Genomic DNA, 72,089 nt, shown 5'->3' with positions numbered 1-72,089 from the left:
GGCAGAAGAAAGAGGAAGGACGAAGGTCGTCCCCTATGCTTTTGTCATAGGCTCTATATGGTATGCCATGCTGAGTACTGCACCTGATGTGTGCCTTGCCACATGTCTAGCAAGAGGGTACGAAGGTGATCTAGGAGTGGATCACAAGATAGCAGTCAAAATTATCCTTAGAGGAATAAGGAAATGTTTCTCGGTTATGGAGGTGATAAAGAGTTCGACATAAAGAGTTACGTCGATGCAATCTTAACACCTATCCGGATAGCTCTGAGTAGAGATATCGGATACGTATAATGGAGCAATAATTTGGAATAGCTCCAAGTGGAACGTGGTAGCAGCATCTACGATATAAAGTTTTGCGAAATACATAGGGATCTGAATATGGCAAGACCTGTTGACTACAACCTCTCTCACAAGCATAACATGATCAAACCCAGAACTCATTGAGTATTTATCACATAGTGATGTGAACTAGATTAGTGACTCTAGTAAACTCTTTGGATATTGGTCACATGGCGATGTGACCTGTGAGTGTTAATCACATGGCGATGTGAACTAGATTATTGACTCTAGTGCAAGTGGGAGACTGTTGGAAATATGCCCTAGAGGCAATAATAAATTAGTTATTATTATTATTATATTTCATTGTTCATGATAACCGTTTATTATCCATGCTAGAATTGTATTGATAGGAAACTCAGATACATGTGTGGATACATAGACAACACCATGTCCCTAGTAAGCCTCTAGTTGACTAGCTCGTTGATCAATAAGATGGTTACGGTTTCCTGACCATGGACATTGGATGTCGTTGATAACGGGATCACATCATTAGGAGAATGATGTGATGGACAAGACCCAATCCTAAGCCTAGCACAAATATCGTGTAGTTCGTATGCTAAAGCTTTTCTAATGTCAAGTATCATTTCCTTAGACCATGAGATTGTGCAACTCCCAGATACCGTAGGAGTACTTTGGGTGTGCCAAACGTCACAACGTAACTGGGTGGCTATAAAGGTTCACTACAGGTATCTCCGAAAGTGTCTGTTGGGTTGGCACGAATCGAGACTGGGATTTGTCACTCCGTGTAAACGGAGAGGTATCTCTGGGCCCACTCGGTAGGACATCATCATAATGTGCACAATGTGACCAAGGAGTTGATCACGGGATGATGTGTTATGGAACGAGTAAAGAGACATGCCGGTAACGAGATTGAACAAGGTATCGGATACCGACGATCGAATCTCGGGCAATTACAATACCGCTAGACAAAGGGACTTGTATACGGGATTGATTGAATCCTCGACATCGTGGTTCCTCCGATGAGATCATCGTGGAACATGTGGGAGCCAACATGGGTATCCAGATCCCGTTGTTGGTTATTGGCCGGAGAGTTGTCTCGGTCATGTCTGGATGGTTCCCGAACCCGTAGGGTCTACACACTTAAGGTTCGGTGACGCTAGAGTTGTTATGGGAAATAGTATGTGGTTACCGAATGTTGTTCGGAGTCCCGGATGAAATCCCGGACATGACTACGAGCTCCGAAATGGTCCGGAGGTGAAGATCGGTATATTGGACGAAGGGTATTGGAGTCCGGAATTGTTTCGGGGGTACCAGGTGATGACCAGCGTGTCCGAAAGGGGTTTCGGAGGCCCCGGCAAGCGTTGGGGGGCCTTATGGGCCAAGGGGAGAGGGCACATCAGCCCACTAAGGGGCTGAGCGCCCCTCCCACCCCATCTCACGTAACCAGGAGAGGTGGGGGCGCCACCCCTAGGGCAGCCGCCCCTCCCGGCTTGGGGGGCAAGTTTCCTAGGGGGTGGGGGCGCCCAAACCCATCTAGGGTTTCCCCTATGGCCGCCGCCCCTCCCCTAGGGAACCCTAGGGCGCCTCCCCCTCCTCCCTTCCCCCTATATATAGTGAGGGAGAGAGAGGGCAGCCGCACCCTTCCCCTGGCGCAGCCCTCTTCCTCCTCCAACACCTCATCCTCCTCTGTAGTGCTTGGCGAAGCCCTGTCGGAGAACCACGAGCTCCATCACCACCACGCCGTCGTGTTGTCAGAGTTTTCCCTCAACTTCTCCTCTCACCTTGCTGGATCAAGAAGGAGGAGACGTCTCCCAATCGTACATGTGTTGAACGCGGAGGTGCCGTCCGTTCGGCGCTAGGATCATCGGTGATTTGGATCACGACGAGTACGACTCCATCAACCCCGTTCACTTGAACGCTTCCGCTTAGCGATCTACAAGGGTATGTAGATGCACTCTCCTTCCCCTCGTTGCTAGATTACTCCATAGATTGATCTTGGTGATGCATAGAAAATTTTGAATTTCTGCTACGATCCCCAACATAGTCATGGTCTAGTAACATGACTTTCAGAACAAGATTACCGTACCACTCTGGTGCGGAACATACTCTGGTTGACCTACGAGGTTCGGTAGTAACTTGATCTGAAGTTTCATGATCATCATCATTAACTTCCTCACTAATTGGTGTAGGCATCACTGAAACTGATTTCTGTGATGAACTACTTTCCAATTCGGGAGAAGGTACAATTACCTCATCAAGTTCTACTTTTCTCCCACTCACTTCTTTCGAGAGAAAACTCCTTCTCTAGAAAGGATCCATTCTTAGAAACAAAGATCTTGCCTTTGGATATGTGATAGAAGGTGTAACCAACAGTTTCTTTTGGGTATCCTATGAAGACGCACTTCTCCGATTTGGGTTTGAGCTTATCAGGCTGAAACTTTTTCACATAAGCATCGCAACCCCAAACTTTAAGAAACGACAACTTAGGTTTCTTGCTAAACGACAGATCATATGGTGTCGTCTCGATGGATTTTTAGACGGTGTCCTATTTAACGTGAATGTGGCTGTCTCTAATGCATAACCCCACAATGATAGTGGTAATTCGGTAAGAGACATCATAGATTGCACCACATCTAATAAAGTACGGTTATGACGTTCGGACACACCATTACATTTTGGTGTTCCAGGTGGCGTGAGTTGCGAAACTATTCCACATTGTTTCAAATGAAGACCAAACTCGTAACTCAAATATTTGTTTCTGCGATCAGATCGTAGAAATTTTATTTTCTTGTTACGATGATTTTCCACTTCACTCTGAAATTCTTTGAACTTTTCAAATGTTTCAGACTTATGTTTCATCAAGTAGATATACCCATATCTGCTCAAATCATTTGTGAAGGTCAGAAAATAACGATACCCGCCGCGAGCCTCAACACTCATTGGACCGCACACATCAGTATGTATTAGTTCCAACAAGTCTGTTGCTCACTCCATTGTTCCGAAGAACGGAATCTTAGTCACTTGCCCATGAGGCATGGTTTGCAAGCATCAAGTGATTCCAAAAGTCCATCAGCATGGAGTTTCTTCATGCGCTTTACACCAATATGACCTAAACGGCAGTGCCACAAATAAGTTGCACTATCATTATTAACTTTGCATCTTTTGGCTTCAATATTATGAATATGTGTATCACTACGATCGAGATTCAATAAACCATTTATATTGAGTGTATGACCATAGAAGGTTTTATTCATGTAAATAGAACAACAATAATTCTTTGACTTAAATGAATAACCGTTTTGCAATAAACATGATCCAATCATATTCATGCTCAACGCAAACACCAAGTAACATTTATTTTAGGTTCAACACTAATCCCGAAGGTAAAGGGAGTGTGCGATGGTGATCTTATCAACCTTGGAATCGCTTCCAACTCACATCCTCACCTTGCCCTTAACTAGTCTCTGTTTATTTTGCAACTCCCATTTCGAGTTACTACTCTTAGCAACTGAACCAGTATCAAATATTGAGGGGTTGCTATAAACACTAGTAAAGTACACATCAATAACATGTATATCAAATATACTTTTGTTCACTTTGCCATCCTTCTTATCCGCCAAGTATCTAGGGCAGTTCCACTTCCAGTGACCATTTCCTTTGAAGTATAAGCACTCGGTTTTAGGATTGGGTCTAGCTTTGGGCTTCTTCATGGGAGTGGCAACTTGCTTGCCATTCTTCTTGAAGTTCCCTTTCTTTCCCTTGCCCTTTTACTTGAAACTAGTGGTCTTGTCAACAATCAACACTTGATGCTTTTCTTGATTTCTACCTTCGCTGATTTCAACATCGCGAAGAGCTTGGGAGTTACTTTCATCATCCCTTGCATATTATAGTTCGTCACGAAGTTCCAGTAACTTGGGGATAGTGACTAGAGAACTTTGTCAATTACTATCTTATCTGTAAGATTAAATCCCACTTGATTCAAGCAATTGTAGTACCCAGACAATCTGAGCACATGCTCACTGGTTGAGCTATTCTCCTCCATCTTGTAGGCAAAGTACTGTCAGAGGTCTCCTACCTCACGACACGGGCATGAGTATGAAATACCAATTTCAACTCTTGGAACATCTCATATGCTCCATGTCGTTCAAAACAATTTTGAAGTCCCGATTCTAAGCCGTAAAGCATGGTGTACTAAACTATTAAGTAGTCATCATACCGAGCTTTGTCAAACGTTCATAACGTCTGCATCTGCTCCTGCAACAGGTCTGTCACCTAGCGATGCATCAAGGACATAATTCTTCTGTGCAGCAATGAGGATAATCCTCAGATCACGGACCTAGTCCGCATCATTGCTACTCTCATATTTCAACATAGTTTTCTCTAGGAACATATCATAAATAAAACGGGGAAGCTATACGCGAGCAATTGATCTACAACATAGTTACGCAAATACTATCAGGACTAAGTTCATGATAAATTTAAGTTCAATTAATCATATTACTTAAGAACTCCCACTTAGATAGACATCCCTCTAATCATCTATGTGATCACGTGATCCATATCAACTAAACCATATCCGATTATCACGTGAGATGGCGTAGTTTTCAATGGTGAACATCACTATGTTGATCATATCTACTATATGATTCACACTCGACCTTTCGGTCTCAGTGTTCCGAGGCCATATCTGCATATGCTAGGCTCGTCAAGTTTAACCCGAGTATTCCGCGTGTGCAAAACTGTCTTGCACCCATTGTATGTGAACGTAGAGCTTATCACACCCGATCATCACGTGGTGTCTCGGCACGACGAACTGTCGCAACGGTGCATACTCAGGGAGAACACTTATACCTTGAAATTTAGTGAGGGATCATCTTATAATGCTACCGCCGTACTAAGCAATATAAGATGCATAAAAGATAAACATCGTATGCAATCAAAATATGTGACATGATATGGCCATCATCATCTTGTGCCTTTGATCTCCATCTCCAAAGTATTTTCATGATCTCCATCGTCACCGGCATGACACCATGATCTCCATCATCTTGATCTCTATCAACATGTCGTCACATGGTCGTCTCTCCAACTATAGCTTTTGCAACTATTGCTATTGCATAGCGATAAAGTAAAGCAATTGTATGGCGCTTGCATCTTATGCAATAAAGAGACAGCCATAAGGCTTCTGCCAGTTGCCGATAACTTTAACAAAACATGATCATCTCATACAACAATTTATATCTCATCACGTCTTGACCATATCACATCACAACATGCCCTGCAAAAACAAGTTAGACGTCCTCTACTCTGTTGTTGCAAGTTTTACGTGGCTGCTACGGGCTACTAGCAAGAACCGTTCATACCTACGCATCAAAAACCACAACGCGGTATAGTGATTGCTTTTTGATCTTCAGAAGAACCTTGTTCATTGAATCCGATTCAACTAAAGTTGGAAAAACTAACACCCACCAGCCACATGTGTGCGAAGCACGATGGTAGAACCAGTGTCGCGTAAGTGTACGCGTAATGTCGGTCTGAGCCACTTCATCCAACAATATCGCCGAATCAAGAAACAACTAGTGACGGCAAGCAATATGTATATACCCACGCCCACAACTCCTTTGTGTTCTACTCGTGCATATAACATCTACGCATAAACCTGGCTCGGATGCCACTGTTGGGTAACGCAGTAATTTCAAAAAAAATCTTACGCACACGCAAGATCATGGTGATGCATAGCAATGAGAGGGGAAGAGTGTTATCCACGTACCCTCGTAGACCATAAGCGAAAGCGTTATGATAACGCGGTTGATGTAGTCGTACGTCTTCACGATCGACCGATCCTAGTACCGAAAATACGACACCTCCGCAATCTGCACATGTTCGGCTCGGTGACGTCCCACGAACTCACGATCCAGCGGAGTGTCGAGGGAGAGCTTCGTCAGCATGACGGCGTGATGACGGTGATGATGATGCTACCGGAACAGGGCTTTGCCTAAGTGATGTCTACTACACAATCTTCTTCTTGTAGACGTTGTTGGGCCTCCAAGTGCAGAGGTTTGTAGGACAGTAGAAAATTTCCCTCAAGTGGATGACCTAAGGTTTATCAATCCATAGGAGGCGTAGGATGAAGATGGTCTCTCTCAAGCAACCCTACAACCGAATAACAAAGAGTCTCTTGTGTCCCCAACACACCCAATACAATGGTAAATTGTATAGGTGCACTAGTTTGGCGAAGAGATGGTGATACAAGTGCAATATGGATGGTAGATAAAGGTATTTGTAATCTGAAATTATAAAAACAGCAAGGTAACGAATGATATAAGTGAGCGTAAACGGTATTGCAATGCGTTGAAACAAGGCCTAGGGTTCATACTTTCGCTAGTGTAAGTTCCCTCAACAATACTAACATAATTGGATCACATAACTATCCCTCAACATGCAACAAAGAGTCACTCCAAAGTCACTAATAGCGGAGAACAAACGAAGAGATTATGGTAGGGTATGAAACCACCTCAAAGTTATTCTTTGCAATCAATCCGTTGGGCTATTCCTATAAGTGTCACAAACTGCCCTAGAGTTCGTACTACAATAACACCTTAAGACACAAATCAACCAAACCCCTAATGTCACCTAGATACTCCATTGTCACCTCAAGTATCCGTGGGCATGATTATACGATATGCATCACACAATCTCAATTCATCTATTCAACCAACACATAGAACCTCAAAGAGTGCCCCAAAGTTTCTACCGAAGAATCACGACGAAAATGTGTGTCAACCCCTATGCATAGGTTCATGGGCGGAACCTGCAAGTTGGTCACCAAAACATACATCAAGTGAATCACGTGGTATCCCATTGTCACCACAGATATGCACGGCAAGACATACATCAAGTGTCCTCAAATCTTTAAACACTCAATCCGATAAGATTACTTCAAAGGGGAAACTCAATTCATTACAAGAGAGTAGAGGGGGAGGAGAAACATAAGATCCAACTATAATAGCAAAGCTCGCGATACATCAAGATCGTGCCAAATCAAGAACACGAGAGAGAGAGAGAGAGAGAGAGAGAGAGAGAGATCAAACACATAGCTACTGGTACATACCCTCAGCCCCGAGGGAGAACTACTCCCTTCTCGTCATGGAGAGAACCGGGATGATGAAGATGGCCACCGAAGAGGGATTGCCCCCTCCGGCAGGGTGCCGAAACGGGTCTAGATTGGTTTTTGGTGGCTACAGAGGCTTCCGGCAGCGGAACTCCCGATCTAATCTCTGTTCTGGAAGTTTTAGGGTACATGGAGTTATATAGGCGGAAGAAGCACGTCAGGGGAGCCACGAGGGCCCCACGAGGCAGGGGGCGCGCCCCCCTACCCTCATGAGCTCCTCCTTCCTTCCTTGACGTGGGGTCCAAGTCCATCAGGTGGCTTTCATTCCAAAAATAACTTCTCTAGTTGATTTCGTTCCGTTTCGACTCCGTCTGATATTCCTTTTCTTTAAAACACTGAAATAGGCATAAAATAGCAAATCTGGGCTGGGCCTCCGGTTAATAGGTTAGTCCCGAAAGTAATATAAAAGTGGATAATAAAGCCCAATATTGCCCAAAACAATAGATAATATAGCATGGAGCAATCAAAAATTATAGATACGTTGGAGACGTATGAAGCATCCCCAAGCTTAATTCTTGCTCGTCCTCGAGTAGGTAAATGATAAAAAAGATAATTTTTGATGTGGAATGCTAGTTGCCATAATTTCAATGTAATTCCTCTTACTTGTGATATGAATATTCAGATCCGAAAGATTCAAGACAAAAGTTCATATTGACATAGAAATAATAATACTTCAAGCATACTAACTAAGCAATTATGTCTTCTCAAAATAACATGGCCAAAGAAAGCTATCCCTACAAAATCATATAGTCTGGCTATGCTCTATCTTCACCACAAAAAATATTTAAATCATGCACAACCCCGATGACAAGCCAAGCAATTGTTTCATACTTTTAATGTTCTCAAACTTTTTCAATCTTCACGCAATACATGAGCGTGATCCATGGACATAGCACTATAGGTGGAATAGAGTGGTGGTTGTGGAGAAGACAAAAAGGGGGAAGATAGTCTCACATCAACTAGGCGTATCAACGGGCTATGGAGATGCCCATCAATAGATGTCAATGTGAGTGAGTAGGGATTGCCATGCAACAGATGCACTAGAAATATAAATGTATGAAAGCTCAACAAAAGAAACTAGTGGGTGTGCATCCAACTCGCTTACTCACGAAGACCTAGGGCATTTTGAGGAAGCCCATCATTGGAATATACAAGCCAAGTTCTATAATGAAAGATTCCCACTAGTATATGAAAGTGACAACATAGGAGACTCTCTATCATGAAGATCATGGTGCTACTTTGAAGCACAAGTGTGGTAAAAGGATAGTAGCATTGCCCCTTCTCTCTTTTTCTCTCATTTTATTTTTTATTTTTTTATTTGGGCCTTTTCTCTTTTTTATGGCCTCTTTTTTTCTTTTTTTTATTTGGGCTTCTTTGGCCTCTTTTATTTATTTATTTTCGTCTGGAGTCTCATCCCGACTTGTGGGGGAATCATGGTCTCCATCATCCTTTCCTCACTGGGACAATGCTCTAATAATGATGATCATCACACTTCTTTTTACTTACAACTCAAGAATTACAACTCGATACTTAGAACAAGATATGACTCTATATGAATGCCTTCGGCGGTGTACTGAGATGTGCAATGACTCATGAGTGACATGTATGAAAGAATTATGAATGGTGGCTTTCCCACAAATACGATGTTAACTACATGATCATGCTAAGCAATATGACAATGATGGAGTGTGTCATAATAAACGGAACAGTGGAAAGTTGCATGGCAATATATCTCGGAATGGCTATGGAAATGCCATGATAAGTAGGTATGGTGGCTGTTTTGAGGAAGGCAAATGGTGGGTTTATGGTACCGGCGAAAGTTGCACGGTACTAGAGAGGCTAGCAATGGTGGAAGGATGAGAGTGCATATAATCCATGGACTCAACATTAGTCATAAAGAACTCACTTACTTATTGCAAAAATCTATTAGTTATCGAAACAAAGTACTACATGCATGCTCCTAGGGGGATAGATTGGTAGGAAAAGACCATCGCTCATCCCCGACCACCACTCATAAGGAAGACAATCAATAAATAAATCATGCTCCGACTTCATCACATAACGGTTCACCATACGTGCATGCTACAGGAATCACAAACTTCAACACAAGTATTTCTCAAATTCATAACCACTCAACTAGCATGACTCTAATGTCACCATCCTCATATCTCAAAACAATCATCAAGTATCAAACTTCTCATAGTATTCAACACACTCATAAGAGAATTTTATTATTCTTGAATACCTAGCATATTAGGATTTTAAGCAAATTACCACGCTATTTAAGACTCTCAAAATAATCTAAGTGAAGCATGAGAGTTCATCTATTTCTATAAAATAAAACCACCACCGTGCTCTAAAAGGATATAAGTGAAGCACTAGAGCAAATGACAAACTACTCCGAAAGATATAAGTGAAGATCAATGAGTAGTCGAATAATTATGCAACTATGTGAAGACTCTCTAAAATTTAATAATTTTAGATCTTGGTAATTTATTCAAGCAAAGCAAAATAAAATGACATCTAAGAATAGCAAACATCATGTGAAGAAGCAAAAAACTTAGGATCAACCGATACTAACCGATAATTGTTGAAGAAGAAAGGTGGGATGCCAACCAGGGCATCCCCAATCTTAGATGCTTGAGACTTCTTGAAATATTATCTTGGGGTGCCTTGGGCATCCCCAAGCTTGAGCTTTGGTGTCTCCTTAATTCCTCTCATATCACGGTTTCCCTAAATCTCAAAAGCTTCATCCACACAAAACTCAACAAGGACTCGTGAGATAAGTTAGTATGAACCATTGCCAAAACCTTATCATAATCTACTGTAGAAAATTACTAAAATTATTATTCAACATTGCATACTAAATGCCCCTGCATATTTAATAGTCCTATCCTCAAATAGAATCATTAAAGAAGCAAACATATGCAAACAATGCAAACATAACAGCAATCTGCCTAAACAGGATAGTCTGTAAAGAATGCTGCAACATCCATACTTCCCTAGCTCCAAAAATTATGAAATAGAATTCCCACTGTAGTAAATTTATCAGAGCTTAATATGCAAAAGGTTTCAACATTTTATCACATTCTGAATTTTCTAGGGAATTACTGCAACAGCGGTAAACTTTCTGTTTTCAAACAGCAACATGTGGACTTCTAAAATAGGCATAGTAAAGGCTATCAATGTCACTTTTATTGAAATAAAAGATGCAAAACATTTTTCTAAATAACATTAAGCAAATTCTAACAAAATAAATTGACGCTCCAAGCAAAACACATATCATGTGGCGAATAAAAATATAGCTCCAAGTAAAGTTACCGATGAACGAAGACGAAAGAGGGGATGCCTTCCGGGGCATCCCCAAGCTTAGGCTCTTGGCTATCCTTGAATATTACCTTGGGGTTCCTTGGGCATCCCCAAGCTTAGGCTCTTGCCACTCCTTATTCCATAGTCCATCGAATCCTCACCCAAAACTTGAAAACTTCACAACACAAAACTTAAAGTAGAAAACTCGTGAGCTCCGTTAGTATAAGAAAATAAATCACCACTTAAAGATATTGTAATGAACTCATTATTTATTTATATTGTTGTTAAACCTACTTTATTCCAACTTCTTTATGGTTTATAAACTATTTTACTAGCCATAGATTCATCAAAATAAGTAAACAACACATGAAAAATAGAATCTGTCAAAAACATAACAGTCTGTAGTAATCTGGATCAAACGTATACTTCTGGAACTCATAAATTCTCAAATAAATTGCTGGACCTGAGGAATTTATCTATTAATCATCTGCAAAAATAATTAACTAAATAGCACTCTCCAAATAAAAATGGCAGCAATTCTCGTGAGCGCTAAAATTTCTGTTTTTTACAGCATGATCAACAAGACTTTCCCCAAGTCTTCCCAACGGTTCTACTTGGCACAAACACTAATTAAACACATAAAACCACATCTAAACAGAGGCTATATGAATTATTTATTACTAAACAGTAACAAAAAGCAATGAACTAAAATAAAATTGGGTTGCCTCCCAACAAGCGCTAGCGTTTAACGCCCCTAGCTAGGCATGATGATTTCAATGATGCTCACATAAAAGATAAGAATTGTAACATAAAGAGAGCATCTTGAAGAATATGACTAGCACATTTAAGTATAACCCACTTCCTATGCATAGGGATTTTGTGAGCAAACAACTTATGGGAACAAGAATCAACTTGCATAGGAAGGTAAAACAAGCATAACTTCAAAATTTTAAGCAGATAGAGAGGAAACTTGGTATTATTACAATTCCTACAAGCATATATTCCTCCCTCATAATAATTTTCAGTAGAATCATGAATGAATTCAACAATATAAACAGCACCTAAAGCATTTTTTTCATGATCTACAAGCATAGAATTTTTATTACTCTCCACACAAGCAAAATTCTTCTCATGAATAATAGTGGGAGCAAACTCAACAAAATAATTATCATGTGAAGCATAATCCAATTGAAAACTAAAGTCATGATGACAAGATTCATGGATATCATTATTCTTTATAGCATACAAGTCATCACAATAATCATCATAGATAGCAACTTTGTTCTCATAATCAATTGGAACCTCTTCCGAAATAGTGGATTCATCACAAAATAAAGTCATGACCTCTCCGAAACCACTTTCATCAACATAATCATCATAAATAGGAGACGTGCTATCATCATAATAAATTTGCTCATCAAAACTTGGGGGACAAAAAATATCATCTTCATCAAACATAGCTTCCCCAAGCTTGTGTCTTTGCATATCATTAGCATCATGGATATTCAAGGAATTCATACTAACAACATTGCAATCATGCTCATCATTCAAATATTTAGTGCCAAACATTTTATAGATTTCTTCTTCTAGCACTTGAGCACAATTATCCTTTCCATCATACTCACAAAAGATATTAAAAAGATGAAGCATATGAGACAAACTCAATTCCATTTTTTGTATAGTTTTCTTTTATAAACTAAACTAGTGATAAAACAAGAAACTAAAAGACTCGATTGCAAGATCTAAAGATATACCTTCAAGTGCTAACCTCCCCGGCAACGGCGCCAGAAAAGAGCTTGATGTCTACTACACAACCTTCTTCTTGTAGACGTTGTTGGGCCTCCAAGTGCGGAGGTTTGTAGGACAGTAGAAAATTTCCCTCAAGTGGATGACCTAAGGTTTATCAATCCGTAGGAGGCGTAGGATGAAGATGGTCTCTCTCAAGCAACCCTGCAACCGAATAACAAAGAGTCTCTTGTGTCCCCAACACACCCAATACAATGGTAAATTGTATAGGTGCACTAGTTCGGCGAAGAGATGGTGATACAAGTGCAATATGGATGGTAGATAAAGGTATTTGTAATCTGAAATTATAAAAACAGCAAGGTAACGAATGATAAAAGTGAGCGTAAATGGTATTGCAATGCGTTGAAACAAGGCCTAGGGTTCATACTTTCTCTAGTGTAAGTTCCCTCAACAATACTAACATAATTGGATCACATAACTATCCCTCAACATGCAACAAAGAGTCACTCCAAAGTCACTAATAGTGGAGAACAAACGAAGAGATTATGGTAGGGTACGAAACCACCTCAAAGTTATTCTTTCCAATCAATCCGTTGGGCTATTCGTATAAGTGTCACAAACAGCCCTAGAGTTCGTACTAGAATAACACCTTAAGACACAAATCAACCAAAACCCTAATGTCACCTAGATACTCCATTGTCACCTCAAGTATCCGTGTGCATGATTATACGATATGCATCACACAATCTCAATTCATCTATTCAACCAACACATAGAACCTCAAAGAGTGCCCCAAAGTTTCTACCAGAGAGTCACGACGAAAACGTGTGCCAACCCCTATGCATAGGTTCATGGGCGGAACCCGCAAGTTGGTCACCAAAACATACATCAAGTGAATCACGTGGTATCCCATTGTCACCACAGATACGCACGGCAAGACATACATCAAGTGTTCTCAAATCTTTAAAGACTCAATCCGATAAGATTACTTCAAAGGGGAAACTCAATTCATTACAAGAGAGTAGAGGGGGAGGAGAAACATAAGATCCAACTATAATAGCAAAGCTCGCGATACATCAAGATCATGCCAAATCAAGAACACGAGAGAGAGATCAAACACATAGCTACTGGTACATACCCTCAGCCCCGAGGGAGAACTACTCCCTCCTCGTCATGGAGAGCACCGGGATGATGAAGATGGCCACCGGAGAGGGATTGCCCCCTCCGGCAGGGTGCTAGAACGGGTCTAGATTGGTTTTCGGTGGCTACGGAGGCTTCTGGCGGCGGAACTCCCGATCTAATCTCTGTTCTGGAAGTTTTAGGGTACGTGGAGTTATATAGGCGGAAGAAGCACGTCAGGGGATCTACGAGGGCCCCACGAGGCAGGGGGCGCGCCCCCTACCCTCGTGAGCTCCTCCTTCCTTCCTTGACGTGGGGTCCAAGTCCATCGGGTGGCTTTCGTTCCAAAAATAACTTCTCTAGTTGATTTCGTTCCGTTTCGACTCCGTCTGATATTCCTTTTTTCAAAACACTGAAATTGGCATAAAATAGCAAATCTGGGCTGGGCCTCCAGTTAATAGGTTAGTCACGAAAGTAATATAAAAGTGGATAATAAAGCCCAATATTGCCCAAAACAATAGATAATATAGCATGGAGCAATCAAAAATTATAGATACGTTGGAGACGTATCACTAAGCACCGCTAAGATATGACCGAGGTGGATTATGGTGGAGGGGGCACCGCACACGGCTAAGAGATCAATGATCAACGTGTGTGTCTATGGGGTGCTCCCTGGCCACGTATATAAAGGATGGAGGAGGAGGAGGCCGGCCCTAGAGGGGGCGCGCCAAGTGTGGGGTGTCCTACTAGGACTCCCAAGTCCTAGTAGGATTCCCCTTTTCCTTTCCGGAGTAGGAGAGAAGAAAGAGGGAAAGAGAGAGGGAGTAGGAAAGGGCAAGGGGGGCGCCGCCCCCTTTCCCCTAGTCCAATTTGGACATATGGGGCGAGCGCGCCTCCTTCCCTTTGGTCTGCCTCCTCTATTCCCGTATGGTCCAATAATGCCCAATACTTCTCCCGGCGAATTCCCGTAACTCTCCGGTACTCCGAGAAATACCCGAATCACTCGGAACCTTTCCGATGTCTGAATATAGCCTTCCAATATATCGATCTTTACGTCTCGACCATTTAGAGACTCCTCGTCATGTCCCCGATCTCATCCGGGACTCCGAACAATCTTCCGTCATCAAATCACATAACTCATAATACTAATCGTCATAGAACGTTAAGCGTGCGGACCCTACAAGTTCGAGAACTATGTAGACATGACCGAGACACATCTCCGGTCAATAACCAATAACAGAACCTGGATGCTCATATTGGCTCCTACATATTCTACGAAGATCTTTATCGGTCAAACCGCATAACAACATATGTTGTCCCCTTTGTCATCGATATGTTACTTTCCCTAGATTCGATCGTCGGTATCCCCATACCTAGTTCAATCTCGATACCGGCAAGTCTCTTTACTCGTTCCGTAATGCATCATCCCGCAACTAACTCATTAGTTACAATGCTTGCAAGGCTTAGAGTGATGTGCATTGCCGAGAGGGCCCAGAGATACCTCTCCGATACACGGAGTGACAAATCATATTCTTGATCTATGCCAACTCAACAAACACCATCGGAGACACCTGTAGAGCATCTTTATAATCACCCAGTTACGTTGTGACGTTTGATAGCACACAAGGTGTTCCTCCGGTATTCGGGAGTTGCATAATCTCATATTCAGAGGAACATGTATAAGTCATGAAGAAAGCAGTAGCAATAAAACTGAACGATCATTATGATAAGCTAACAGATGGGTCTTCTCCATCACATCATTCTCTAATGATGTGATCCCGTTCATCGAATGACAACACATGTGTTGGGGAACGTAGTAATTTCAAAAAAATTCCTACGCACACACAAGATCATGGTGATGCATAGCAACGAGGGGAGAGTGTGATCTACGTACCCTTATAGACCGACAGCGGAAGCGTTATATCAACGCGGTTGATGTAGTCGTACGTCTTCATGATCTGACCGATCCAAGCACCGAAACTACGGCACCTCCGAGTTTCAGCACACGTTCAGCTTGATGACGATCCCCGGACTCCGATCTAGCAAAGTGTCGGGAAAGAGTTCCGTCAGCACGACGGCGTGGTGAAGATCTTGATGTTCAACTGTCGCAGGGCTTCGCCTAAGCATCACTACAATATTATCGAGGATTATGGTGGAAGGGGGCACCGCACACGGCTAAGAAAACGATCACGTGGATCAACTTGTGTGTCTAGGGGTGCCCCCTGCCTCCATATATAAAGGAGCCAAGGGGGGATGCGGCCGGCCCTAGTAGGAGGCGCGCAGGAGGAGTCCTACTCCTACCGGGAGTAGGACTCCCCTCCCTTTCCTTGTCCTAGTAGGAGAGGGTGAAGGAAGGGAGAGAGGAGAGGAAGGAAAGGGGGGGCCGCCCCTTCCTCCTTGTCCAATTCGGACTAGGGGGAGAGGGGGCGCGCGGCCTGCCCTGGCAGCCCCTCCTCTTCTCCACTTTAGGCCCATGAGGCCCATTAACCCCCAGGGGGGTTCCGGTAACCCCCCGGTACTCCGCTTTTAATCCGAAACTTCCCCGGAACACTTCCGGTGTCCGAATATAACCGTCCAATATATCAATCTTTATGTCTCGACCATTTCGAGACTCCTCATTATGTCCGCGATCATATCCGGGACTCCGAACCAACTTCGGTACATCAAAACTCATAAACTCATAATATAACTGTCATCGAAACCTTAAGCGTGCGGACCCTACGGGTTCGAGAACAATGTAGACATGACCGAGACATGTCTCCGATCAATAACCAATAGCGGAACCTGGATGCTCATATTGGCTCCCACATATTCTACAAAGATCTTTATCGGTCAGACCGCATAACAACATACGTTGTTCCCTTTGTCATCGGTATGTTACTTGCCCGAGATTCGATCGTCGGTATATCAATACCTAGTTCAATCTCGTTACCGGCAAGTCTCTTTACTCGTTCCGTAATACATCATCTCGCAACTAACTCATTTAGTTGCATTGCTTGCAAGGCTTAGGTGATGTGCATTACCGAGAGGGCCCAGAGATCTCCGACAATCGGAGTGACAAATCCTAATCTCGAAATACGCCAACCCAACATGTACCTTTGGAGACACCTGTAGAGCTCCTTTATAATCACCCAGTTACGTTGTGACGTTTGGTAGCACACAAAGTGTTCCTCCGGTAAACGGGAGTTGCATAATCTCATAGTCATAGGAACATGTATAAGTCATGAAGAAAGCAATAACAACATACTAAACGATCGAGTGCTAAGCTAACGGAATGGGTCAAGTCAATCACATCATTCTCCTAATGATGTGATCCCGTTAATCAAATAACAACTCTTTGTCTATGGTTAGGAAACATAACCATCTTTGATTAACGAGCTAGTTAAGTAGAGGCATACTAGTGACACTCTGTTTGTCTATGTATTTACACATGTATTATGTTTCTGGTTAATACAATTCTAGCATGAATAATAAACATTTATCATGAAATAAGGAAATAAATAATAATTTTATTATTGCCTCTAGGGCATATTTCCTTCAGTCTCCCACTTGCACTAGAGTTAATAATCTAGATTACACAGTAATGATTCTAACACCCATGGAGCTTTGGTGTTGATCATGTTTTGCTTGTGGAAGAGGCTTAGTCAATGGGTCTGCAACATTCAGATCCGTATGTATCTTGCAAATCTCTATGTCTCCCACCTGGACTAGATCACGGATGGAATTGAAGTGTCTCTTGATGTGCTTGGTTCTCTTGTGAAATCTGGATTCCTTTGCCAAGGCAATTGCACCAGTATTGTCACAAAAGATTTTCATTGGACCCGATGCGCTAGGTATGACACCTAGATCAGATATGAACTCCCTCATCCAGACTCCTTCGTTTGCTGCTTCCGAAGCAGCTATGTACTCCGCTTCACATGTAGATCCCGCCACAACGCTTTGTTTAGAACTGCACCAACTGACAGCTCCACCGTTTAATGTAAATACGTATCCGGTTTGCGATTTAGAATCGTCCGGATTAGTGTCAAAGCTTGCATCAACTTAACCATTTACGATGAGATCTTTTTCACCTCCATATATGAGAAACATATCCTTAGTCCTTTTCAGGTATTTCAGGATGTTCTTGACCGCTGTCCAGTGATCCACTCCTGGATTACTTTGGTACCTCCCTGCTAGACTTATAGCAAGACACACATCAGGTCTAGTACACAGCATTGCATACATGATAGAGCCTATGGCTGAAGCATAGGGAACATCTTTCATTTTCTCTCTATCTTCTGCATTGGTCGGGCATCGAGTCTTACTCAATTTCACACCTTGTAACACAGGCAAGAATCCTTTCTTTGCTTGATCCATTTTGAACTTTTTCAAAACTTTGTCAAGGTATGTGCTTTGTGAAAGTCCAATTAAGCGTCTTGATCTATCTCTATAGATCTTAATGCCTAATATGTAAGCAGCTTCACCGAGGTCTTTCATTGAAAAACTCTTATTCAAGTATCCCTTTATGCTATCCAGAAATTCTATATCATTTCTGATTAGTAATATGTCATCTACATATAATATTAGAAATGCTACAGAGCTCCCACTCACTTTCTTGTAAATACAGGCTTCTCCAAAAGTCTGTACAAAACCAAATGCTTTGATCACACTATCAAAGCGTTTATTCCAACTCCGAGAGGCTTGCACCAGTCCATAAATGGATCGCTGGAGCTTGCACACTTTGTTAGCTCCCTTTGGATCGACAAAACCTTCCGGCTGCATCATATACAACTCTTCTTCCAGAAATCCATTCAGGAATGCAGTTTTGACATCCATCTGCCAAATTTCATAATCATAAAATGCGGCAATTGCTAACATGATTCGGACAGACTTAAGCATCGCTACGGGTGAGAAGGTCTCATCGTAGTCAATCCCTTGAACTTGTTGAAAACCTTTTGCGACAAGTCGAGCTTTGTAGACAGTAACATTACCGTCAGCATCAGTCTTCTTCTTGAAGATCCATTTATTCACAATTGCTTGACGATCATTGGGCAAGTCAACCAAAGGTCCATACTTTGTTTTCATACATGGATCCCATCTCAGATTTCATGGCTTCGAGCCATTTTGCGGAATCTGGGCTCACCATCGCTTCTTCATAGTTCATAGGTTCATCATGATCTAGTAGCATGACTTCCAGAACAGGATTACCGTACCACTCTGGTGCGGATCTTACTCTGGTTGACCTACGAGGTTCAGTAGTGACTTGTTCTGAAGTTTCATGATCATTATCATTAGCTTCCTCACTAATTGGTGTAGGTGTCACAGAAACCTGTTTCTGCGATGTACTACTTTCCAATAAGGGAGCAGGTACAGTTACCTCATCAAGTTCTACTTTCCTCCCACTCACTTCTTTCGAGAGAAACTCCTTCTCCAGAAAGGATCCATTCTTAGCGACAAATGTCTTGCCTTCGGATCTGTGATAGAAGGTGTACCCAAAAGTCTATTTTGGGTATCCTATGAAGACACATTTCTCTGATTTGGGTTCGAGCTTATCAGGTTGAAGTTTCTTCACATAAGCATCGCAGCCCCAAACTTTTAGAAACGGCAACTTCGCTTTCTTGCCAAACCACAGTTCATAAGGCGTCGTCTCAACGGATTTTGATGGTGCCCTATTTAATGTGAATGTTGCTGTCCCTAGAGCATAACCCCAAAACGATAGCGGTAAATCTGTAAGAGACATCATAGATCGCACCATATCAAGTAAAGTACGATTACGACGTTCGGACACACCATTACGCTGTGGTGTTCCAGGTGGCGTGAGTTGCGAAACTATTCCGTATTGTTTCAAATGTAGACCAAACTCGTAACTCAAATATTCTCCTCCACGATCAGATCGTAGAAACTTTATTTTCTTGTTATGATGATTTTCAACTTCACTCTGAAATTCTTTGAACTTTTCAAATGTTTTAGACTTATGTTTCATTAAGTAGATATACCCATATCTGCTTAAATCGTCTGTGAAGGTGAGAAAATAATGATATCCACCATGAGCTTCAACATTCATTGGACCACATACATCTGTATGTATGATTTCCAACAAATCTGTTGCTCTCTCCATAGTACCGGAGAATGGTGTTTTAGTCATCTTGCCCATGAGGCACGGTTCGCAAGTACCAAGTGATTCATAATCAAGTGGATCCAAAAGTCCATCAGTATGGAGTTTCTTCATGCATTTTACACCGATATGACCTAAATGGCAGTGCCACAAATAAGTTGCACTATCATTATCAACTCTGCATCTTTTGGCTTCAACATTATGAATATGTGTATCACTACTATCGAGATTCATCAAAAATAGACCACTCTTCAAGGGTGCCTGACCATAAAAGATATTACTCGTATAAATAGAACAACCATTATTCTCTGATTTAAATGAATAACCGTCTCGCATCAAACAAGATCCAGATATAATGTTCATGCTCAACGCTGGCACCAAATAACAATTATTTAGGTCTAATACTAATCCCAATGGTAGATGTAGAGGTAGTGTGCCGACCGCGATCACATCGACTTTGGAACCATTTCCCACACGCATCGTCACCTTGTCCTTCGCCAATGTTCGCTTAATCCGTAGTCCCTGTTTCGAGTTGCAAATATTAGCAACAGAACCAGTATCAAATACCCAGGTGCTACTGCGAGCTCTAGTAAGGTACAATCAATAACATGTATATCACATATACCTTTGTTCACCTTGCCATCCTTCTTATCCGCCAAATACTTCGGGTAGTTCCGCTTCCAGTGACCAGTCTGCTTGCAGTAGAAGCACTCAGTTTCAGGCTTAGGTCCAGATTTGGGTTTCTTCTCTTGAGCAGCAACTTGCTTGCTGTTCTTTTTGAAGTTCCACTTCTTCTTCCCTTTGCCCTTTTTCTTGAAACCAGTGGTCTTGTTGACCATCAACACTTGATGCTCCTTTTTGATTTCTACCTCCGCAGCTTTTAGCATTGCGAAGAGCTCGGGAATAGTCTTATTCATCCCTTGCATATTATAGTTCATCACGAAGCTCTTGTAGCTAGGTGGCAGTGATTGGAGAATTATGTCAATGACGCAATCATCTGGAAGATTAACTCCCAATTGAATCAAGTGATTATTATACCCAGACATTTTGAGTATATGCTCACTCACAGAACTGTTCTCCTCCATCTTGCAACTATAGAACTTATTGGAGACTTCATATCTCTCAATCCGGGCATTTGCTTGAAATATTAACTTCAACTCCTGGAACATCTCATATGCTCCATGACGTTCAAAACGTCGTTGAAGTCCCGATTCTAAGCCGTAAAGCATGGCACACTAAACTATCGAGTAGTCATCAACTTTGCTCTGCCAGACGTTCATAACATCTGGTGTTGCTCCAGCAGCAGGCCTGGCACCCAGCGGTGCTTCCAGGACGTAATTCTTCTGTGCAGCAATGAGGATAATCCTCAAGTTACGGACCCAGATCGTGTAATTTCTACCATCATCTTTCAACTTTGCTTTCTCAAGGAACGCATTAAAATTCAACAGAACAACAGCACGGGTCATCTATCTACAATCAAACATAAACAAGCAAGATACTATCAGGTACTAAGTTCATGATAAATTTAAGTTCAATTAATCATATTACTTAAGAACTCCCACTTAGAAAGACATCCCTCTAATCTTCTAAGTGATTACGTGATCCAAATCAACTAAACCATAACCGATCATCACGTGAAATGGAGTAGTTTTCAATGGTGAACATCGCTATGTTGATCATATCTACTATATGATTCACGCTCGACCTTTCGGTCTCAGTGTTCCGAGGCCATATCTGCATATGCTAGGCTCGTCAAGTTTAACCTGAGTATTCTGCGTGTGCAAAACTGGCTTGCACCCGTTGTAGATGGACGTAGAGCTTATCACACCCGATCATCACATGGTGTCTGGGCACGACGAACTTTGGCAACGGTGCATACTCAGGGAGAACACTTTTATCTTGAAATTTAGTGAGAGATCATCTTATAATGCTACCGTCAATCAAAGCAAGATAAGATGCATAAAAGATAAACATCACATGCAATCAATATAAGTGATATGATATGGCCATCATCTTCTTGTACTTGTGATCTCCATCTCCGAAGTACCGTCATGATCACCATCGTCACCGGCGCGACACCTTGATCACCATCGTAGCATCGTTGTCGTCTCGCCAATCTTATGCTTCCACGACTATCGCTACCGCTTAGTGATAAAGTAAAGCATTACAGCGTAGTTGCATTGCATACAATAAAGCGACAACCATATGGCTCCTGCCAGTTGCCGATAACTCGGTTACAAAACATGATCATCTCATACAATAAAATTTAGTATCATGTCTTGACCATATCACATCACAACATGCCCTGCAAAAACAAGTTAGACGTCCTCTACTTTGTTGTTGCAAGTTTTACATGGCTGCTATGGGCTTAAGCAAGAACCAATCTTACCTACGCATCAAAACCACAACGATAGTTTATCAAGTTGGTGCTGTTTTAACCTTCGCAAGGACCGGGCATAGCCACACTCGGTTCAACTAAAGTTGGAGAAACTGACACCCGCTAGCCACCTTTGTGCAAAGCACGTCGGGAGAACCGGTCTCGCGTAAGCGTACGCGTAATGTCGGTCCGGGCCGCTTCGTACAACAATACCGCCGAACCAAAGTATGACATGCTGGTAAGCAGTATGACTTATATCACCCACAACTCACTTGTGTTCTACTCGTGCATATAACATCAACACATAAAACCTAGGCTCTGATACCACTGTTGTGGAACATAGTAATTTCAAAAAAAATCCTACGCACACGCAAGATCATGGTGATGCATAGCAACGAGGGGAGAGTGTGATCTACGTACCCTTGTAGACCGACAACGGAAGCGTTATATCAACGCAGTTGATGTAGTCGTACGTCTTCACGATCCGACCGATCCAAGCACCGAAACTACTGCACCTTCGAGTTTCAGCACACGTTCAGCTCGATGACGATCCCCGGACTCCGATCCAGCAAAGTGTCGGGGAAGAGTTCCGTCAGCACGACGGCGTGGTGACGATCTTGATGTTCAACTGTCGCAGGGCTTCACCTAAGCACCACTACAATATTATTGAGGATTATGGTGGAAGGGGGCACCGCACACGGCTAAGAAAACGATCACGTGGATCAACTTGTGTGTCTAGGGGTGCCCCCTGCCTCCGTATATAAAGGAGCCAAGGGGGGTGCGGCCGGCCCTAGTAGGAGGCGCGCAGGAGGAGTCCTACTCCTACCGGGAGTAGGACTCCCCTCCCTTTCCTTGTCCTAGTAGGAGAGGGGGGAAGGAAGGGAGAGAGGAGAGGAAGGAAAGGGGGGGCGTCGCCCCTCCCTCCTTGTCCAATTCGGACTAGGGCGAGAGGGGGCGCGCGGCCTGCCCTGGCAGCCCCTCCTATTCTCCACTTTAGGCCCATGAGGCCCATTAACCCCCCGGGGGGTTCCGGTAACCCCCCGGTACTCCGGTTTTTATCCGAAACTTCCCCGGAACACTTCCGGTGTCCAAATATAGCCGTCCAATATATCAATATTTATGTCTCAACCATTTCGAGACTCCTCGTTATGTCCGCAATCATATTCGGGACTCCGAACCAACTTTGGTACATCAAAACTCATAAATTCATAATATAACTATCATCGAAACCTTAAGCGTGCGGACCCTACGAGTTCGAGAACAATGTAGACATGACCGAGACATGTCTCCGGTCAATAACCAATAGCAGAACCTGGATGCTCATATTGGCTCCCACATATTCTACGAAGATCTTTATCGGTCAGACCGCATAACAACATGCGTTGTTCCCTTTGTCATCGGTTTGTTACTTGCCCGAGATTTGATCGTCGGTATATCAATACCTAGTTCAATCTCGTTACCGGCAAGTCTCTTTACTCATTCCGTAATACATCATCTCGCAACTAACTCATTTAGTTGCATTGCTTGCAAGGCTTAGGTGATGTGCATTAGCGAGAGGGCCCAGAGATACCTCTCCGACAATCGGAGTGACAAATTCTAATCTCGAAATACGCCACCCAACATGTACCTTTGGAGACACCTATAGAGCTCCTTTATAATCACCCAGTTACGTTGTGACGTTTGGTAGCACACAAAGTGTTCCTCCGGTAAACGGGAGTTGCATAATCTCATAGTCATAGGAACATGTATAAGCCATGAAAAAGCAATAGCAACATACTAAACGATCGAGTGCTAAGCTAACGGAATGGGTCAAGTCAATCACATCATTCTCCTAATGATGTGACCCCGTTAATCAAATAACAACTCTTTGTCTATGGTTAGAAAACATAACCATCTTTGATTAACGAGCTAGTCAAGTAGAGGCATACTAGTGACACTCTGTTTGTCTATGTATTCACACATGTATTATGTTTCCGGTTAATACAGTTCTAGCATGAATAATAAACATTTATCATGAAATAAGGAAATAAATAATAACTTTATTATTGCATCTAGGGCATATTTCCTTCAACATGTCCATGGCCAGGGGCGGACCCAGGACAAAAGTTACCCGGTGTCCCATATACAATATAACAGGCATACCATATTAAATAAAAGTACATATTTTTTTGAGAATATAAAAGTATATATTAATGCGTATGATTCTACAACACTTGCTTTTTCAAAACCGAAACATTTTCATCATGTATTGATCGCTCTTGCTTTTCTATAAATACTTCCTTCTATGACTGATAGTTATTATTTGATATTTATGCTTGATAACTTATATTTGGGCAGAGAAGATTAAACCATGAAAGAATATGTATCTAATACTTGGATTTTAAAGTAAGCTCACTTTGGTGTGTCTAGTCTTCGGAGAATCTTCCACCACAAATGTCGATCACCATCAAGGATTGCGATCTAACCTCCATTTTGTGAATAAATTTTAAATATTTCACGCAATTTTTATAAATATTTTAATGATCTAATCATTACCACAGTTAAGAGCCCTTGCCCTAATCCTCAAGGGTTTGAGGAGCAAGAATTGCAATCTAGAAGAAACATGGCGCATTAGGGTATGTACTTCTTATGATTTACATTCTATTTCTTCCGCTGCTTCGGCCACTCGACATGATCGGGGGACGGTGGCGTCAAAGTGAGTATGGTGAGTGCCGATCCAGTGATGGATTGATTTTATTTAGAGCGACGCAGAGAGGCGTATGGCATTTTTTGTTTGTCCTATTTTTTTAGAAATTGTTTGTTTTAGATGAGAGCCGTTTTTTAGAGTTAGATGAGAGCCTTTTTTGAGAAATAATTTTTTTGAGAAATGAGAAATAATTAGATGAGAACCTGGTCGATCGATTTAGTTTTTTTTAGGGGTGGTCGATCGATTTAGCTATCGTCGTGGCTGCCTCGCTCGCTGCTAAGACTGGGCCTCGCACTGGCTAGATCGCGGCGCAGGTAATTGTTGAATGGGCCGGCTTGTTGTACCGGTGTCCAGGTAATGAAATTACGGGGTGTCCCAACCTTATATGGGCAATATATGTATAGGTAAAATATTTTTCTACCCGGTGTCCTGTCACACCCTCTAGTCCAACGTGGGTACGTTTTTGTCTATGGCTAGGAAACTTAACCATTTTTAATTAACGAGCTAGTCAAGTAGAAGCATACTAAAGACACTTCGTTTGTCTATGTATTCACACATGTACTAAATTTCTGGTTAATACAATTCTAACATGAATAATAAACATTTATCATGATATAAGGAAATATAAATAACAACTTTATTATTGCCTTTAGGGCATATTTCTTTCACGTACCGCATGCTCCTGTCTCCCGTGACCTACTGTGCTGCCGTGGAGGCCTCACCGCCCCCTACTACTCCCACCGCCGGCCAGGCCCTGCGGCAACGGCAGCCTCACACCGCAGCTGAACCAGTGAACCCTCGTACTCCTCTCCGCGTGGGCATCCACTGCCGCGTCTTCCCCGGCTCCGCGTCGTCCCCTTCCTAGTCCTCGCTGTCGTCCACCGCCTTGGTGCTCTCGGCGCGGCATGGTCAATGTGGTCAACGAACGACTTCCATCGAAAGAGTATTGTACGTGGAGAGGCTGACAGCTGGGTCCACGGTGCCTCCTTATTACGCGGAAAATAATTATTCCTCCACCTGACAGCAGGGACCCACCGGAGAGGCCACCGTATTTCACAAAAAAAAATGTTTTCCCCTGACTGCAGGGACCCACCAGCTACATCTTCGCACGCAAGGAAGTGCGTCCATATTACGGGGGAAAATTGATTCGCCCCACTGACTGCTAGGACCCATTACCTACATCTTCGCACGCAAGGAAGTGTCTGACAGTCGGGACCCACCTGGTCGAAGCGTACGTAACGTTGTCATTCTGGTCGCGAACATGTACATACATACGATCGGTCTGTCTGCAGGCTGCAGCGATGAACCGTGGCCGTGTAAGGAAGGGAATGTATCGTAGTAGAGGCGCGCATGTGTCGTAGTAGAGACGCACACGTAGCATGTACACGTATGGACAGCGGCCAGGATGCAAGAAAGTAAATACGGCCATGTACGTACATACGGGCGGGGTCTCGAACGCCTACTCACGCATATGTACGGTCAGGGCTCCTATACATGGCTGGGTCGGAATGGAGAAACTGCATCATCGTCGTGTTCATGGGGAGGCAACTGAATGCGACGTGTTCATCGGGAGGCAACGGAACGCCTGTTGTTCATCGGGAGCCAACCGGCTTGGACAGAACAGCCGATGGAAACGAGGCCTGGTGTACTGCAGAACGGAGGAAACGGCCTTGTGTTCGACCGGCCATGGTCGAAACGGGATCCTGTTCATCGGGAGTGGTCTGGCGTACCGCAAAACGGAGGAAACGGACCTCCTACGGTGGAAACGGGGTCCTGTTGATTGGGAGGGGTGTGGCGTACTGCAAAACGGAGGAAAGGGACTTGTGTTGGAGCGCTACGGTCGAAACGGGGGTCCTATTCATCGGGAGGGGTGTGGCGTACCGCAAAATGGGACTCCACGGGATACTGTTCATCTCCACCGTCGACCTCCTCCAGCCTCCATGGGCTACTGTTCATCCACTGTCGACCTCCTCCAGCCTCCACCTGCGACTGTTCATCCGCGCGCTCCTCCACGGCTACTATTCAACCAGCCCTCTCCACGGGGTCCTGTTCAACCACCCCTCCACGGGCTACTGTTCATCCAGCCCTCCACCGGATACTGTTCAACCAGCCCTCCACGAGGTCCTGTTCATCCACCCCTCCACGGGGTCATGTTCATCCACCGGCTCGATCGATCGAGGTACTATTCATCCAGCGGCAACAGCCTCTACTACCACGGGTTCCTGTTCATCCAACCCCTCACCGGGAACTGTTCATCCAAACCCCCCAACAACGCTCATTGTTCATCCAGAGGCAGCATCGATCGGCTTCAGTTAGCATCAGTAGCGAAGGGATCACTCGGGTTCAGTTAACAGCAAGGCATCGATCGCTCGGGTTCAGTAACTTAGCTAGTGCAATTGGTTGGGTTCAGTTAGAGCCCAACGCCTCGCTCGGGTTCAGTTAGAGCCCAACGCCTCGCACGCACGCGCGTACGTGTACGAGAGAAGCGCGCATCGCTCGGCCCCCGACCACCCACCGTAACCGGGAACTCCCCGATATTTTCCTCGCCCTCACTCCTACCACAGTTTTTCTCATCATGGACGGCCCAAAAAATGTCATGCAGCTACGTCTCCGGTCCGCCCAAGACGAAAAGCCCATTTTTCTGTCATGATTTTTTGTCATAGAAGTAGGACCCCACCACATCTATGATGATATCGGGTTTTGTCACAATTATCATCATAGAAGTGTAATAAGTATGAGAGGGAAAAAATTCGTTCGGCCCAAAATGTCACCAATGTGTCTTTTTTTTGTAGTGCCTGCTTCTCTTTGTGATTGCCATGGTTGGGTTGCACCATCTTCTCAATGCAGCTACGAAGAAGGGTGTGTTGACGCCCTTGGTGGCAAGACGGTAGCAACACCGGTATGCTGACAACATCGTGACGTTTATCGGACCAGACCTTCAATGCTTGCGTGCCTGCATTGGGATGGGCGTAATTGTTGCGACGAAGCTTACCATCAAATGCTACCCTTCTCATGCATGTATCTTGGGTTGCCCTTGAGATTGAGAATGCCCACAGTGGCTAAGCCACAGTGGATGGAGTGTTTACAGGCGAGCATCCATGTTAGTCATGGTAGGGTGAGTGGTGCTTGTTAAGAGTACGCTCCCCGCTATGCCAATGCACACTATGTTCACAATGGACCTCCAGTCAAAATGCTTGTCGAGGAAACCAAAATCTTTCATGGTTGCATGGAGAGAACGGAAGGATGTGAAGGGCGGCCATTGTCTTGTGGCGTGGGATAATGTGTGTTTGCCGAAGAGGATCGGTGGGTTGGGACTACTGAATCTGCGACTGATGAACTTGACATTAAGAGCTAGAAGGTCGTACCTAAAGTGAGTGGTGGACGAGAAACCATCAAAAAAATTCAATATCCAGATCCCAGATGAGGCCAAGGCCATCTTCTGTATAGCCACAAAAACAACGATTGGGAATGGGATGAAAGCTCTCTTTTGGGAGGACTGTTGGCTGCGAGATGGCCAGATCAGAGAATTTGCTCCGCATCTCTTTGTGATCAAGAGAGCCATTCAAGTGCACTCGGTGAGGGATGGTCTGGTCAACGATGGATGGTGAACCGATGTATGCCCAAAATGGCTAGACATGTGTTACGAGAGTTCTTGGAACTTGGCTCGGGGGGTTCCAGCTCCGAGATTATGTGGAGGACAATCTGGAGTGGATATGGGGGAATGACGGGCAATTCTCGGCTAGTTCTGCTTATGAAGCCTTCTTCTTTGCGAGAACGCTATACCCGGCTACAACAACGGTCTAGAATTCCCGTGCCCCTATGTCATGCAAGATGCTCGTCTAGCTAGCTTCTTGAGATCACTGCTAGATGGCGGATAGGTTGAGCCAGCATGGTTTGTCACATTGTGTGGCGTGCCTGTTATGTGATTAGGAATTGGAAGGTCTACACCACATTCTTTTTGGCTGCATGCTGGCTAGAGAGCTAGAGAGGTATGGGCAGTGATGCCTAACCACCGGGGCAAAGGCTGATTGGACATCGATATTGGATACAGATCTGGTGGACTGGTGGGCCGATAAAGAGGTGCAAGGGTTGTTTCCTGCGGATGCACACTCCTGAGTGTTACTGATTATTTGGTGCTTGTGGCGGCACCATAATTACATTTTCTTCAATGGGGGTACACCCTAGGCGTCGACGGTTCTTAAGAGAGTGAGGAAGGGCTGAGGTGGAACGCGACAAAGCTCATCCGTAGAGACGGACTGTTAGATGGGTGGAGAGTTAGCGAGTAATCCGTGCAAGGGTGTTGTGTGGCCTTAGGACGTTGTAGCTGTCTCAAAGCATTGTACTTAGCCATCTTGGCTTTCCTTAATCTATGTTTCTCATGTGTCCAACTTTGGATGTATCCTTGAAAAATATATATAGAAAGCATAAAAACCAAAACATTTCTAGCATACATGTCTTTGATGTTCTACTCATGCATGAAGTTGAAATGACTTCGGTCTTCTTCTCGGCGAAAAAAAGGACAACAACAACGAATTCGCAGCTGCAAAAACCTTGAATAGTACTTTCATATAGATCCGTTTTTGTGGTTATTTACAGCGAAGATCACCAAAGTTATTTCTTTATGAAACGTTACACATGAGTATAACAAATACCATATTCGTTACCAAAAAGTTTCAAAAATAATTGCCATTTTTTACATTAAAAAGAACCGATTAGGGTGTGCCTAGACCCAGGTTCATGTGTGTATTTTCGGCTTAATCCTTTTTCATCGCCACTTTGGCCTTCCTGACCTCGCAGCCTCTAGCTACGGTGCTGCCTTGCTATCATATCACCCCCTTTCAAGACCAAATATTCACCCTGGTGTTTCAATATATTTGAAGAAAATAATGAGCTTGAAAGCCGGTGGCGACATTGTCACAACGATGTTGTCTTGCACGACGGCTGGAACGTGAGCCGGCAGTGGGCATGAGTAGTGGCCGCGGACACAGAAGCCATCGAGGGTTATTTTGTTTTTAACCCAAGGGGCGCCCAAAGGCGCCATTCATTGAACTTCCATACACATTTTACATCATGGATACAGAACCCATAGCTTACAAAGTTGCTCAAAGCTAGCAACACTGAGCATTGCATACCCCTATGAGATGAGCTAATACAGTGCAAGGTAGGAGGTACCGTAGAAAGCTTTTTCAGCGAGTCTTTTGCACAGTTATGAGCAACACCATTCAAATCCCTTTTGACGTGATATATCTTTAACATAAAATCCTTGGAACAATTAAAGTATTCTGCTATCAATGAATGGATTTCCAAATGTCCTAGGTTTGAACTTTTTGAATATATGTCGCCAGAAAAGCCGCGGCTCTTGCAAGTACCTGATTATCTGTCAAAATGGTGGCCTGGTGTAGTTGAAGTACTTCTGCTATTTCAGAAGCAAAGAGAAGCGCCTTGGCTTCAGCCTGAAGAGGAGAGCCAACAACACCGCTGCTGGCCATGTTGGTTTTAAGTTGGTTTCAAGTTGTACGTTGTTCATTGCAAATGTATAATGTGGAGTATATGTCTATTCCTGTAGCAGGCTGGAGAGAGGGGTTTTCGATGCCACATATGTAAATATTGAAAACCTTCAAGATTCAAATCACTTCTAATTGTGCTTCCATGAGGTGGAGACAAACTTTAGGTGGGTGGTGAGCAAACGTAGATGCTAGTCTGCTCCAACGTTCACGACATCTGCAAACCAAATCGAACGTTCTAAACCAATGATAGTCACAAGCAAGATGAAGTGAGTGCCCATGTTCATCCTTCACAAGCTAAAATCCATCAGCAAGAAGCTTCGGTCGGTCTTAACTCTCAAGAATTGAAACCAGAAGCGAGATCAATACATCAGACAAGGAAGACCACCAGCACACCGCCCGATCACAGTTCACCAGCCCATTATTTCTGTTCCCAGTAGGTGTCTACGACATGCTACAGATTCAGAGCAATCCTTCCGAAGCAGAGCAGCCTACAGCCGCGGCCGGGGCGCCGCCGCGTCGGCGCCGTAGTCCTTGACCTTGGCCCACACGGCGGGCCACATGGCCTTCCTGATCTCGGCCACGACCTCCCCGTCCCACCCCCTGGCCGCGAGCCCCTCGGCCGCCGCGACGGCCGCGGCCACCACGTCGTCGACGCCGCCGTCCGCGGCCGCGTCCACCAGGCCCCGCCGCACCGCCTCCGCGGCCGTCATCTTGTCCCCCCGGAGGAGCATGTCCCGCCTGGCCGCGGCGTCGGAGACCTTCTGCAGGAGCAGCTCCGCGAAGTAGTCGACGATCTTGATGCCGGCGTCGACCTCGCTCATGTACAGGAACCCGCGGGAGGCGCGCATGACGGCGGAGTCGTGCGCGAGGGCCAGCGCGCAGCCGGCGGCGGCGGCGTGGCCCGTGACGGCGGCCACGGTGGGCATGGGGAGCGCGAGCAGGTCGGCGACGAGGCCCCGGAAGGCCTCGCTCATGGCGGTGTGGAGGTGGGGCGGGACCGTGCGCGCCCAGGCCTGGTCGAAGCCGTTGGAGAAGTACTTGCCCTCGGCGGCCAGGACGAGGGCGCCGGCGCCGGGGGAGGCGGCCACGGCGGCGCGGATGGCCGAGATGAGGGCTGGGCCGAGGCGGTGCTCGCCGGCGCCGGTGAGGGTGATGAGGTGGACGCGGCCGCGCCTCTCCACGGTGCACATGCTTGCCGTGTCCATTTGGGGGGATTCGCAGCAGGTGACAGAATGTGTTTGGCAAGGGCGGCTAGACTTGCTGTGGTTTACCCTAATCATCTAGTACTAATTACACGAGCTTCCCAGCAATTTCGTTCTCTCTTACCATTGGCTAGTTGGCTCAACTTTCGCCATTAAAAATGGCAAAACTGACAGCGAAACTAATGATATTGGTTTCGACCCTTGAACGACATTGCGCAAGTTGAAACCGGACATGATTCCTCATGCGTCGTTATAAATAATAATTCTAAGAAAAATACTACTCCCTCTGATAGGAAATAAGTTTCAACTAAAAGCACGACACTTATTTCCGATCAAAGAGAGTAATAATGGTTAAACTCAGAATAATCGGAATATTTTTTTTAGCATACATGGTCAACCATTCTACTCCGGGGCATTCTGGGCGAGAATGACAAAAAATCAAGGTTATACTTGTAAACCTCCGGGGCATTCTGGGCGAAAATGATAAAAAATCAAAGTTATACTTATAAACACTGTTTGAAGTTATATTGTATTTTCACTACGGCATATCCTAGTGTCATTTCTTCATGAAATTTCATACACAGGTGAAATGGTCGACAAGTAAATTTAAGAAACTTTTGTGTGTGAAATGTGTTTTTTACTGTATATCTTCAACAAAACACTGTCATCTGACGCTCTAAAGAAGCGGCTCAACTAAAAATGCCATCTGTGCCAGGCGAACGTTCATTCCATCATTTACAGATTTCTTCCAGCTGCTGAAATGGACCGATGTGATGAAGCAGTCACAGTAAGGGCCTGTAATCACCCACTCCCAGAATATGTGGAGCGGGGAAACCACAACTCCTTCGATCTTAACAGCAGCTCCGCCAACTCCGTTCCTGGAGTTGTGGAGCGGAGGGATACCGAATAGGGCACAAGTTCAGGTGGACGAACCAAAAATTAGAGAAGATTTGAGAGTGGCCATACAAAAGGCAGTCTATCATAAGACAAACATATACTCTATTGTTCAGAGAGGATAAAACAGAAGAGAGCCTCTTAGACGAAAGTGCGCATCAAACAGAAATCATCCAGCTTGAGTACAGGCAAAACTGACAAAGCATTTTTGGTTTCTAGGTAACATACATATCCAGCAACCAGGTGAACTTAATTAACTCAAGGTCTAAAGAGAGCTACGTCCTTCTTAGCTCGCATGGGACTTGTTGAGGATGACACCCTCATACTTGACCTGGAACCACTTCATGGCGTCCTCCTTGGTGACCCTCTGGTGGATACCGACACGGGCCTTGCACCTGCGGCGGCGGGAGACGCGGTACCCAGCACGCTCGAGCACCACGAAGAAGTCCATACCGTAGATGCCGGTAGATGGATCATACCTGAAAAGGAAACATGGTTAGTTACTGGTCAGAAGTGCCAATCGTCATTGAACAACCACTGAGAACTGTGTGCTATCAGCAAATAGACATAACGATGTACTGCAAATACTTGGTAAATGAAGGTAGTAGTGCCCAAAATCCAAAGGTTAAAAGGACATAGGCAGTGGCCACACAATGCGTAGCCAAACTAAAGTCAATCAGTTATTTGCACTATTAAACTGAAAGGGAAAACTTATCCAAAATGATTCCAATAGATCGTCAAATATTAACGGTGCCAACAGGAACCAAGGCCTTTCGTTGGTCATCTCTGACATACAAATATGTGTGATGCTAGTTAAATGCTTGAGAACCAAGTCAGGATTTGGCATATGAATCAATTGAGTAAATAAATCCAATCTAACAATATTGATTAAGCCCATTTCTAACAAATATTCTAGGCATTACTAAATAATGAGTGCATTAAACAACTTATTAGGGATTTTAACAATAAGAGTAGCTGCCTAATGATACTGTAGCCCCTACTATAACTTCAGCCAAACATCTTTCAGCTCTATGATTTTGGTTTCAGCTATTTAAGAATGAAACAGAATCATCTACTTGATTAATAATAAGTATTAACCAGTCCAAACAAGCACCACATTGACAAAAAAAAGAGATGCAACAAGGTCAACTTACTTCATGCCGAGATCGATGTGCTCCTGGATACCGAAGCCAAAGCAGCCGGTGTCGCTGAAGTTCCTCCTGAGCAGCTCGTACTCCTTCACCTTCAGGCCACTCTCCAGCAGCTGCATCGCCTTCTCACCCCTGATAGTCACGTAGCACGCAATCTTCTCATTACGCCTGATACCGAACGACCTGACAGTGTACCTCGCTGCAATAGCACAATACCTTTCCTATTAGGACCAACTACATTGACCTCAATTGACAGATCCAAGGGAACAAGTCGGATTTAAGAAGCTCACCCTTGGAGAACACAGGTGACTGTCCGCTCAGCTGCTCCAGCACCTATCAAATTAAGAACAACAATGCAGTTAACATCCATCGATGATTTGCAGTTAACCAGTATTATTTAGAGACCAGGAATGCAGAGAAATCACTTGAACTACTCGGTGCCACTGAGACAACACTGATTAAGGTCAATCTACAACAAGCAAAATGGAGCAGAAACGACTGACCACGGGGAAACAACAGTTATTACTCCCTCCGTCCGGAAAAACTTGTCCCAAGCTTATCTCTCAAATGGATGTATCTAGCACTAACTTGGTGCTAGATTCATCCATTTGAGGGACAAGCTTTTTTGGACGGAGGGAGTACATGGTACCAGCATCAGCATCAGAAGCCGATGCATGTCCTACTAGCAATCTACAAAGGACACCCCAGATTGAATAAGCCAGTGCCGATTTCTGCCAGATACAATTCCACAAACTAGGACTAGATTGCTATGAGCGAACAAGAACAACCAAAACAATATACTGACATCTGAATCACACGCGCGCGAGCGCATCAACGAGGCGAGCGGGAGGGTAAATAGACGGGCATATATATACCTTGGAGGCGCGGGTGAGGCGATCTCCGCTCTCGCCGACGGAGATGTTGAGGACGAGCTTCTGCACCTTGATGTCCCGCATGGGGTTCAGCTGCTTCTTCTCCGTCGACTGCAAGCACCAAAACACAGACAACAACGTATCGTCAGAACACCAGGAACCCGAGCAACCAGAAGGAGTTGGAACAATCGACGGGGCGGAGGGGAACTCACCATGGCAGCGGATCTGGGGAGCGGCGGCGGGGGGGAGGAGAGGGGGAGGGGGGGAGGGGTTTAAAGCGTGGTGCGGGGCGGCGGCGGCAGCGGCTTTGTAGGGAGGGAGAGGAGGAAACCCTAGCGCGGAGGGTGCTTATATGCGTAGAATTACGTCCGTGCCCCCGTGTGCAGGGGTGGAATGGAGGGTGGTTTAGTAATTTTGGTTAATCCGGCTTTGGAGCGCAAAAAAAAGGGAAAAAATTCCGTCGCCGGGACTTGAACCCGGGTCTCTCGGGTGAGAGCCGAGTATCCTAACCACCTAGACTACGACGGAAGCTGGTAGATTTGACGAGATTTTGTAATAAAGCTAGTCGTGTTTGAAGTGGTGAACAAATAGCATCTCGCATATCGAAAAGATTAAACCTGCAAGTTTTCAATTTATCTCCTAATTTGTGTATTCAATTTACTACTCCCTCCAGTCCTTTTTAGTCCGCACATTAGCTTTGACTGAAGTCAAAGTTTGCTAAGTTTGACCAAATTTATATTAGAAAATATTAACATCTATAACATCTAATAAATATAATATAAAAATATATTCTGAGATGGATCTAATAATAAATGTGTTGTTATGTGAATGTTAATAATTTTATGTATAAACTTGGTCAAAGTTGGATGAAATTGACTTCAGACAAACCTAATATGCAGAATAAAAAGGATCGGAGGGAGTACCTAGTTCTTAATTTGCACGTAACAGTTTTGAGAAGACCGAATCTACCATGTATCCAAATGGACTAGTTGCAATTGTGATTAGTTGAATTTGATCACCTAGTTGAGAAATAGTTTGCGTTGTTCATTATTCTTGCACCTTATCTTCTTATATGAAGATGATGACATGTACAGTAACAATTACAGCTTTTCGAACCGTATCAAATGTTACTTTTTTTCTTAAATACTTATATATTTACGTAGTTCGTTCCGCACAAATGAGCACGGCAGCCCACACCTTCATGTTCTTTGGTGTCGAAGACCTTTGACGAACGCGTGCTGGCCATAGTAGCTGCTTACCTTGCTTCAGGCGTACGACTTTCCTCTATATATCTCACAAACAATCTAGTTGAGAAATTTGCCCTTGGGCGTATCAAATGTTTCTACTGTTCTGATTATCTTTAATAAATCGAACTTTTTATCTACAAGGTGAACGGGCGCAGTATGCACGTGTTCATGGTCTAGTTATGACATACAAGTCCAAACTTCATCGTCTGGTAGTGAGTACTTGTTTGGAGAAGCATGTATTACGTGCTTCAAAAATCTACTCATGCAGGCTTTTATCAGTAACTATCGTTCAAACGAGGACCCTCGCCTTTTGGTATAGTAGGTTATCCTTGTTCACCGTAGGTATTATGTACCTAGAATAATTTATTTATTTATTGACAAAGAGAAGATATAAATATCGAGAAGATATCAATTACACTCAATCTCTACAACAACGAAATGTCCTAAAGACATTAGGGATGCATGCAACTGCAGGACGAACCACAATAATGATCAATTTCTTGTAACTGCAGGACGAACCACCATGAAGACAACACACAAAGTCTAAATTATTCCACAAGCGACCCCTCCAAAAAGAAAACAATGCACAAACGCCGTCGTCGCCCGATTATAGATTTTAGATTTTCACCATGGAGAAAATTCGTGCTCTAAAAAACAATGCCTTCAACAAGTCCACTGTCAGGCACAACCAATTAAGGCCAGAACTTGGGTTTTCACCCTGAAAGCTAAGACTCTGTACTCCTCCTGTGTTGTCGCCCCCACTTGCCGATGTCGCTGCTACACCAAGCAAACTCCTCATCGTCTGGAAGACTAGATCCGCCAGTATTAGGCCTCAGACCTTAGCCACCATGACCTTCTCCGCCACTATCTTCACCATGAAAATTGAAATACCGACATGTCACATAATGTCAATAGACAACGAAGCTTCACGTCATGCCTTCCAGAAGCAACATGGGCTGAATTATGGGCGCACACGACCGAATTCCATTCGATCCAGCAATCTACAGGCGTCAAGCACCCAAAGGAGATCTCTTGCGGAGCCTTCCGGAACTCGTCAACGGCCAGATCAATGAGGGTCGGCATCAAGTAGAACACCGTCTTGGTGCTAGAAGAAACCTAGGACTGCCTCCATTATTGAAGCAAAACCAATAGGCCCCGCGTCACTGGTTAGAATAACGGAGGAGAAGGCAACCACGACGCTGCCTGTGCGGACGCGCCACTCGCCCCTGCCTCGCCACTCTTACTCGCGCCAGGCCAAGGCCAGAATTGTTGGGATTGAACTAGGTATTGAGATACCGACGATCGAATCTCGGGCAAGTAACATACCGATGACAAAGGGAACAACGTATGTTGTTATGCGGTCTGACCGATAAAGATCTTTGTAGAATATGTGGGAGCCAATATGAGCATCTAGGTTCCGCTATTGGTTATTGACCGGAGACGTGTCTCGGTCATGTCTACATTGTTCTCGAACCCATAGGGTCCGCACGCTTAAGGTTTCGATGATAGTTATATTATGAGTTTATGAGTTTTGATGTACCGAAGGAGTTCGGAGTCCTGGATGAGATCGGGGACATGACTAGGAGTCTCGAAATGGTCGAGACGTAAAGATCGACATATTGGACGACTATATTCGGACATCGGAAAGGTTCCGAGTGATTCGGGTATTTTTCAGAGTACCGGAGAGTTACGGGAATATGTATTGGGCCTTATTAGGCCATACGGGAAAGAAGGAAAAGGCCTCAAGGGTGGCCGCACCCCTCCCCTTGGTCTAGTCCGAATTGGACTAGGGAAGGGGGGCGCCCCCTTCCTTCCTTCTCCTTTTCCCTTCCTCTTTTCCTATTCCATATGGGAGGTGGAATCCTACTAGGACTAGGGAGTCCTAGTAGGACTCCACACTTGGCGCGCCCCCTCTTAGGCCGGCCTCCTCCTCCCTTGCTCCTTTATATACGGGTGCATGGGGCACCCCAAAGACACAACAATTGATTATTGATCTCTTAGCCGTGTGCGGTGCCCCTTTCCACCATAATCCTCGATAATATTGTAGCAGTGCTTAGGCGAAGCCTTGCGATGGTAGAACATCAAGATCGTCACCACGCCGTCGTGCTGACGGAACTCTTCCCCGACATTCTGCTGGATCGGAGTCCGAGGATCGTCATCGAGCTGAACGTGTGCTAGAACTCGGAGGTGCCGTAGTTTCGGTGCTTGATCGGTCGGGTCGTGAAAACGTACGACTACATCAACCGCGTTGTGCTAATGCTTCCGCTTCCGGTCTATGAGGGTACGTAGACAACACTCTCCCCTCTCGTTGCTATGCATCACCATGATCTTGCGTGTGTGTAGGAATTTTTTTGAAATTACTACGTTCCCCAACAGTGGTATCAGAGCCTAGGTTTTATGTGTTGATGTTGTGCACGAGTAGAACACAAGTGAGTTGTGGGCGATATAAGTCATACTGCTTACCAGCATGTCATACTTTGGTTCGGCGGTATTGTTGGATGAAGCAGTCCGGACCGACACAAGCGAGACTGGTTTTACCGCCGTGCTATGCACACAGGTGACTAGCGGGTGTCAGTTTCTCCAACTTTAGTTGAACCGAGTGTGGCTACGCCCGATCCTTGAGAAGGTTAAAACAGCACCAACTTGACAAACTATCGTTGTGGTTTTGATGCGTAGGTAAGAACGGTTCTTGCTCAGCGTGTGGCAGCCGCGTAAAACTTGCAACAACTAAGTAGAGGACGTCTAACTTGTTTTTGCAGGGCATGTTGTGATGTGATATGGTCAAGACGTGATGAGATATAAGTTGTTGTATAAGATGATCATGTTTTGTTGAAGTTATCAACAACTGGCAGAAGCCTTATGGTTGTCTCTTTATTGCATAAGATGCAAGCACCAAATAATTGCTTTACTTTATCGCTATGCGATAGCAATAGTTGCAAGAGCAATAGTTGACGAGACGACCATGTGACGACACATTGATATAGATCAAGATGATGAAGATCATGGTGTCATGCCGGTGATGATGGAAATCATGACGATATTTTGGAGATGGAGATCAAAGGCACAAGATGATGATGGCCATATCATGTCACATATATTTTGATTGCATGTGATGTTTATCTTTTATGCATCTTATCTTGCTTTAATTGACGGTAGCATTATAAGATGATCTCTCACTAAATTTCAAGATAAAAGTGTTCTCCCTGAGTATGCACCGTTGCCAAAGTTCGTCGTGCCCAGACACCACGTGATGATCGGGTGTGATAAGCTCTACGTCCATCTACAATGGGTGCAAGCCAATTTTGCACACGCAGAATACTCAGGTTAAACTTGACGAGCCTAGCATATGCAGATATGGCCTCGGAACACTGAGACTGAAAGGTCGAGCGTGAATCATATAGTAGATATGATCAACATAGTGATGTTCACCATTGAAAACTACTCCATTTCAGGTGATGATCGGTTATGGTTTAGTTGATTTGGATCACGTGATCACTTAGAAGATTAGAGGGATGTCTTTCTAAGTGGGAGTTCTTAAGTAATATGATTAATTGAACTTAAATTTATCATGAACTTAGTCCTGGTAGTATTAGCATATCTATGTTGTAGATCAATAGGTCGTGTTTAGCTCCCCTGTTTTATTTTTGATATGTTCCTAGAGAAAACTAAGTTGAAAGATGTTAGTAGCAATGATGCGGATTGGATCCGTGATCTGAGGTTTATCCTCATTGCTGCACAGAAGAATTATGTCCTTAATGCACCGCTAGGTGACAGACCTATTGCAGGAGCAGATGCAGACGTCATGAACGTTTGGCTAGCTCAATATGATGACTATTTGATAGTTTAGTGCACCATGCTTAACAGCTTAGAATCGAGACTTCAAAGACGCTTTGAACATCATGGATCATATGGATGTTCTAGGAGTTGAAGTTAATATTTCAAGCAAATACCCGAGTTGAGAGATATGAAGTCTCCAACAAGTTCTATAGCTAAAAGATGGAGGAGAATAGCTCAAGAAGTGAGCATGTGTTCAGATTGTCTGGGTACTACAATCGCTTGAATCAAGTGGGAGTTAATCTTCCAGATAAAATAGTGATTGACAGAATTCTCTAGTCACCATCACCAAGTTAGTAGAACTTCGTGATGAACTATAGTATGCAAGGGATGATGAAAACGATTCCCGAGATTTTCATGATGATGAAATCGATGAAGGTAGAAATCAAGAAAGAGCATCAAGTGTTGATGATTAACAAGATCACTAGTTTCAAGAAAAGGGCAAAGGGAAAGAAAGGGAACTTCAAGAAGAACGGCAAGCAAGTTGCTGCTGAAGTGAAGAAACCCAAGTCTGGACCTAAGCTTGAGACTAAGTGCTTCTACTACAAATGAACTGGTCACTAGAAGCGGAACTACCACAAGTATTTGGTGGATAAGAAGGATGGCAAAGTGAACAAAGCTATATTTGATATACATGTTATTGATGTGTACTTTACTAGTGTTTATAGCAACCCCTCGGTATTTGATACTGGTTCAGTTGCTAAGAGTAGTAACTCGAAATGGGAGTTGCAAAATAAACAGAGACTAGTTAAGGGTGAAGTGACGATGTGTGTTCAATTAATCTATCTCACCTATATTATGAAGCAGCTGCTAGGCCTGATACCGGGCTCCGCGCACCTTTGGTACTTCTGGAGGGCAAGCTGTTTTATAGTGACTTCTTTCTTAGGGTAGGGCGACGAATACTTCCAATTCCGGAAAGAACGGAATGCATGGGGATAAAAAAATAGAAAAATGCAGATTTTCTATGAAATCCTTTCTTTCCATAGATGTATCTGGTCTGAGACGACACGCGCATATGTTTTCTTGCTGGGGCGGACACGGATTTCTCTCTAAAGGCGAAGAAAAAGAAGTGGGCGAACACTCGGCCCAGCGGGCGAACATGCCGGCTCCGGCTCCGCGCACCTGCTGACACCTTTCGCATCTTTTTGAAAGTAAATTACATCGATCCTCGGTGCTAGGTACTCAGGTAAGTAAATCCTGAGGATAGAACTAGAGCAAGGAAGTGGTTCCAAGATTGATATGATCATCATCGCACACTCCCTATACTTTCGGGATTAGTGTTGAACCTAAATAAATGTTATTTGGTGTTTGCGTTGAGCATAAATATGATTGGATCATGTTTATTGCAATACGGTTATTCATGTAAATTAGAGAATAATTGTTGTTCTGTTTACATGAATAAAACCTTCTATGATCATACACCCAATGAAAATGGTTTGTTGGATCTCGATCATGGTGATACACATTTTCATAATATTGAAGCCAAAAGATGCAAAGTTAATAATGATAGTGCAACTTATTTGTGGCACTGCCGTTTAGGTCATATTGGTGTAAAGCGCATGAAGAAAATCCATGCTGATGGGCTTTTGGAATCACTTGATTATGAATCAGTTGATGCTTGCAAACCATGCCTCATGGGCAAGATGACTAAGACTCTGTTCTCCGGAACAATGGAGCGAGCAACAAACTTGATTGGAAATAATACATACTGATGTATGCAGTCCAATGAGTGTTGAGGCTCGCAGCGGGTATCGTTATTTTCCGACCTTCACAGATGATTTGAGCAGATATGGGTATATCTACTTGATGAAACACAAGTCTGAAACATTTGAAAAGTTCAAAGAATTTCAGAGTGAAGTGGAGAATCATCGTAACAAAATAAAAGTTTCTATGATATGATCGCAGAAGTAAAATATTTGAGTTATGAGTTTGGCCTTTAGTTAAAACAATGTGGAATAGTTTCACAAAATCGTGCCACCTGGAACACCACAGCATAATGGTGTGTCCGAACGTCATAACCGTACTATTATTGGATATAGTGCAATCTATGATGTTTCTTACCGATTAACCACTATAGTTTTGAGGTTATGCATTAGGGACAGCTACATTCACGTTAAATAGGGCACCATCTAAATCCGTTGAGACGACATCATATGAACTATGGTTTGGCAAGAAACCTAAGCTGTTGTTTCTTAAAGTTTGAGGTTGCAATGCTTATGTGAAAAAGTTTCAACCTGATAAGCTCAAACCCAAATCAGAGAAGTGCGTCTTCATAGGATACCCAAAAAGAAAATGTTGGGTACACCTTCTATCACAGATCCAAAGGCAAGATATTCATTGCTGAGAATGGATCCTTTCTAGAGAAGGAGTTTCTCTCGAAAGAAGTGAGTGGGAGAAAAGTAGAACTTGATGAGGTAACTGTACCTGCTCCCTTATTGGAAAGTAGTTCATCATGGAAATCTGTTCCTGTGACTACTACACCAATTAGTGAGGAAGCTAATGATGATGATCATGTAACTTCAGATCAAGTTACTACCGAACCTAGTAGGTAAACCAGAGTGAGATCCGCACCAGAGTGGTACGGTAATCCTGTTTTGGAGGTCATGTTACTTGACCATGACGAACCTACGAACTATGAGGAAGCGATGATGAGCCCAGATTCCGCGAAATGGCTCGAGGCCATGAAATCTGAGATGAGATCCATGTATAAGAACAAAGTATGGACTTTGATTGACTTGCCCAAAGATCAGCGAGCCATTGAGATTAAATGGATCTTCAAGAGGAAGACGGACGCTGATAGTAGTGTTACTATCTACAAAGCTAGAATTGTTGCAAAAAGGTTTTTGACAAGTTCAAGGTGTTGACCACGATGAGAATTTCTCACTCGTATCTATGCTTAAGTCTGTCCGAATCATGTTAGCTATTGCCGCATTATATGAAATCAGGCAAATGGATAAACAAAACTGCATTCCTTAATAGGATTTATTAAAGAAGAGTTGTATATGATGCAACTAGAAGGTTTTGTCAATCCTAAAGGTACTAACAAAATATGCAAGCTCCAGCGATCCATCTATGGACTGGTGCAAGCATCTCGGAGTTGGAATATACGCTTTGATAAGTTGATCAAAGCATATAGTTTTATACAGACTTGCGGTGAAGTCTGTATTTACAAGAAAGTGAGTGGGAGCACTACAACATTTCTGATAAGTATATGTATGACATATTGTTGATCGGAGATGATGTAGAATTATTCTGCAAAGCATAAAGGAATGTTTGAAAGGAGTTTTTCAAAGAAATACCTCGGTGAAGCTGCTTACATATTGAGCATCAAGATCTATAGAGATAGATCAAGACGCTTGATAAGTTTTTTCAATGAGTACATACCTTGACAAGATTTTGAAGTAGTTCAAAATGGAATAGTCAAAGAAGGAGTTCTTGCCTGTGTTACAAGGTGTGAAGTTGAGTAAGACCCAAAACCCGACCACAGCAGAAAATAGAGAGAGAATGAAAGTCATTCCCTATGCCTCAGCCATAGGTTCTATAAAGTATGCCATGCTGTGTACCAGACCTATTGTATACCCTGCCCTGAGTTTGGCAAAGGAGTACAATAGTGATCTAGGAGTAGATCACTGGACATTGGGCAAAATTATCCTTAGTGGAATAAGGATATGTTTATCGATTATGGAGGTGACAAAAGGTTCATCGTAAAGGGTTACGTCGATGCAAGTTTTGACACTGATCCAGATGACCTAAGTCTCAATCTGGATACATATTGAAAGTGGGAGCAATTAGCTAGAGTAGCTCCACGCAGAGCATTGTTGACATAGAAATTTGCAAAATACTTACGGATCTGAATGTGGCAGACCCGTTGACTAAACTTCTCTCACAAGCAAAACATGATCACACCTCAATACTCTTTGGGTGTTAATCACATAGAGATGTGAACTAGATTATCGACTCTAGTAAACCCTTTGGGTGTTGGTCACATGTCGATGTGAACTATGGGTGTTAATCACATGGTGATGTGAACTATTGATGTTAAATCACATGGCGATGTGAACTAGATTATTGACTCTAGTGCAAGTGGGAGACTGAAGGAAATATGCCCTAGAGGCAATAATAAAGTTATTATTTATTTCCTTATATCATGATAAATGTTTATTATTCATGCTAGAATTGTATTAATCGGAAACATAATACATGCGTGAATACATACACAAACAGAGTGTCACTGGTATGCCTCTACTTGTCTAGCTCGTTGATCAAAGATGGTTATGTTTCCTAACCATAGACATGAGTTGTCATTTGATTAACGGGATCACATCATTAGGAGAATGATGTGATTGACTTGACCCATTCTGTTAGCATAACACTTGATCGTTTAGTTTGTTGTTATTGTTTTCTTCATGACTTATACATGTTCCTATGACTATGAGATTATGCAACTCCCGTTTACCGGAGGAACACTTTGTGTGCCACCAAACGTCACAACGTAACTGGGTGATTATAAAGGTGCTCTACAGGTGTCTCCGAAGGTACTTGTTGGGTTCGCGTATTTCGAGACTAGGATTTGTCACTCCGATTGTCGGAGAGGTATCTCTGGGCTCTCTCGGTAATGCACATCACTTAAACCTTGCAAGCATTGCAACTAATGAGTTAGTTGCAGGATGATGTATTACGAAATGAGTAAAGAGACTTGCCGGTAACGAGATTGAACTAGGTATTGAGATACCGACGATCGAATCTCGGGCAAGTAACATACCGATGACAAAGGGAACAACGTATGTTGTTATACGGTCTGACCGATAAAGATCTTCGTAGAATATGTGGGAGCCAATATGAGCATGCAGGTTCCGCTATTGGTTATTGACCGGAGACGTGTCTCGGTCATGTCTACATTGTTCTCGAACCCGTAGGGTCCGCACGCTTAAGGTTTCGATGACAGTTATATTATGAGTTTATGAGTTTTGATGTACCGAAGGAGTTTGGAGTCCCTGATGAGATCGGGGACATGACTAGGAGTCTCAAAATGGTCGAGATGTAAAGATCGATATATTGGACGACTATATTCGGACATCGGAAAGGTTCCGAGTGATTCGGGTATTTTTCGGAGTATCGGAGAGTTACGGGAATACGTATTGGGCCTTATTGGGCCATACGGGAAAGAAGGAAAAGGGCCTCAAGGGTGGCCGCACCCCTCCCCTTGGTCTGGTCCGAATTGGACTAGGGAAGGGGGGCGCCCCCTTCCTTCCTTCTCCTTTTCCCTTCCTCTTTTCCTATTCCATATGGGAGGTGGAATCCTACTAGGACCAGGGAGTCCTAGTAGGACTCCACACTTGGCGCGCCCCCTCCTAGGGCCGGCCTCCTCCTCTCTTGCTCCTTTATATACGGGTGCAGGGGGTACCCCAAAGACACAACAATTGATCATTGATCTCTTAGCCGTGTGCGGTGCCCCCTTCCACCATAATCCTCGATAATATTGTAGTGGTGCTTAGGCGAAGCCCTGCGACGGTAGAACATCAAGATCGTCACCACGCCGTCGTGCTGACGGAACTCTTCCCCGACATTCTGCTGGATCGGAGTCCGGGGATCGTCATCGAGCTGAACGTGTGCTAGAACTCGGAGGTGCCGTAGTTTCGGTGCTTGATCGGTCGGGCCGTGAAGACGTACGACTACATCAACCGCGTTGTGCTAACGCTTCCGCTTCCGGTCTACGAGGGTACGTAGACAACACTCTCCCCTCTCGTTGCTATGCATCACCATGATCTTGTGTGTGCGTAGGAAATTTTTTGAAATTACTACGTTCCCCAACACCAGAGCAGGTCCAAGCAATCCTCAAAGATATCCATCAAGGCGAGTGTGGTCACCATGCAGCTTCAAGAGCACTTGTGGCCAAAGCTTTCCGCCACGGGTTTTTTGACCGACTGCTCTAGACGATGCCAAAGAATTGGTCCAGAAATGCAAAGGGTGCCAGAAGTTCCGCTCCAAGCCGCACCAGCCGGCTTCTGCACTCAAGACCATCCCCATTGCCTGGCCCTTTGCCGTCTGGGGCCTGGACATGGTGGGACCATTCAAGACGGCGTGTGGCGGCATGACTCATTTGCTTGTCGTAGTGGACAAGTTCACCAAGTGGATAGGAGCTAAACCAATTAAGAAATTGAATGGTCCAACTGATGTGACTTTCATCTCCGACATCACCATCCGGTATGGCATACCACACAGCATCATCACCGACAATGGCACAAACTTTGCCAAAGGCGCCTTGGCCCGTTTCTACGCGACGCAGGGCATCCGACTAGACCTAGCATCCGTTGCCCATCCGCAGTCAAACGGCCAGGTAGAGCGAGCAAACGGCCTCATTTTATCCGGCATCAAGCCCCGACTGGTCGAGCCTCTGGAGCGTTCAGTTGGCTGTTGGCTCGACGAGCTGCCAGCCGTCCTCTGGAGCCTGCGCACAACTCCGAACAAGTTAACCGGCTTCACGCGTTTCTTCCTCGTCTACAGTGCCGAAGCCATTATCCCTACGGACATAGAATTTTACTCCCCTCGAGTCACCATGTACACCGGAGAGGAGGCAAAAGAAGCACGAGAAGATGGCGTCGATCTGCTGGAAGAGGGCCGAGTGTTGGCACTCAGCCGGTCCACCATCTACCAGAGAGCCTGCGCCGATACTATAACCGGAAGGTCAAGCCAAGATCCTTCCAAGAAGGAGACCTGGTGCTCCGGCTGATCCGGCGAACAGCCGGCCAGCACAAACTCTTGGCACCTTGGGAAGGTCCCTTCATCATCACCAAGGTGTTGGGAAATGGTCCTACTACCTCATCGATGCTCAGAAGCCTCGAGCACGCAAAAGAGACGACTCCAGCAAGGAGACGGAGCGACCATGGAATGCAAACCTCCTTCGAAGGTTTTACAGTTGATGCAGTATGTACCACGCCAACTTTTGTATTAAGTACGAAGACTCCGGGTCCCCCGAGAAGCGCTCGGGGACTGCCCTCTTTTGTCTATATGATAAGTATTATGCCTATCGATGTGTTATTTCATTAGTCCGCCTGGCACCGGGTTCGACTAGTCGACCCGAGGACTCGCCACCTTGCACTATGTAATGCTTCCTGTAGCCGGACAAGTAATGTGTTGGCATTTAAGCCTTCTCCTGCCAGAAGCCGCAGCTCGCAGAGTGCTACCTCTTGAGCACTGCGTTGGTTTTCCCTTGAAGAGAAAAGGGTGATGTGGCAAAGTAGTGTAAGTATTTCCCTTAGTTTTTGAGAACCAAGGTATCAATCCAGTAGGAGTCCACGCATGAGTCCCTCGCACCTACACAAAAAAATAAATTCCACGCAACCAAAGCAATAAAGAGGTTGTCAATCCCTTCACGGTCACTTACGAAAGTGAGATCTGATAGATATGATGAGATAATATTTTTGGTATTTTTATGATAAAGATGCAAAGTAAATAAAGCGAAATAAAAACGGCAAAAGAAATAGTTTATTGATGGGAGATTAATATGATGGAAAATAGACCCAGGGGCCATAGGTTTCACTAATGGCTTCTCCCAATAGCATAAGTATTACGGTGGGTAAACAAATTACTGTTGAGCAATTGACAGAATTGAGCATAGTTATGAGAATATCTAGGTATGATCATGTATATAGGCATCACGTCCGAGACAAGTAGACCGACTCCTACCTGCATCTACTACTATTACTCCACACATCGACCGCTATCCAGCATGCATCTAGAGTATTAAGTTCAAAAGAACAGAGTAACGCTTTAAGTAAGATGACATGACGTAGAGGGATAAACTCATGCAATATGATATAAACCCCATCTTTTTATCCTTAATGGCAACAATACAATACGTGCCTTGTTGCCCCTACTGTCACTAGGAAAGGACACCACAAGATTGAACCCAAAGCTAAGCACTTCTCCCATTGCAAGAAAGATCAATCTAGTAGGCCAAACCAAATTGATAATTCGAAGAGACTTGCAAAGATAACCAATCATATATAAAAGAATTCAGAGAAGATTCAAATATTGTTCATAGATAAACTTGATCATAAACCCACAATTCATCGGTCTCAACAAACACACCACAAAAGAAGATTACATCGAATAGATCTCCACAAGAGAGGGGGAGAACATTGTATTGAGATCCAAAAAGAGAGAAGAAGCCATCTAGCTAATAACTTTGGACCCGAAGGTCTGAGGTAAACTACTCACACATCATCGGAGAGGCTATGGTGTTGATGTAGAAGCCCTCCGTGATCGATGCCCCCTCTGGCGGAGCTCCGGAAAAGGCCCCAAGATGGGATCTCATGGGTACAAAAGGTTGCGGCGGTGGAATTAGGGTTTTGGCTCCGTATCTGGTAGTTTGGGGGTACGTAGGTATATATAGGAGGAAGAAGTACGTCGGTGGAGCAATGTGGGCCCCATGAGGGTGGAGGGCGCGCTTGGGGGGGGGGGGTAGGCACGCCCCCCTACGTCGTGCCTTCCTGGTTGCTTTCTTGACGTAGGGTCCAAGTCCTCTGGATCACGTTCATTCCAAAAATCACGTTCCCGAAGGTTTCATTCCGTTTGGACTCCGTTTGATACTCTTTTTCTGTGAAACTCTGAAATAGGCAAAAACAGCAATTCTGGGCTAGGCCTCCGGTTAATAGGTTAGTCCCAAAAATAATATAAAAGTGTAAAATAAAGCCCAATAATGTCCAAAACAGAATATAATATAGCATGGAACAATCAAAAATTATAGATACGTTGGAGACGTATCAAGCATCCCCAAGCTTAATTCCCGCTCGTCCTCGAGTAGGTAAATGATACAGACAATTTTTTTGATGTGGAATGCTACTTGGCATAAATTCAATGTAATTCTCTTAATTGTGATATGAATATTCAGATCCAAAAGATCCAAGACAAAAGTTTAATATTGACATAAAAATAATAATACTTCAAGCATACTAACTAAGCAATTATGTCTTCTCAAAATAACATGGCCAAATAAAGTTATCCCTACAAAATCATATAGTCTAGCTATGCTCTATCTTCACCACACAAAGTATTTAAATCATGCACAACCCCGATGACAAGCCAGGCAATTGTTTCATACTTTTGGTGTTCTCAAACTTTTTTAATCTTCACGCAATACATGAGCATGAGCCATGGACATAGCACTATATGTGGAATAGAATGGTGGTTGTGGAGAAAAAAAGGGGGAGATAGTCTCACATTAACTAGGCTTATCAACGGGCTATGAAGATTCCCATTAATAGATATCAATGTGAGCGAGTAGGGATTGCCATGCAACAGATGCACTAGAGCTATAAGTATATGAAAGCTCAACAAATGGAACTAAGTGGGTGTGCATTCAACTTGCTTGCTCACGAAGACCTAGGGCATTTTGAGGAAGCCCATCATTGGAATATACAAGCCAAGTTCTATAATGAAAAATTCCCACTAGTATATGAAAGTGATATTACTCTCTATCATGAAGATCATGGTGCTACTTCGAAGCACAAGTGTGGTAAAAGGATAGTAGCATTTTCCCTTCTCTCTTTTTCTCTCGTTTTTTTATTTTGGCCTTTTCTCTTTTTTATGGCCTCTTTTTTCCTTTTTCTTTTCTATTTAGTCCCGAGTCTCATCCCGACTTGTGGGGGAATCATAGTCTCCATCATCCTTTCCTCACTTGGGACAATGCTCTAAAAATGATGATCATCACACTTTTATTTACTTACAACTCAACAATTACAACTCAATACTTAGAACAAAATATGACTCTATGTGAATGCCTCCGGCGGTATACCGGGATATGCAATGAATCAAGAGTGACATGTATGAAAGAATTATGAACGGTGGCTTTGCCACAAATACAATTTCAACTACATGATCATGCAATGCAATATGGCAATGATGGAGCGTCTCATAGTAAACAAAATAGTGGAAAGTTGCATGGAAATATATCTCGGAATGGCTATGGAAATGCCATGATATGTAGGTATGGTGGCTGTTTTGAGGAAGGTATATGGTGGGTGTATGATACCGGTGAAAAGTGCACGATATTAGAGAGGCTAGCAATGGTGGAAGGGTGAGATTGTGTATAATCCATGGACTCAACATTAGTCATAAAGAACTCACATACTTATTGCAAAAATCTATTAGTTATCGAAACAAAGTATTACCCGCATGCTCCTAGGGGGATAGATTGGTAGGAAAAGACCATCGCTCGTCCCCGGCCGCCACTCATAAGGAAGACCATCAATAAATAAATCATGCTCCGACTTCATCACATAACGGTTCACCATACGTGCATGCTACGGGAATCACAAACTTCAACACAAGTATTCCTCAAATTCAAAACTACTCAACTAGAATGACTCTAATATCACAATCTCCATGTCTCAAAATAATTATCAAGTATCGAACTTCTCATAGTATTCAACACACTCATAAGAATTTTTTTATTAATCTTGAATGCCTATCATAATTAAAGCAAATTACCATGCTGTTTTGTAGTACTCTAAAAAATAATCTAAGTGAAGCATGAGAGAACAATTGTTTCTATAAAACAAATCCACCACCGTGCTCTAAAAGATATAAGTGAAGCACTAGAGCAAAAACTATATAGCTCAAAAGATATAAGTGAAGCACATAGAGTATTATAATAATTTTCAAATCGTGTGAGCCTCTCTCAAAAGGTGTGTACAGAAAAGATGATTGTGGTAAATTAAAAATCAAAGACTCGAATAATACAAGACGCTCCAAGCAAAACACATATCATGTGGTGAATAAAAATATAGCTCCAAGTAAAGTTACCGATAGACGAAGACGAAAGAGGGGATGCCTTCCGGGGCATCCCCAAGCTTAGGCTTTTGGGTGTCCTTGAATTTTACCTTGGGGTGCCATGGGCATCCCCAAGCTTAGGCTCTTGCCACTCCTTGTTCCATAATCCATCAAAACTTAACCCAAAACTTGGAAACTTCACAACACAACACTCAAAATAGAAAATCTCGTGAGCTCCGTTAGCGAAAGAAAAAAAAACACCACTTCAAGGTACTGTAATGAACTCATTCTTTATTTATATTGGTGTTAAAACTACTGTATTCCAACTTCTCTATGGTTTATAAACTATTTTACTAGCCATAGATTCATCAAAATAAGCAAACAACACACCAAAAACAGAATCTGTCAAAAACAGAACAGTCTGTAGTAATCTGTAGCTAACGCAAACTTCTGGAACCCCAAAAATTCTAAAATAAATTTCTGGAAGTGAGGAATTTATCTATTAATCATCTTAAAAAATAATTAACTAAATAGCACTTTCCAAATAAAAATAGCAGCAGTTCTCGTGAGCGCTAAAGTTTCTATTTTTTACAGCAAGCTCAAAAGGACTTTCCCCAAGTCTTCCCAACGGTTCTACTTGGCACAAACACTAATTAAACACAAAAAACACAACCAAAACAGAGGCTAGATAAATTATTTAATTCTAAACAGGAACAAAAAGCAAGGAATAAAAAAAATTGGGTTGCCTCCCAACAAGCGCTATCGTTTAACGCCCCTAGCTAGGCATAAAAGCGAAGATAGATCTAGGTATCGCCATCTTTGGTAGGCAATCCATAAGTGGCTCTCATGATAGATTCATATGTAATTTAATTTTCTTTCTAGGGAAGTGTTCCATTACTTTCCTTAACGTAAATTTTAATCTAATATTCCCTTCCTTCATATCAATAATTACACCAATCGTTCTAAGGAATGGTCTATCAAGAATAATAGGACATGAAGGATTGCAATCTATATCAAGAACAATAAAATCTACGGGAACATAATTCCTATTTGCAACAATAAGAACATCATTAATTCTTCCCATAGGTTTCTTAATGGTGGAATCCGCAAGGTGCAAGTTTAAAGAGCAATCATCAAAATCACGGAAACCTAGCAAATCACACAAAGTCTTTGGAATCGTGGAAACACTAGCACCCAAATCACACAAAGCATAACATTCATGATCTTTAATTTTAATTTTAATAGTAGGTTCCCACTCATCATAATTTTTTCTAGGGATATAAACTTCCAACTCAAGTTTTTCTTCATAAGATTGCATTAAAGCATCAACGATATATTTGGTAAAGGCTTTATTTTGACTATAAGAATGTGGAGAATTTAGCACGGATTGCAACAAGGAAATACAATCTATCAAAGAGCAATTATCATAATTAAATTCCTTGAAATCCAAAATAGTGGGTTCATTGATATTTAAAGTTTTGATCTCTTCAATCCCACTTCTAACAATTTTAGCATCAAGATCTAAAGATTCTGAATTTTTTGAACGCCTTCTAGGTAAAGGTGGATCATATTCAGTCCCATCATTATCAAGATTCACATTGCAAAACAAAGATTTAATAGGGGACACGTCAATAACTTTTAGATCTTCATCTTTATTTTCCCAAAAAAATTCCAGCTTAGCGGCCATCTTATTAACTAAGGTGGCCTGCTTATTCAAAACTTCAGCTATTAACTTCTCAAGATGAGCAATCTGAGATTTCAAACCATAAAATTCTTTAGACATATCATCGAGCTCTTTATTCATATAACCCATAAAGCCTTTTGTTCTTTAAGCTCATTTCTAAGGAAATTATTATGCTCAAATTGTAAGACCATAAAACTCTGACGTTGCTTCCGATCTCTTCTAACATTTTAAGGTGAAGATCACCAAATCTAGGTAGAGCCATCGTGACAGGTAAGCAATCCAACACACGAGCAAACAAGAAACGGGCAAAAAGAGGCAAATAGGGAAATAGAAGGAGGACGGAGAGAGAGGGCAAATGAAACGGCAAGGGTGGAGTGGGGGAGAGGAAAACGAGAGGCAAATGGCAAATAATGTAATGCGGGAGATAAGGGTTTGTGATGGGTACTTGCTATGTTGACTTTTGCGCAGACTCCCCGGCAATGGCGCCATAAATCCTTCTTGCTACCTTTTGAGCACTGCGTTGGTTTTCCCTTGAAGAGGAAAGGGTGATGCAACAAAGTAGCGTAAGTATTTCCCTCAGTTTTTGAGAACCAAGGTATCAATCCAGTAGGAGGCCACAGGCGAGTCCCACGCACCTACACAAACAAATAAAATCCTCGCAACCAACACAATAAAGGGGTTGTCAATCCTTCACGGTCACTTACGAAAGTGAGATCTGATAGACATGATAAGATAATATTTTTGGTATTTTTATGATAAAGATGCAAAGTAAATAAAGCGAAATAAAAAATGGCAAAAGAAATAGTTTGTTGATGGGAGATTAATATGATGGAAAATAGACCCCGGGGCCATAGGTTTCACTAGTGGCTTCTCTCGAGAGCATAAGTATTACGGTGGGTAAACAAATTACTGTTGAGCAATTGACATAATTGGGCATAGTTATGAGAATATCTAGGTATGGTCATGTATATAGGCATCACGTCCAAGACAAGTAGACCGACTCCTGCCTGCATCTACTACTATTACTCCACACATCGATCACTATCCAGCATGCATCTAGAGTATTAAGTTCAAAAGAACAGAGTAACGCTTTAAGTAAGATGACATGATGTAGAGGGATAAACTGATGCAATATGATATAAACCCCATCTTGTTATCCTCGATGGAAACAATACAATACATGCCTTGCTACCCCTACTGTCACCGGGAAAGAACACCGCAAGATTGAACCCAAAGCTAAGCACTTCTCCCATTGCAAGAAAGATCAATCTAGTAGGCCAAACCAAACTGATAATTCGAAGAGACTTGCAAAGATAACCAATCATACATAAAAGAATTCAGAGAAGATTCAAATATTGTTCATAGATAAACTTGATCATAAACAATTCATCGGTCTCAACAAACACACCGCAAAAGAAGATTACATCGAATAGATCTCCACAAGAGAGGGGGAGAACATTGTATTGAGATCCAAAAAGAGAGAAGAAGCCATCTAGCTAATAACTTTGGACCTGAAGGTCTGAGGTAAACTACTCACACATCATCGGAGAGGCTATGGTGTTGATGTAGGAGCCCTCCGTGATCGATGCCCCCTCTGGCGGAGCTCCGGAAAAGGCCCCAAGATGGGATCTCACGGGTACAGAAGGTTGCGGTGGTGGAATTAGGGTTTTGGCTCCGTATCTGGTATTTTGGGGGTACGTAGGTATATATAGGAGGAAGAAGTACGTCGGTGGAGCAACGTGGGCCCCACGAGGGTGGTGGGCGCGCCTGGGTGGGTGGGGGGGTAGGTGCGCCCCTACCTCGTGCCTTCCTTGTTGCTTTCTTGATGTAGGGTCTAAGTCCTCTGGATCACGTTCATTCCAAAAATCACGTTCCCGTTTGGACTCTGTTTGATATTCTTTTTCTACGAAACTCTGAAATAGGCAAAAAACAACAATTCTGGGTTGGGCCACCAGTTAATAGGTTAGTCCCAAAAATAATATAAAAGTGTATAATAAAGCCCAATAATGTCCAAAACAGAATATAGTATAGCATGGAACAATAAAAAATTATAGATACGTTGGAGACGTATCACAGAGCGACTGTCCGGCGGGTAGGAGTCAAGGTAGAAAGGGTGTCCGCATGAAAAATGGCTAAGGACCCAAAGCATGCACATAGTTCATGCTGGCTTCCCGCCTCACCGACCGGCTGCTGAGCAGCCGGTCGGCCGGTTTCTGTTTAATTTTCTAAAAAACTCTAAACGGCTAAGTACTTATCCTCCCAAAGCAGTCAAGTACTGAACCCAGCCACAGTCCGTAGAGCGGCTGTTTGGCTGGCCAGGCGGCAGCCTAGGGAGGGCGACAAAGGAAAAAAGCCAAGAAGAAAAAAGCAAGGAAAGAAAGAACCCGGCAAACATATTTACATACCAAAAGGCCCTTGGCCAACATTCAACAGGAGTTTGAAATACACCCCGCAGCTGGAATTATGCGAAATTAACAAAGTTTGCTAAGACTAATAGGCAGGTAAAAACAAAGATAACTTGCCGGCCTAGGGAGCGGCGGACGGGTTCGGCAGAACGGTGGAATCGGCGGTGCCGGTTCGTGGAGTGGCCGGCTGGTTGGTCTCTGCTTGGTTGCCCTGTGCAGCAGCCGGCTCGCTCGGGCGTGGCTCGTTGCTGGAGGCGCGGTCGAGCTGAGGCTGGCCATCCGCCCCGACCTCTGGTGCCTCCTCTTCACTTTCCTCCTCCTCCCCGCTTTCTCCCTTGTCGCTGGAGTCGATCAATTCGGCCGAGTCCTCGCCATCTTCCGGGTTTAGCCCGAACCACTCTTGCGGCACCTCGGTGCCGTTCTCAGCCAGCTCCGGGACGAAGACGCTGGTGTCGGTGTACTTGGTGATTGCCGCATCTCACTGGACAAGTTCACGCTCCACCGCTGCCTGCTCTTCTCGGGCTTCCAGTTGGAGCGTGGCCAACTGGGCTAGATCTAGCCCAGGGTACTACGCCTTGACGAATTCCAAGACCCAGCGTGCCCCAGCCCCGGGCCGAGGAACCCTTCCAGGCCTCAAGGCGGCCGGCCGCCACCTCCAGCCAGTCGGCGGTCCAACTGGGTGTGCGTGGAGCCGGCATGCCTAGCCACAGGGCGGCGACTGCTTGTGCGCCAACACACTGAAGACGGCGCGGCATCTGATGAGCCGGCCGAAGACGGGCCTGAATGCTGAGGAGCTGCTCGCTGAGGGTCCGGGGGGCGTTGGCAGCAATCTGCGCACCTTCCGCCCTCCGCTCTTCGCGATCAGCCTCGATGGCCTGGTTGGCGACATCAGAATGACCAGGAAAGAAGTCTGCTCAAACGAAAAGCAAAAGAGCCAAAGTTAGAGACAAGAGGCCGGCTTGGTCAGTAGCCGGCAGCTCGAAGAAGAAAAAATAGGGAAGCTTACCGTCGACAATGTCCTCAATTTTGTCGAAGTCGGCGGTCAGCAAAGCCTCCTTGTCGGTCTAGGCGGAGCGTTCGGTCTCAAACTCAGCAAGGAGACTAGATTCTTTGTCCTCCGCATCCTTATGGGCCTTCTTGAGAAGCTCCGCCTACTCCGCCAGTTGCACGGCCAGCCGGTCACGCTCTTCGGCCAGCTTGCTGCAGTTCGCTTCCTTGGCAAGCAGCGCAGTGTTGGCCTCGCCCAGCTGCCGCTGCAGGGCGGCGTTGGCCTCTGCAAAAGTAGAAGAAGGAAGAGACATCAACAATCAACAAAAAGAACAGTTGCCTGGGAGATCCGGCCCGACTCTTCAGCAATCGGCCCGAATCTCGGGGACTACAGCCCATGGGTGCGCCAGTGCGCCCCCGCGGAGAAAGACAACAAGGACTTACTCCGGCTTTCTGATAGGTCGGTGGTCCGTTGAGTCAGCTCCTGGACCTTGGAGTTGAAGGCGGTTGCACGAAGGTTATGATAATCCTGCAGCAAAGAGATCAGACAATGTCAGCACTCGAAGCTTGCCAGTTAAAGTTCCGAGCCGCTTGCTCAGCAGCCGGCCCGAAACTCGGGGACTACTGTTGGGGAACGTAGCAGAAATTCAAAATTTTCCTACGTGTCACCAAGATCTATCTATGGAGAAACCAGCAACGAGGGGAAGGAGAGTGCATCTACATACCCTTGTAGATTACTAAGCGGAAGCGTTCAAGAGAACGGGGTTGAAGGAGTCGTACTCGTCGTGATCCAAATCACCGGAGATCCTAGTGCCGAACGGACGGCACCTCCGCGTTCAACACATGTACAGCCCGGTGACGTCTCCCATGCCTTGATCCAGCAAGGAGAGAGGGAGAGGTTGAGGAAGACTCCATCCAGCATCAGCACAACGGCGTGGTGGTGGTGGAGGAGCATGGTGATCCAGCAGGGCTTCGCCAAGCACCGCGAGATATGAGGAGAAAGAGAGGTAGGGCTGCGCCAACAAGAGAAGAAACTTTGTCTGTGGGCTGCTCCTTTGCCTCCACTATATATAGGGGGAGAGGGGGGCTGCGCCCCCACCTAGGGTTCCACCCTAAGGGTGGTGGCCAGCCCAGATCCCATCTGGTGGGGCGGCCAAGGGGAGGGGGAGAGGGAGGCGCACTAGGCATGGGCCCTAAGGCCCATCTGCCCTTAGGGTTTGCCCCCCTCCTCCCCTTAGGCGCCTTGGGCCCTTGTGGGGGGGCGCACCAGCCCACCTAGGGCTGGTCCCCTCCCACACTTGGCCCATGCAGCCCTCCGGGGCCGGTGGCCCCACTTGGTGGACCCCCGGGACCCTCCTGGTGGTCCCGGTATGTTACCGATAAAACCCGAAACTTTTCCGGTGACCAAAACAAGACTTCCCATATATAAATCTTTACCTCTGGACCATTCCGGAACTGCTCGTGATGTCCGAGATCTCATCCGGGACTCCAAACAACATTCAGTAACCACATACAAACTTCCTTTATAACCCTAGCGTCATCGAACCTTAAGTGTGTAGACCCTACGGGTTCGGGAACCATGCAGACATGACCGAGACGTCCTCCGGTCAATAACCAACAGCGGGATCTGGTTACCCATGTTGGTTCCCACATGTTCCATGATGATCTCATCGGATGAACCACGATGTCGAGGATTCGATCAATCCCGTATACAATTCCCTTTGTCTAGCGGTATTGTACTTGCCCGAGATTCGATCGTCGGTATCCCGATACCTTGTTCAATCTCATTACCGGCAAGTCTCTTTACTCGTTCCGTAACACATCATCCCGTGATCAACTCCTTGATCACATTGTGCACATTATGATGATGTCCTACCGAGTAGGCCCAGAGATACCTCTCCGTCACACGGAGTGACAAATCCCAGTCTCGATTCGTGCCAACCCAACAGACACTTTCGGAGATACCCGTAGTGCACCTTTATAGCCACCCAGTTACGTTGTGACGTTTGGCACACCCAAAGTATTCCTACGGTATCCGGGAGTTGCACAATCTCATGGTCTAAGGAAATTATACTTGACATTAGAAAAGCTTTAGCATGCGAACTACACGATCTTGTGCTATGCTTAGGATTGGGTCTTGTCCATCACATCATTCTTCTAATGATGTGATCCCATTATCAATGACATCCAATGTCCATAGTCAGGAAACCGTAACCATCTATTGATCAATGAGCTAGTCAACTAGAGGCTTACTAGGGACATGGTGTTGTCTATGTATCCACACATGTATCTGAGTTTCCTATCAATACAATTCTAGCATGGATAATAAACGATTATCATGAACAAGGAAATATAATAATAACTAATTTATTATTGCCTCTAGGGCATATTTCCAACAGTCTCCCACTTGCACTAGAGTCAATAATCCAGTTCACATCGCTATGTGATTAACACTCAAGGTCACATCCCCATGTGACTAACACCCAAAGAGTTTACTAGAGTCAATAATCTAGTTCACATTACCATGTGATTAACACTCGATGAGTTCTGGGTTTGATCATGTTATGCTTGTGAGAGATGTTATAGTCAATGGGTCCGAATCTTTCAGATCCGTGTGTGCTTTACAAATCTCTATGTCATCTCCCAGATGCAGCTACCATGTTCTATTTGGAGCTATTCCAAATAACTGTTCTACTATACGAATGCAGTTTACTACTCAGAATAATCTGGATTAGTGTCAAAGTTTGCATCGGTGTAACCCTTTACGACGAACTCTTTTACCACCTCCATAATCGAGAAAATTCCTTAGTCCACTAGTTACTAAGGATAACTTTGACCGCTGTCCTGTGATCCATTCTTGGATCACTCTTGTACCCCTTGACTGACTCATGGCAAGGCACACTTCAGGTGCGGTACACAGCATAGCATACTGTAGAGCCTACGTCTAAAGCATAGGGGACGACCTTTGTCCTTTCTCTCTATTCTGCCATGGTCGAGCTTTAAGTCTTAACTTCATACCTTACAACTCAGGCAAGAACTCCTTCTTTGACTGATCCATCTTGAACACCTTCAAGATCATGTCAAGGTATGTGCTCATTTGAAAGTACTATTAAGCGTTTTGATCTATCCTTATAGATCTTAATGCTCAATACTCAAGTAGCCTAATCCAGGTTTTCCATTGAAAAACACTTTTCAAATAACTCTGCATGCTTTCCAGAAATTCTACATCATTTCCGATCAACAATATGTTAACAACATATACTCATCAGAAATTCTATAGTGCTCCCACTCACTTCTTTGGAAATACAAGTTTCTCATAAACTTTGTATACACCCAAAATCTTTGATCATCTCATTAAAGCATACATTCCAACTCCGAGATGCTTACTCCAGTCCTTAGAAGGATTGCTGGAGCTTTGCATACTTATTAGCATCTTTCAGGATTGACAAAACCTTCCGGTTGTATCACATACAACCTTTCCTCAAAAAATCGCGAGGAAACAATGGTTTTTGACATCCTATTTGCAAGATTTCATAAATAATGCAGTGACTGCTAATATAATTCCAACGGACTCTTAGCATCGCTACGAGTGAGAAAGTCTCACTGTAGTCAACTCCTTCAACTTGTCGGGAAACATCTTAACAACAAGTCGAGCTTTCTTAATGGTGACATTTACCATCATTGTCCGTCTTCCTTTTAAAAATCCATCTGTACTCAACAGCCTTACGACCATCGAGCCGTTCTGCCAAAGTCTACACTTTGTTTTCATACATGGATCCTCTCTCGGATTTTATGGCCTCGAGCCATTTATCGAAATCCGGGCCCACCATTGCTTCTCCATAGTTCGTAGGTTCATTGTTGTCTAGCAACATGACTTCCAAGACAGGATTACGTACCACTCTGAAGTAGTACGCATCCTTGTCATCCCACGAGGTTTGGTAGTGACTTGATCTGAAGTTTCATGGTCACTATCATAAGCTTCCACTTCAATTGGTGTAGGTGCCACAGGAACAACTCCCTGTGCCCTGCCACACACTAGTTGAAGAGACGGTTCAATAACCTCATCAAGTCTCCACCATCCTCCCACTCAATTCTTTCGAGAGAAACTTTTCCTCGAGAAAGGACCCGATTCTAGAAACAATCCCTTATTGCTTTCGGATCTGAGACAGGAGGTATACCCAACTTTTTTGGGTGTCCTATGAAGATGCATTTATCCGCTTTGGGTTCGAGCTTATCAGCCTAAAACTTTTTCACATAAGCGTCGCAGCCCCAAACTTTTAAGAAATGACAGCTTAGGTTTCTCTAAACCATAGTTCATACGGTGTCATCTCATCGGAATTACGTGGTGCCCTATTTAAAGTGAATGTGGTTGTCTCTAATGCCTAACCCATAAACTATCGCGGTAATTCGATAAGAGACATCATGGTATGCATCATATCCAATAGGGTGCAGTTATGATGTTCGGACACACCATCACACTATGGTGTTCCAGGCTGTATTAGTTGTGAAACAATTTCCACAATGTCTTAATTCTGTGCCAAACTCGTAATTCAAATATTCATCTCTATGATCATATCATAGATCTTTTATCCTCTTGTCACGACGATCTTTCAATTTCACCCTGAAATTACTTGAACCTTTCAATAATTCAGACTCGTGATTCATCAAGTAAATATACTCAACATCTACTCAAATCATCTGTGAAGTAAGAACATAACGATATCCACTACACGCCTCAGCACTCATTGGACTGCACACATCAAAATGTATTACTTCCAACAAGTTGCTTTCTAGTTCCATTTTACTGAAAACGAGGCTTTCAGTCATTTTGCCCATGTGGTATGATTTGCATGTCTCAAGTGATTCAAAATCAAGTGAGTCCAAACGGTCCATTTGCATGGAGTTTTTTTCATGCATATACACCAATAGACATGGTTCGCATGTCTCAAACTTTTCAAAACGAGTGAGCCCAAAGATCCATCAACATGGAGCTTCTTCATGCGTTTTATACCGATATGACTTACATGGCAGTGCCACAAGTAGGTGGTACTATCATTACTATCTTATATCTTTTGGCATGAACATGTGTATCACTATGATCGAGATTCAATAAACCATTCATTTTAGGTGCAAGACCATTGAAGGTATTATTCAAATAAACAGAGTAACCATTATTCTCCTTAAATGAATAACCGTATTGCGATAGTCATAATCCAATCATGTCTATGCTCAACGCGAACACCAATCTCGATGGTAGAGGGAGCGTGCGATGCTTGATCACATCAAGCTTGGAACAACTTCCAACACATATTGCCAGCTCACCTTTAGCTAGTCTCCATTTACTCCGCAGCCTTTTATTTCGAGTTTACTAACATTTAGCAACCGAACCGGTATCTAATACCATGGTGCTATTAGGAGTACTAGTAAAGTACACATTAACACAATGTATATCCAATATACTTCTATCGACCTTGCCAGCCTTCTCATCTACCAAGTATCTAGGGTAATTCTGCTCCAGTGGTTGTTCCCCTTATTACAGAAGCACTTAGTCTCGGGTTTGGGGTTCAACCTTGGGTTTCTTCACTAGAGCAGCAGCTGATTTGCCGTTTCATGAAGTATCCCTTTTTGCCCTTGCCCTTCTTGAAACTAGTGGTTTCACCAATCATCAACAATTGATGCTCCTTCTTGATTTCTACTTTTGTGGTGTCAAACATCGCGAATATCTCAAGGATCATCATATATGTCCCTGATATATTATAGTTCATCACGAAGCTCTAGCAGCTTGGTGGTAATGACTTCGGAGAACCATCACTATTTCATCTGGAAGATCAACTCCCACTCGATTCAAGCGATTGTTGTACTCAGACAATCTGAGCACAAGCTCAACAATTGAGCTTTTCTCCCTTAGTTTGTAGGCTAAGAAAATCGTCAGAGGTCTTATACCTCTTGACGTGGGCACGAGCCTGAAATCCCAATTTCAGCCCTCGAAACATCTCATATGTTTCACGACGTTTTAAAACGTCTTCGGTGCCTCAACTCTAAACCGTTTAACTGAACTATCATGTAGTTATCAAAATGTGTATGTCAGATGTTCGCAACATCCACAGACGACGTTCGAGGTTCAGCACACTGAGCGGTGCATTAAGGACATAAGCCTTCTACTGTCTGCATAATTGTTACTATCAACTTTCAACTAATTTTTCTCTAGGAACATATCTAAACAGTAGAACTAAAGCGCAAGCTATGACATAATTTGCAAAATCCTTTTGACTATGTTTAGGATAAACAAGTTCATCTTATGAACTCCCACTCAGATAGACATCCCTCTAGTCATCTAAGTGATTACATGATCCGAGTCAACTAAGCCGTGTCCGATCATCACGTGAGACGGACTAGTCATCATCGGTGAACATCTTCATGTTGATCGTATCTACCATACGACTCATGCTCGACCTTTCGGTCTCTTGTGTTCCGAGGCCATGTCTGTACATGCTAGGCTCGTCAAGTTAACCTAAGTGTTTCGCATGTGTTCCGAGGCCATGTCTGTACATGCTAGGCTCGTCAACACCCGTTGTATTCGAACGTAAGGATCTATCACACCCGATCATCACGTGGTGCTTCGAAACGACGAACTTTCGCAACGGTGCACAGTTAGGGGGAACACTTTCTTGAAATTTTAATGAGGGATCATCTTATTTACTACCGTCGTTCTAAGCAAATAAGATGCAAAAACATGATAAACATCACATGCAATCAAAAAGTGACATGATATGGCCAATATCATTTTGCTCCTTATGATCTCCATCTTCAGGGCTCCATGATCATCGTTGTCACCGGCATGACACCATGATCTCCATCATCATGATCTCCATCATCGTGTCTTCATGAAGTTGTCTCGCCAACTATTACTTCTACTACTACAGCTAACGGTTAGCAATAAAGTAAAGTAATTACATGACGTTTATATTGACACGCAGGTCATAAATAAATTAAGACAACTCCTATGGCTCCTGCCGGTTGTCATACTCATCGACATGCAAGTCGTGATTCCTATTACAAGAACATGATCATCTCATACATCACATATATCATTCATCACATCCTTTGGCCATATCACATCACAAAACACTTGCTGCAAAAACAAGTTAGACGTCCTCTAATTGTTGTTGCAAGTTTTTTACGTGGCTGCTATGGGTTTCTAGCAAGAACGTTTCTTACCTACGCAAAAACCACAACATGATATGCCAATTGCTATTTACCCTTCATAAGGACCCTTTTCATCGAATCCGATCCGACTAAAGTGGGAGAGACATACACCCGCTAGCCACCTTATGCAACTAGTGCATGTCAGTCGGTGGAACCAGTCTCACGTAAGAGTACGTGTAAGGTCGGTCCGGGCCGCTTCATCCCACAATGCCGCCGAATCAATATTGGACTAGTAACGGTAAGCATATTGAACAAAATCAATGCCCACAACTACTTTGTGTTCTACTCGTGCATAGAAACTACGCATAGACCTAGCTCATGATGCCACTGTTGGGGAACGTAGCAGAAATTCAAAATTTTCCTACGTGTCACCAAGATCTATCTATGGAGAAACCAGCAACGAGGGAAGGAGAGTGCATCTACATACCCTTGTAGATCACTAAGCGGAAGCGTTCAAGAGAACGGGGTTGAAGGAGTCGTACTCGTCGTGATCCAAATCACCGGAGATCCTAGTGCCGAACGGACGGCACCTCCGCGTTCAACACACGTACAGCCCGGTGACGTCTCCCATGCCTTGATCCAGCAAGGAGAGAGGGAGAGGTTGAGGAAGACTCCATCCAGCAGCAGCACAATGGCGTGGTGGTGGTGGAGGAGCATGGTGATCCAGCAGGGCTTCGCCAAGCACCGCGAGATATGAGGAGAAAGAGAGGTAGGGCTGCGCCAACAAGAGAAGAAACTTTGTCTGTGGGCTGCTCCTTTGCCTCCACTATATATAGGGGGAGAGGGGGGGCTGCGCCCCCACCTAGGGTTCCACCCTAGGGGCGGCGGCCAGCCCAGATCCCATCTGGTGGGGCGGCCAAGGGGAGGGGGAGTGGGAGGCGCACCAGGCATGGGCCCTAAGGCCCATCTGCCCTTAGGGTTTGCCCTCCTCCTCCCCTTAGGCGCCTTGGGCCCTTGTGGGGGGGCGCACCAGCCAACCTGGGGCTGGTCCCCTCCCACACTTCGCCCATGCAGCCCTCCGGGGCCGGTGGCCCCACTTGGTGGACCCCCGAGACCCTCCTGTCCCGATACATTACCGATAAAACACGAAACTTTTCCGTGACCAAAACAGGACTTCCCATATATAAATCTTTACCTCCGGACCATTCCGGAACTCCTCGTGACGTCCGGGATCTCATTCGGGACTCCGAACAACATTCGGTAACCACATACAAACTTCCTTTATAACCCTAGCGTCATCGAACCTTAAGTGTGTAGACCCTATGGGTTCGGTAACCATGCAGACATGACCGAGACGTCCTCCGGTCAATAACCAACAGCGGGATCTGGATACCCATGTTGGTTCCCACATGTTCCATGATGATCTCATCGGATGAACCACGATGTCGAGGATTCGATCAATCCCGTATACAATTCCCTTTGTCTAGCGGTATTGTACTTGCCCGAGATTCGATCGTCGGTATCCCGATACCTTGTTCAATCTCGTTACCGGCAAGTCTCTTTACTTGTTCCGTAACACATCATCCCGTGATCAACTCCTTGATCACATTGTGCACATTATGATGATGTCCTACCGAGTAGGCCCAGAGATACCTCTCCGTCACACGGAGTGACAAATCCCAGTCTCGATTTGTACCAACCCAACAGACACTTTTGGAGATACCCATAGTGCACCTTTATAGCCACCCAGTTACGTTGTGACGTTTGGCACACCCAAAGTATTCCTACGGTATCCGGGAGTTGCACAATCTCATGGTCTAAGGAAATGATACTTGACATTAGAAAAGCTTTAGCATGCGAACTACACAATCTTGTGCTATGCTTAGGATTGGGTCTTGTCCATCACATCATTCTTCTAATGATGTGATCCCGTTATCAATGACATCCAATGTCCATGGTCAGGAAACCGTAACCATCTATTGATCAACGAGCTAGTCAACTAGAGGCTTACTAGGGACATGGTGTTGTCTATGTATCCACACATGTATCTGAGTTTCCTAGCAATACAATTCTAGCATGGATAATAAACGATTATCATGAACAAGGAAATATAATAATAACTAATTTATTATTGCCTCTAGGGCATATTTCCAACAACTACACCCAGTAGGTGCGCTGGCGCGCCCACACAGAGAAGTATAAGAGTTATAGGAGTCAAAAATAAAGAACCAAGAAGCATACCCAGACGGTTGCTCGCGACTCGAGGAACTCCTGGTTGCACCGCTTCAGGGCATTGGCTTCAGCTTGAAGCTTACTTTGGACGTCCAGGATTGCTTGGTTCAAGGGGGCCGTCCCGCCTCCTCGCACCCAGAAGACGGGCGCGGCGCTGGTCGCCTCGGCATCCGGGATCGATGAGCTCACAGCGCCGACTTCTAGCGGGCACGGTGCCGAGGCCGCCTTCACAAACCGGCGGCACGATGGTGTGCGGACCTCAGGAGTCGGGCCCGTCACCATCTCGCTGTCAGCTGGTGGCGCTGATTGGTCGGTCGGCTGCGTGTCCTGCGCTCCTTCGGCTGGCGATGCTAGAGGCACGACTACGTCCGACATGGCGACGTCGCCGCCCTCGCTCTCCATGAATGGGTGGTCGTCGCCGGCACGGGTGCCGGCGCCATGATAACCCACAAGTATAGGGGATCACAATAGTTTTCGAGGGTAGAGTATTCAACCCAAATTTATTGATTCGACACAAGGGGAGCCAAAGAATATTCTCGAGTATTAGCAGTTGAGTTGTCAATTCAATCACACCTGGAAACTTAATATCTGCAGCAAAGTATTTGGTAGCAAAGTAATATGATAGTAGTGGTAACGATAGCAAAAGTAATGGTAGCAAAAGTAATGTTTTTGGTATTTTGTAGTGATGATAACAATAGCAACGGAAAAGTAAATAAGCAAAGAACAATATATGGAAAGCTCGTAGGCAATGGATCGGTGATATAGAATTATGCCGGATGCGGTTCATCATGTAACAGTCATAACCTAGGGTGACACAGAACTAGCTCCAATTCATCAATGTAATGTAGGCATCTATTCCGAATATAGTCATACATGCTTGTGGAAAAGAACTTGCATGACATCTTTTGTCCTACCCTCCCATGGCAGCGGGGTCCTAGCAGAAACTAAGGGATATTAAGGCCTCCTTTTAGTAGAGTACCAAACCAAAGCATTAACACATAGTGAATACATGAACTCCTCAAACTACGGTCATCACCGGAAGTGGTCCCGATTATTGTCACTTCGGGGCTGCCGGATCATAACACATAGTAGGTGACTATAGACTTGCAAGATAGGATCAAGAACTCACATATATTCATGAAAACATAATACGTTCAGATCTGAAATCATGGCACTCGGGCCCTAGTGACAAGCATTAAGCATAGCAAAGTCATAGCAACATCAATCTCAGAACATAGTGGATACTAGGGATCAAACCCTAACAAAACTAACTCGATTACATGATAAATCTCATCCAACCCATCACCGTCCAGCAAGCCTATGATGGAATTACTCACGCACGGCGGCGAGCATCATGAAATTGGTGATGGAGGATGGTTGATGATGACGATGGCGACGGATTCCCCTCTCCGGAGCCCCGAACGGACTCCGGATCAGCCTTCCCGAGAGAGTTTAGGGCTTGGCGGTGGCTCCGTATCATAAAACGTGATGAATCTTTCTCCTTGATTTTTTCTCTCTGAACACGAATATATAGAGTTGGAGTTGAGGTCGGAGGAGCTCCAGGGGGCCCACGAGGTAGGGGGGCGCGCCCCCACCCTCGTGGCTAGGGTGTGGGCCCCCTGGTCTTGATCTTTTGCCAGTATTTTTTATTATTGCCAAAAATAATCTGTGTGAAGTTTCAGGTCATTCCGAGAACTTTTGTTTCTGCACATAAATAAAACCATGGCAATTCTGCTGAAAACAACATCAGTCCGGGTTAGTTCCATTCAAATCATGCAAGTTAGAGTCCAAAACAAGGGCAAAAGTGTGTGGAAAAGTAGATACGACAGAGACGTATCAACTCCCCCAAGCTTAAACCTTTGCTTGTCCTCAAGCAATCCAGTTGACAAACTGAAAGTGATAAAGAAAAACTTTTACAAACTCTGTTTGCTCTTGTTGTTGTAAATATGTAAAGCCAACACCTAGGTTTTCAGCAAAGATTAAAACTAACCATATTCACAATAACACTTAGGTCTCATGTTTACTCATATCAATGGCATAATCAACTAGCGAGCAATAATAATAAATCTCGGGTGACAACACTTTCTCAAAACAATCATAATATGATATAACAAGATGGTATCTCGCTAGCCCTTTTTGAGACCGCAAAACATAAATGCAGACCACCTTTAAAGATCAAGGACTGACTAGACATTGTAATTCATGGTAAAAGAGATCTAGTCAAGTCATACTCAATGCAAACTAACAGTAATGAATGCAAATGACAGTGGTGCTCTCCAACTGGTGCTTTTTAATAAGAGGATGATGAATCAACTTGAAAGTAAATAGATAGGCCCTTCGTAGAGGGAAGCAGGGATTTGTAGAGGTGCCAGAGCTCGGTTTTGAAATAGAGATGAATAATATTTTGAGCGCTATAATTTCATTGTCAGCATAACAACCAAGAGATGGCGATATCTTCCATGCTACATAGGCGGTTCCCAAATAGAATGGTAAAGTTTATACTCCCCCTCCACCAACAAGCATCAATCCATGGCTTGCTCGAAACATCGAGTGCCTCCAACCAAGAAGAGTCTCAGGGCGAGTTCTTTTGCAATTATTTTGATTTGATTTGCATAAAGCATGGGACTGGGCATCCCGGTGACCAGCCACTTTCTCGTGTGTGAGGAGCGGAGTCCACTCCTCTTGAGAATAACCCGCCTAACATGGAAGATATGGACAACCCTAGTTGATACATGAGCTATTCGAGCATACAAAACAGAATGTTTATTTGAAGGTTTAGAGTTTGGCACATACAAATTTACTTGGAACGGCAGGTAGATACCGTATATAGGTAGGTATGGTGGACTCATATGGAATAACTTTGGGGTTTATGGGATTGGATGCACAAGCAGTATTCCTACTTAGTACAGGTGAAGGCTAGCAAAAGACTGGGAAGCGACCAGCTAGAGAGCGACAACAGTCATGAACATGCATTAAAGTTAATGAACATTGAGTGCAAGCATGAGTAGGATATAATCCACCATGAACATAAATATCGGGAAGGCTATGTTGATTGTGTTTCAACTACATGCGTGAACATGTGCCAAGTCAAGTCACTTAGATCATTCAGAGGAGGATACTACCCTATCATACCACATCACACCATTTTAATAGCATGTTGGCACGCAAGGTAAACCATTATAAGCTCCTAGCTAATTAAGCATGACATAAGAAACTATGATCTCTAATTGTCATCGCAAACATGATTATTCATAATAGGCTAAATCAGGAACGATGAACTAATCATATTTACAAAAACAAGAGAGGTCGAGTTCATACCAACTTCTCCCATCTCAATCAGTCAATCATATATCGTCATAATTGCCTTTCACTTGCACGGCCGAATGATGTGAATAATAATAATAGTGCGCGTGCATTGGACTAAGCTGGAATCTGCAAGCATTCAATAAACAGGAGAAGACAAGGCAATATGGGCTCTTTTGTCAGATCAACAATAATGCATATAAGAGCCACTTTAACAATTTAATCATGGTCTTCTCCTATCGACCCCCAAAGAAAAGAAATAAAAATATTTACACGGGAAATCTCCCAACAAGAAAAAATAAGAACATAAATTCTTTTTGGGTTTTCTTTTTAATTACTACTACAAGCATGGAAAGTAAACTAATTAAAAGCTACAACTAATTTTTTGTTTTGTTTTTCTTAAGGTTTATTAAACACACAAGAAGAAAGCAATAAAAAGGAAATAAACTAGCAAACTAGCATGGATAATACAGTGAAAAAGTATGAGCACCGACATCTAGCAATAAGTGTGTGAACATGAATGTAATGTCGGTGAGAAATACGTACTCCCCCAAGCTTAGGATTTTGGCCTAAGTTGGTCTAATGCCACGGATGGCCTGGCAAATATCCAAAGTTGTAGTTGGGGTCGTACTGAGATGCATCAGTCATTGCATCATGGGATGCAGCTTGGAGGCGAGCTATCTCAGCCCTCCTCTTATACTCTTCCGCCTCCTCTCTAGTTATAAAATATCTCCCTTTTGCCTGAAAATCAAAGAAAGTAGAAGCAAGGAGAGCGACATGATATGTGCGTCGTCTATCAAAGATTAGTCGGTACTGGAGGAACTGATCGTTCCTCTCAACAAACTGATGACGAACCATAGCCTCATAATCCAAATAAGCAGGAGGCAACTCAATATCATCTTCACGTATGGTTATACCAAGAAAATTAGCTATGCGGGTTGCATAAATTCTACCAAAGAAATCTCTATTAAATCTATTAAGATGCACCCTATGTGCAACAATGGCTCCCAAATTATAAGATTTATCTCCTAATACAACACTCCTAAGAATACTGAGGTCAGGGACACACATGTGACATGCTTCATCTTTACCATTAATGCATCTACCTATGAAGAGAGCAAAATAATGTATAGCAGGAAAATGAATGCTCCCTATGGTAGCTTGTGCTATATCTCTAGATTCCCCCACAGTTATACTAGCAAGAAAATCTCTAAATTCAGATCTGCGAGGTTCACTAGCACTCCCCCATTGTGGAAGTTTGCAAGCAGTGGTAAAGTCCTCTAAGTCCATGGTATAAGAATTTTCATAAAGATCAAATAGGACAGTTTGAGAATTGCGTGAAGATGAAAATTCAAACCTCCTCACAAAGGAACTAGTGAGATAGTGGTACTGACGACACTTTTCTGCCTCGAAGCTCACAAGATCAGCATTACGCAAATATGCGTTAAATTCTTCCTTAATTCCTGCTCGATCCATGAAGTCCTCTGAAGGCCATTCACAAGACCGCACTGGAGCGTCCCTTGGTGGCTCATCATCAGCATCACGCATTGTAAGCCTGGGTCCTTGTTTCCTTGAAGAACCACCTTGGTACATTTTCCTAAACGTATTTCTTCCTCTGAAAAATTTCTGAAATTTTTAGTAACTTCAAAATAAAAGTGAACCAAACTCAACAAAATTGATAGCAACTACTCCTACAAGTGCCTAGAGCCTATATCATGCATCAAAACTACTTGGAACCATATACATTTGACATGCAAGCTTAAGAACAGGGTCACCTAAGCAACAAAAATTTGCAATGAATAAAGCACTAGAACAAAAACTAATTGGACCAATGGAGGATTCACATACCAAGGAAACTTCCCCCAAAGCAGTTTTGTGAGACGTGCTTTGAGCAAGGAGATAGAAAATCGCAGCAAAATGAGCTAAAACTCGTGCTTGAGCTGGATAATGGTGTTTGTGGGAGGAAGAAGGAGTGTGTGGGTGCAGGAATAAGTGGGGGAGGGCCACCATGGGCCCACGAGGCAGGGGGACGCGCCCAGGGGGTAGGGTGCACCCTCCACCCTCGTGGCCAGGTGGATGCCCCCCTGCTGTGTTCTCAGTGCCAAATATTCTCAAATATTTCAGAAAAAATCATATTTAAATTTCAGGGCATTTGGAGAACTTCTATTTTCAGGGTATTTTTACATTGCACGGATAATTCAGATAACAGACAGAAAATACTATTTTTGCTTTATTTAATATAAATAACAGAAAGTAAAAAGAGGGTACAGTGAGTTCTGTCTTCTAAATTCATCCATCTTATGCTCATCAAAAGGAATCCACTAACAAGGTTGATCAAGTCTTGTTAACAAACTCATTCTGAATAACATGGAACCGGAGAATTTTTGAATAATACTAGGTTACCTGAACGGGGATATGCACATCCCCAACAATAAGAATATCATATTTCTTTTTGACAGTAGGAAGATGAAATTCAAAACCTCCAAAAATAATCGATGGAATTTTTCCAATAGAATTGATACTGTGGACTTGAGGTTGTTTCCTCGGAAAGTGTACCGTATGCTCATTACCATTAACATGAAAAGTGACATTGCCTTTGGTGCAATCAATAACAGCCCCTGCAGTATTCAAAAAGGGTCTTCCAAGAATAATAGATATACTATCATCCTCGGGAATATCAAGAATAACAAAGTCCGTTAAAATAGTAATGTTTGCAACCACAATGGGCACATCCTCACAAATACCGACAGGTATAGCAGTTGATTTATCAGCCATTTGCAAAGATATTTCAGTAGGTGTCAACTTATTCAAATCAAGTCTACGATATAAAGAGAGAGGCATAACACTAACACCGGCTCCAAGATCACATAAAGAAGTTTTAACATAGTTTCTTTTAATGGAGCATGGTATAGTTGGTACTCCAGAATCTCCTAGTTTCTTAGGTATTCCACCTTTAAAAGTATAATTAGCAAGCATGGTGGAAATTTCAGCTTCCGGTATCTTTCTTTTATTAGTAACAATATGTTTCATGTACTTAGCATAAGGATTCATTTTGTGTAGCGACCAGACCTCAAACAGTCTGATCTCTGTGCTTCGGTGTCATCCCTGGATCAGTAATGCTGACCCCACACAGTACTCGGAGGATTTATAGCAGAGTAGCAATCACACACTTATTACATCGAGTGTCTCATAAGAGAACTTATTACAATAAATATGGCTTAAGGCCATATAATAACGATAACAGCGGAAGGCTTGGAAGATAAGTGACTCCATTAACTCCAACGGCATCACTGAGTATAGAACCACGACCTAAAACTCCTTAATCATCGTCTGAAAAGTCTGCAACATTAACGTTGCAGCCCAAAAACGGGTCAGCACATGGAATATGCTGGCAAGGTAACACATAGAGAGTAATGGAATGAAACAGCTATACTATATGCATATTTGGCTGGTGGAAAGCTCTATGGTTACAGTTTTGCGTAAAGCCAATTTTTCCCTACTTCAAAGGAATGAAATTTAATTACTATCATGGTAGTTGTTAAACATTGAGAATGGTTGACGGCATTCTCAATCCCAATTAAACATCATCATTAAACATAACCCAACAAAATTAATTTAGAGTAACATGTTGAGATTCACATGATAATCCAGGTACTAGATACTCAAGATGTCCATAACCGGGGACACGACTAATCATGATTAGTTTATTACACTCTGCAGAGGTTTGCGCACTTTTCCCCACAAGACTCGATCGCCTCCGTTTGGTTTCTCGCACTACAGGGTGTTTGAGAAGACGGATGACCGAGACATAGTCTTTCAGAAGCGCTAGCACCTTACGATCGGGTAGACCGTACCACCTACATCCCCTACATCTACTAGTCTACCACTGTAAGAGTTCGCACGACTTAGTTAACTATGCTAGAGCCCATAATAGCTTGTGGATGCACACGGAAGTTTCTAGTATGAATAGTCTCATGATCCCTTTGAGCCTGGGTGGCGGTCCAAAAGAAAACAGGCAAGTCCTGGAATACCCAGGTGCCTCAATCCACC

The 72,089-nt window shown here is 43.8% G+C and overlaps 2 protein-coding genes and 1 non-coding gene across 3 annotated transcripts; all 3 read right to left on the bottom strand.

The window, feature by feature from the left end:
- Positions 1-30,562: 30,562 nt before the first annotated feature.
- LOC119267497 (enoyl-CoA delta isomerase 2, peroxisomal-like) lies at positions 30,563-31,540 on the bottom strand. The gene has a single exon (XM_037548883.1). It carries the CDS (start codon positions 31,512-31,514, stop codon positions 30,798-30,800), a length of 717 nt encoding a protein of 238 aa, XP_037404780.1. The 5' UTR covers positions 31,515-31,540; the 3' UTR covers positions 30,563-30,797.
- Positions 31,541-32,468: 928 nt separating this feature from the next.
- Positions 32,469-34,740, bottom strand: LOC119267496 (60S ribosomal protein L11-like). The gene is made up of 5 exons (XM_037548882.1): positions 34,641-34,740; positions 34,432-34,539; positions 33,847-33,889; positions 33,560-33,755; positions 32,469-32,884 (listed from the first exon to the last, which is right to left on the bottom strand). The coding sequence occupies exons 1-5, from the start codon at positions 34,641-34,643 to the stop codon at positions 32,692-32,694; spliced, it is 543 nt and encodes a 180-aa protein (XP_037404779.1). The 5' UTR covers positions 34,644-34,740; the 3' UTR covers positions 32,469-32,691.
- Positions 34,741-34,883: 143 nt separating this feature from the next.
- Positions 34,884-34,956, bottom strand: TRNAE-CUC. Its single transcript has one exon. It is a non-coding gene; the product is annotated as a tRNA-Glu (tRNA).
- Between the last annotated feature and the right edge of the window lie 37,133 nt (positions 34,957-72,089).

This window comes from Triticum dicoccoides, chromosome 3A, assembly GCF_002162155.2.
Source record: "Triticum dicoccoides isolate Atlit2015 ecotype Zavitan chromosome 3A, WEW_v2.0, whole genome shotgun sequence".
NCBI classification, from domain to species: domain Eukaryota; kingdom Viridiplantae; phylum Streptophyta; class Magnoliopsida; order Poales; family Poaceae; genus Triticum; species Triticum dicoccoides.
Note: the sequence above shows the minus strand (reverse complement) of the source record. Positions and strands in the feature narration are given on the sequence as shown.

Excerpts from the sequence above, each read along its gene's own strand:
- LOC119267496 (XM_037548882.1), bottom strand. Across the intron at positions 33,890-34,431 it reads GCCTCACCCGCGCCTCCAAG|GTGCTGGAGCAGCTGAGCGG; the intron begins GTATATATATGC and ends TTAATTTGATAG. Across the intron at positions 33,756-33,846 it reads GTCACCTGTGTTCTCCAAGG|CGAGGTACACTGTCAGGTCG; the intron begins GTGAGCTTCTTA and ends GTGCTATTGCAG.
- LOC119267497 (XM_037548883.1), bottom strand. The coding sequence starts at position 31,514 with ATGGACACGGCAAGCATGTGCACCGTGGAGAGGCGCGGCCGCGTCCAC.